Genomic DNA, 70385 nt, shown 5'->3' on the forward strand with positions numbered 1-70385 from the left:
AGCCAACCCAAGTATTTCAAATTAGCAATGAAGCCTTCATCAAGATCATCAGAAGGAAAACGATTCATACTCTCATATCTCTTCTTAATCCTGTTCCTATGTGCATTAGCTTCCATCAATGAAATTAGATTCGACAGCTTTTTGAAGTTTGGCAGATGTGCTCTTTCCAATGTCCCTCAATCCTACAACTCCTCTTCCCATTCCGTTGCATCAAATTCTTCATCTGATGACATTCGTATTCTCATCGGAATCCTAACACTTCCTGATCAATACCAACGTCGCCATTTCCTCCGTCTCATATATGGCACGCAGTCTGTGGCTGGCGCACAAGTTGATGTGAGGTTCGTTTTCTGCAACCTAACAAAGGAAGACCAGAAGGTGTTGGTTGCTCTTGAGATAATGCGATATGATGATATTATCATCCTCAATTGCCAAGAGAACATGAACAAGGGCAAGACTTACACTTTCTTTTCAAGCTTACCGGAGATTTTCAACTCCTCGGATAGGCCTTACCCTCCTTACCATTACGTGATGAAAGGAGACGATGATACATACTTCAGATTGGAAAACTTGGTGGAGTCTTTAAGGCCATTGCCGAGAGAAGATTTGTATTATGGGTATGTTATTCCATGCCCCAGCATGGACCCTTATGTTCATTACATGTCTGGCATGGGATATTTGGTTTCATGGGATATTGCTGAATGGATTAGAGAATCAGATATTCCAAGAAATCACTTGGAAGGCCCCGAGGATAAGGTTTTTGGAGAATGGATCCGCGATGGGCACCGGGCTAAAAACAGGTTCAATGCCAAATGGTCTATGTACAATTATCCTGACCCGCCCACCAGGTGCACGCATGAGCTCTGGCCAGACACAATCGCTGTGCATTTGTTGAAGAATCAAGAAAAGTGGATTCACACCTTGAAGTACTTCAATGTCACCAGTAATTTGAAACCGTCTAAATTATATCACATACCATAATTAGCTAGGTAACTCTACACTTTTTGTATTCTTTTGATATGTGATCAGATTTTAGACCCCACACCCAAAAATTAATTTTGTTGATTCACTCGTCCGGTTTTCGGTAAGGTAAGATTTTCAATTGTAATGATGAGGATGAAGTAATTCAATGGAAACATTTAAACTTCCAACACAAAAATGGATTAGCATTGTATTATAAATGTGTACTATCCTTATATTACGAACGAAATTGTTATTTGTTCTTTTTATGACTGAAAGGTCATATATGTCATTTCATTACTATCCATACTCTTTTGCTACTTTGCCGGTGCAAGATACCTAAAAACAAATATAAAAATAATAGTTAATTTGGTATTTGTCATTTTTTATATTCCTCGTCAATATTAATGTTCTAGTAATAACACTCAAGCATTTTTTTTGGAAAACTAGCATAAATATATATATATATATATATATATATATATAAAAGCTTCACAAACCCTCAAAAAGAGAAGTTTTAATTCACTAGAATATCATTCTAGTTTTCCTCTGTTAATATGCATAAATCCATTTTAGGTAAGATCATAGATCAAATTAACTTATTAATTGGATATATGTTTAATCAAGTTCTCTAGGCTTGTGAATTGCGATTGTGTTGGAGTTGAATTTTCTTAACTTGAAAGTTATGAGACAAATACAAATATTTGGTCTGAGTTATAATCTTTGAAAATTCCTCTGATTAATATTTTCACTTCATCAAGAGTCACGAATTCGAACTTAGTCTTGATCACAAACTTCACTTAATCTTCGCTTCAAAAGTCTTGGCAACTTGGTCTTGATCACGAACTATATTTGATATCTTTGCTTCAAGGGTTTTCACGACTTGATCTTGATCACCAACTATGCTTGATATCTTCGCTTCAAGGGTCTTCACGACTTAATCTTGATCACCAACTGCGCTTGATATATTTGCTTCAAGGGTCTTCACGACTTAATTTTATATTTGCTTCAAGGGTCTTCACGACTTAATTTTGATCTCGAACTTCACTTGATAACTTGATCACGAACTTCTCTTGATGACTTGATCACGAACTTCACTGCCGTTTGATCTTAATCATGAATTTCGCTGCCGCTTGATCTTTACTTCAGAAATCTTCTACTCTTCTTGATCTTTGAAATGCTCTCAATCTTCGAATACCTCCGAATGAATGAAAATGCTTGGAGGAGCCCCCTATTTATAATGCTTGGTGCGAGACTTTAATGAGAATGTAGTCTCTTTAAATTATCTCTAAATTAATTTAATTTAATTAGTGATAAATTATGATGACTCATTGAAAGTCTTTTGATTGGTCGAACTTTGAGTCCTTGAATTTTGATTTGTCGAAGTTAGGTGTTATCTCTAAATTATATTAATTTATTTAGAGATAAATTAAATAATCTTATTTGATTTTTATCTCTAAATTAGTATAATTATTATAGATAAATTAAATGACCAATAATTAAATTTTGGTTGGTTAAAAAATATGAATATTATCTCTAAATTACCTTGATCTATTTAGAAAAAAAATTGAATTACTAATAATTAAATTTTTATTGGTTCAATTTAAATATTATCTTCAAATTATCTCAAGGGATAAATATATGACACATAGGTAACTTGGTTCAACTATGTGTTTTTAAAATAATTCAACCAATAAATTAATTATTTTATAATTAATTATATGGTTATGGCATTATCAAGTCCACATAACAACATGTAATTGGATCATAATTTTTCTCCTTTTGCAAATGCCCCCTGAAGAGTTGTTCACACATGATTTTGAATGTGGCAAGAGGACAAGTCTAAAATTTAAAAAAATTCCTAGGATTTCTTAGAATCCTAGCATGACTTGGTATCCTTGCAATCCAAGTTAAATTCGAATGATACTTACCCATAAGTAAGGGAATTATGACTTGGGAAGATGTATATTGTAATAAAAATATTTGAAGACGTATATTGCAAAAAGACTGTAATATTGAAAGAAGTATATTACAATAAAACTATTTGAAGAAATATATTGCAATAAAACTATAATTTTGGAAGAAGTATATTGCAATAAAACTATTTGAAGAAGTATATTGCAAAAAGACTTATAATCTTGGAAGAAATATATTGTAATTGGTATTGCTTATTTTAATCAACTAGGACTCTCTCTTTTTACTCTGTAAAAAGGGAGGTTCCTTGTCAATTTTCTGCATATTGGAATCAATTTAAGAATTACGAGTGTTCCATAAGCTAGCAGAAAAATTCTTTAAGGTATGCTGCCCATTTTTTCCTTTTCTGCCTCAAGGTAATTCGACTAAATTTTTTTTCTTATTTTGATAGTTTACTATCTTGCCACCTTGTTTATCCAATTCTCACTACATTTGAGAATTTCAGGCCAAGTTACAAAACTAGGTAAACATTCAAAGAAGCCAAGAATTGGCTAATGTCTTTTGATCCACGTAACCCTTCTACCATGTTATAAAACCAAGCAAAAGTTTCAAGAATTGGCTAATGTCCACATTAAATCAACTTTCTGCCACGTTAAAAGGCTCACCCACTTTGTATTCTTGCCACATTACACATCTAGGCAAGGAAATTATGCTAGCTATCATTTGTTTCAATTGACATGCTAAAAATCACGTAAGCCACCATTTATCTTGGCACCTTGAAAGCTTATAGTTGAGTCAAGAAAGCCATGCATATTGCCAAGCTTTAGGATGCCCTACTTAGTCAACCATCTGCACGTTACAATTTCAAATTGCCATACTAAAGATCCATCATTGCCATGTTATGATTGCCCCCCTTTTTTCGACTATTTTTTTCTTTTAATTTGTCTTCTTCTTTTTTTTTTACAGTTAAATCCAAATCAAGACAAGTCTAAATTGAAGTGGAAGAAATTGATAGCGATTTAGATGATGATCTTTATAAAAGCACTTGTCGAGCTTTGAGGAGTGCTCTTTATAATAGCACTTATTGATCTTTGGGAGTGCTATTTATAATAGCACACAATTTAAAATCATTATGGTATACTTCAAGGACTACAAAGATCTTGTCATTCTCTCAAAAAATGAAAATATGAAAAAGAGGTTATTTCTTCCCACAGTGAGACTGTTGATTCATCCTTGTTAAAGAACATAGTTGAAGAATAATTTTGATAAGTTCGCAAATTTATTGACCTTGAACCATCCTTTAGTAGTATGTCTACAAAAAGATCAAACTGAAAAGCTTCAAAAACTTGATCAGATTTGTTGAGCATGTTGATGAATAGCAAACTGAGTTGACAAATCTTGAAAAGGAATTGAATGCTTTATGTCACAAGAAAAATGAGATTGAATCTTCTCTTAAAGGGAAAAGGGAAGAGGTGCAAATGAAGGAAGTCAATATTTCCAAGATTAATGAAGAGATAACTGCCATCAAGTTCTCTTATTTTGAGTAAAAGTGAAGTTAATTCCTTAAAACTGTTGTAGAATATACTATAATCTTTTAATGAAGAGATAAAGAATTTCAAGTGAAAGTCTTGATTTGATTACATCCTTATTCATGTAGCTCTTGTGTTTTTTTTTTTTTTTTGCACTTTTTTTTTCTAGGATTAGTCCTTTAAAATTTTCTTTCACGTTGTAATGCATTTCAAATTAGTAATAAAAATCAATTTTTTTTTCTTATTGCTTTTCTTTACTTGTGAAGAAATTTAAAAGATAATCCTATGAAACCTTCGAGATACTTTATGTTCCCAAAATTTTCTTGGACATCAATTGATCCTTAAAACAATTCAACTTAGGATTGTAATTTGTTTCACTTGCAATTTAATTAATTGAATCACGTAACTTAAGGAGAAGTACAAACTTGATTTATTCTTCTATCTTCTATCTTGGTAGCTTCATCATTTTAAAGAATTAAGCCATGCTTAATGCAAGAGATTTTTTTTCCTTGATGTGACTGAACTTGGGAATGGGACCAAGCTGCCTACGTACCTCTAATATGAAAAAGGATCAGGTCATAACATAGTTCATATTTTTTTTTTTTACTTTTACTTTTGCCTAAGTCCTCTTGTTAAGGATTTTCAACTTAACAAGCTTTTTTTTTTTTGCCTTAACTTTTGCCTAAGTTGTCCTGTTAAGGATTTTCAACTTAGAAGGCTTTTTTTTAGGGGGGGGGGGGGGGGTTTAAGCTCTTGCTGAGAGAAGCATCTGACCTTTAAACATAGTAGCACTTCAAGAATTTGCCATTGATTAGGCCAACTCTTACTCCATCTTGATCCATAATCTTATATGCACCATTGGTGTAGACTTCTCGAACAACATATGGTCCATCCCATTTTGAGAGGAACTTGTTACCCATACAATGTGTAGTGTTTATGGGTCTTCTTATCGCAAGACCTAAATCTCCTACTTGGAATGATCATGGTTTAACTTTCTTGTTGAAAGCTTTGGATAATTGAGCTTGATAACATTCCAAGCATTGTTGTGCTTCCAACCTTTTCACATCCAACATTTCAAGTTCTTCAAGGTGTACGCGAACATTATCTTCACTTTAAAGACCTTCTTGAATGGCAATTCTTAATGATGGAATTTAGAGCTCTAGTGGGAAAACGACTTCTACACCATAAACAAGTAAGTACAGAGTAGTTTGAGTAGGTGTATGAAATGCCATAAGATAAGTCCATAAAGCTTCCCCTGTTTTCTTTAGCCAATCTTTCTTTGCGCGATTAGCAACTTTCTTAAGAAATTTGCATAAAGTCTTGTTGAAAGTTTTAGCCAAACCATTTGTTGGCATGTGGTACATGGAAAAATTATGTTGTTTGAAGTTTAATTGTGAACATAACTTCTCTATCACAAATTGTTTTCCATTATCAGTTATGATGCATTGTGGCATGCCATAACCATAAATAATGTTTGTTCTAATGAAGGCAGCAATAGTTTCTTTCTTTGCTTCTCGATAAGATGTTGCCTCTGCCCATTTTGAAAAGTAATCTGTAGCTGCAAGTATGTAAAGATGCCCTGTTGAACTTTTAGGCAATGCTCCAACCAAGTCAAGTCCCCAAGCATCAAAAATGGCCATGATGTAACTGTCGGGTCGAGTGGCTCAAAGGGTTGATGAATGAAATTAGCATGAAATTGACATGCTTGACATCTTTTAGCATAGTCCATGCTATCCTTCACCATTGTTGGCCAATAATATCCCATTCTTTTGATTTGGAAGTGCAACTTGGCTCTAGATTGATAGGCCCCACAAATTCTTGAATGAGCTTCTTGTAAGGCTTTGTATGCTTCTACCTCTCCTAAACAACGAAGAAAGACTCCATCAAAAGAACTTCGATAAAGTGTACCCTTGAAATAAATAAATCAAGGAGCTCAATGTTTTATTTCTGTTTTGCGCCTTAGATCATTAGGAAGCCTCCCTTTAGGTAGTCAATCAATGGTTGTTTCCAATCTTTTTTTCCCACTTCAAGGACTGAGACGACATTAGATTCTACATCGTCTTCTTCACCTAGAGTGATTGGTGGTAAAATCCATCACTTGCAAAGAGGAACTTTTAATTCTGTACTTGGCAATGCAATTGTTGATGCCAAATTAGCCAAAAAATTTGCTTGCCTATTTTTTTTCTAGGCACATGTTCTATGCTAGCTTGTCAAAGCACTTCAAAAGTTTCTTAACGTTGATTGACATATGGCAAAAGCTCAGGTTTTTTAATTTCATAAAGTGAAAGGATTTGGTTTACAACCAACTTAGAATCTCCAAACACTTTAAGTTGGGTGATTTGCATGTCCATCACCATCTCCAAACCTATGATCAAGGCTTGGTATTCTACCATATTATTGGAGCAATTTTTGATGAGAGTGAATGCGTAAGGCAATACTTCTCCTTCTGGGGTGATAAAGATGACTCTTGTACCTACCCCATCTTGTCGAGCTACTCCGTTAAAGTATAACTTCCATGGCTTAGGAATTTCGATGTAGAGAACATCTTCATGATCTTCAAAGAATTCCCAATCATCTAGAATTGGATGATTTGCAAGAAAATCTGCAAGTGCTTGTCTTTTGATGGCCTTTTGAGGGATATATGTGATGTCGAACTCTTGTAACAAAAGAGCCCATTTTCCTAATCTTCCACTAAGTATCGATTTAAACATAAGATACTTGAGAAGTTTTGCTCATGAAATTAAGTGAACAGAATAAGCTTGCAAATAATGTCTTAATTTCTTAATTACAAACATCAATGCCAAACATATCTTCTCAATGAGAGAATAATTTAATTATGCTCCATTAAGAATTATACTAAGGTAGTAAAGCACACTTTCCTTTCCTTCATCATTTTGTTGTGCCAAAATTGCTCTTAAAGAGAGCTCTTATGCCGCAATATAAAGGATCAATGGACGTCCTGGTATAAGAGCCCTTAAAACTAGAGGCCTTAGTAAATAAGATTTTATGCTTTTACAAGCGTTATTGCAAGACTCATCCCAAACAAAAGGCATACCTTTCTTCATCAAACGACTAAAAGGTTGACATCTACCAACCAAGTTGGATATTAAGCGTTGAATATAAGCCAATCTTCCTTGCAAACGTTTAAATTCATGGAGGTTGCTTAGTTCAGGCATCTTCATGATTGCATCTATTTTTGATTGATCAATTTTAATCTTACTATGGCGCACAATGAAACCTACCAGAAGATACTCCAAAGGCACACTTTAAGGGATTCATCTTCAATTGATATCTACGAAATCTCTCGAATACTTGATGAAGGTCATCAAGATGATCAACTCTCTTTTTGGACTTAACCACTAAATCATTAACGTAGCATTCAACATTCTTGTGGAGCATATCATCGAATATCTTTTGCATCGCTCTTTGATAAGTGATGCCTACATTCTTTAACCTAAAAGGCATAACTTTGTAATAGTACATGCTTTTAAGAGTTTGAAATGCAATGAGCTCCTCATCTTTCGGATCCATGCGAATCCGATTATAACCAAATGAGCCACCCATAAAAGATAAAGCCTCATGGCCAGTTGTTGTATGCACCATTATTTCTGTCAAAGGGAGAGGGAAATCATCCTTTGGGCAAGCATTATTCAAGGCTTGAAAATCCACACAAACTTGAATTTGGTCATTCTTCTTTCTAATTGGAACAATATTTGAGATCCAAGTAGGGTACTTGACTTCTCGAATAAAGCCAACCTCAATAAGTTTATTAATCTCAACCTCAATATGAGGGATCAAGTTAGGATGAAGACATCGTTGAGCTTTTTTAATGGGTTAGACACATTTCTTTACTGTTAGACGATGTATAGCAACTTTGGGGGTCCAATCCTAGCATTTCTTTATAAGCTTATGCAAAGACATCTCGATACCTTGTCAATAGGTCAAAATAAAACTTTTATTCTTCAAGAGTTGTTGTTCAATTTTCCACTCACGCAAGTGTACGTATTGCAAAGATAATATAGAGATGAGTAGAGTGTCGATCCCACAGAGAATTGAATTAATCCTTATAGTTAACTACTAAAATTAACACACCTTAATTTTATCTAAACAATTAAAATTAAAAAGGAAAATTTAAATTAATAAACTAAAAACTAAAACTAATATATCAACAAAATTTACTTTATTAAATGTAAATGACTACTAGACCTAAGATTATGATATCCCTCAATACTTTATCTAATTATTTCTCTCTCTCTTAACTTTGTTTAATGGATCAAATTGTTAACCTAGAGTCCTAAATTATTTACAAGTTCCTGTTGAGTTTCTTATAAAAATACCTTTCTCAATTAATTTATTATATGTCTATGCAAATTAAATTGAAGAAAGATTCATTAAGTTTGTGCTCTAATCCTGGCTATGTATGGCTTATAGGTGTATGTCTACTCTATATGCAAATCAAACCACCTAATCAACTAAGTGTATGCAATCATACTCTATTCATTCAAGGTCTACCCAAATCTCTTTCTTCAAGGTTTAACTTAGGTTTCCAATTCAATCTAATTGGTGATCAGGCAATTAGAAGCATTAAGAATAGAATAAAATAAACAACTTAAACCATCAAACATAAGTAAAAGAGAGATAAATAATTCAGACTATATATTGAGTTCAATCATAATCTTAAATTAAAAATTTAGTTCCCCATCAAGTTATACATTATCATTGAAAAAAATTTAAACATTAAAACCAAGGAAATAAAAGAATAACAAAAAGATAGAAAAAATCAAAGATTGTATTCTTGATCTCCAAATCTCCTTGAATTCTTCAAATTCCTTCAATGACTCTGTAGCTTGACTCTCAGTTGTTAATCTAGTGTTTTTCTTCTTTTTTTTTTAAGTCCTCCGAAAGGTTATTTTTATAGGCTTTAAATTTAGGCCAAGTTGGATGAAGAAAGAAGTCAATTTTAGTTGGGATTTCCTCATCAAACTATGTAAGTCGTAGCTTTGCCAAATTAATTAACAGAAATCGTAATCGCTCTAGGACTACTATAGTACATCAATTTTATAAGATTTTTGACCATTCTACAGACCGAACTGGGTGAAGTAGTAAACATGAAAGTTGTATACATTTCTCTTAGCTTTTCAATGGTTTAAGAATCGCTTCATTTGGAGCTCTTTAGAGAAAGTTATGGCCAAAATACTGAAGTATATACATTGAAAGTCTACACCTCAAAATTGCTCTCCTTCTTTTACTAAAATTCTTCTTTCAAACACCTACAAAAGCACAAGTAAATCAATAACAACCTATCTTAATCACATTAACACCAAATTAAGTATAAAATTAACCAAAATTAGATTGACTCACCTAAAATAACTAACTTAAAATAATTAAATAAAACCTACTAATTTCTATGCATTACTACAAGAACCTAGCCAAATTATTATCAAAATTAAGCCCAAATAACTCTATATCATAGAGTTATCACATCCCCAAACTTAAGATTTTGCTAGTCCTTGAGCAAAACATAGAAAAGAACTTAACTTACGAAAATCAAATTCAATTAATGAAAAATAAATATAGTTATTACTACTACTACTATTACTAGAGATAAAGTGCACCAACTCAATGATTCTTTATAATTTCCTCAAAAGTATGTCTATCAATCATTAATTTAAGGAAAAATAAAGGCCCCATTCAAATTTATTTTTCAATTTTAATGCAAGCACATTCTTGAATGAATTTCTATGTGTGTGAAATCTTTTACCAAGAATATCATGATATCCGGATGAGTTTATGTCAACACAAATTTCAAATTAGTACTAGATTTTCAAAGGTTTACTTTTCATCTCTCTCTCCACTAATGTAGACCAATACAAAGCTAGGAATCAATAGGACTTTATAAAGCTTGTAATGTATGGCTAGAGTCAAGGTATGATAAAGGATATTAATGTGGCTCAAATCACCCTAAGCACATAATTATTTTAGGACCTATATATATAGAGCTCTATTTTCTTTCTCCTAGTACACCTTTTCTTCCATATTTGAACTTTTCTTTCATCCAACACTTTTGTTTTTTTTTTTCAAAAATTCACCCCTCAAACTTATTTTCTTTGTATTGTAGGTAGTGGGGTTATTTTTTCATATTTTGAACTTTTTTATTTTTTTTTTCATATCAACATCACCTTCCCACCTTTTTCAACATTAGCTCAATTTATATTTCCTAAAACAATATACATGCTTAGGAGTGAGGGTTGCAAAATTAGGAAATTTAATTTTAAGGCTAAGCTCAATTATTATGTAGTTAAACAAAGAAAAGGGAATTTAGACTCAAAAGGGGTATACTAGGGATAAAATTTAACAAGGTCGACTTTTTAGGTTTAAGCGGTCCAAAGATGGCGTAAATCATCTCCCTAACTAAGTATTGCCTAAGATTTTACCTCGAGAGAAAATCAAGTAAATTCTAGAATTCATGACATAATCTAAAATTCTCATCAATATAAACCTTCTCTAAATATTCATAATAATTCAAAGTAAAATATATAGTGCTTAAAATTGTAGAAATTACATCCTAACAATAATACTTAGCAAAAAATTTAGCATGAATCCAAACAAAAACCTTATTCACCAAAAGTTAAGAATTTAAGACAACTAGTTATCACCATTGGATAAAAAAAATCATTGAAAAAAATTAGCACAACTTTACTCTAGATTCTTAAAATTCAACAAAAATTAAATTCTTTTACCAACTAATCCTAAATTATTTATAAATCTAGATAAACATGCACATAAAATTAAATTTAAAACTTCACAAGATATCCACCATTAGAAAAATAAATTCACCCCCCCAAACTTAAACTAAACATTGTCCTCAATGTTAGAAAAAATAAAGGAAAAGTAAAGAATACTTCCTTGATGATTGGATGAATTTATTTTTTTTTTTGACAAGCTCTAATCCTCCTCTTTATTGTTATAACCTTCACTGCCACTTGGAGGAATTTTTTTTTAACTGTAAAAAAAATAAATAATTAATTAATGTAGAGAAATAAAATAAAAATATATGGAAAGAAAAATAAATAAAAAAAGGTTTTTGTTGGGTAATGGGTAAATGGGTAAATGGGTTAGTGGCTAAGTGGGTAAATGGGTAATGAGTAGTCCAAATAAATAAATAAAAAGGATTTGGGTTGGGTTACATTGGGCAGCCCAAATTGAGGGTGGTGGGGAACGACCTGCCCCATAAAAGGCCTCTTTTTTTTTTTTAAGAGTGAGCCGCTACTCTGAGCCTGGTGAGCTGCGGCTCACGTTGTTGGAAGCTCTCTAAGTCATGGCTTCCCATAGTGGGAGCTGTGGCTTGCCATTTATTTTTTTCAAATTTTTTTAAATTTTTTTTAAAAAAATTTTATGAACCTACACAAAATAAAAAAAAGTGTTAATAATTTAATAATTAAATAAATAAAGATAAAAAATAAAAGAAAGTAAGTTAGAGTGCTTAGGTTGCCTCCCAAGAAGTGCTTCTTTATAATCACTAGCTTGACTATGATGCCCACTTGTGCACTACTTTGTACGGCTCGAGATTTTCTTTATTGACCTTGACTGCTCCGGTAAGTCCACTATAAATCTTGATAACATCATAAGGATGAATTTTTTTTACCTTAAACTTGTTCCCCCAATATGTTCTAAGATTCCATGGCAAAAGATGAAGTTGTGAATCAGAAAGTACTGCTCGCTGTCCAACCACAAAATCAAGACAACTGGAAAGTGGTGGTGGTTTTGTCTCAAGAATTGAAGCTTGCTCCATTGAAGGTTGTGGAATAAGCTTACCTTTACCCTCATTGATTAAATCCACTTTATAGCAACTATCTATATAAGGATACTGAGTTGCATTGAACAAATTAAATACCACTTCCTCCTCTCGAACTCTAAAAGTTATTTTACCATTCTTCACATCAATAAGTGCTTCAGTTGTAGCTAAAAATGGTCTTCCCAAAATAAGACGAATTTCAACAGCATCTTCAATCTCGAGCACAATGAAGTCTACCAGAATGTATAAATGCCCAACTTTAAGCAAAACATCCTCTATAATCCCAATTGGGTGCCTGATTGTTCTGTCTGCTAATTGCAAGGTAACTGTAGTAGGTTGTATCTCTTGAAATCCAAGTTTCCTAGCAATAGATAAAGGCATTATTGAAACACTAGCACCTAAATCACATAAAGCTTTAGAAATTTTAAAACTACCAATAGTCCATGGAATAAAAAAACTCCTTGGATCTTTAAGCTTTAGTGGAAGCTTATTCTTGATTATAGCACTGCACTCTTCAGTAAGTGCAACTGTCTCAAACTCTTCCAATCTCCTTTCTTTGGTCAGGATGTCTTTCAAGAATTTAAGATAACTTGGCATTTGTTCTAAAGCTTCAGCAAAAGGAATATTAATGTGTAATTTTTTAAATACCTCAAGAAATCTTTGAAATTGTTTGTCAAGTTTTTTCTTTTGAAAACGTTGAGGAAAAGTTGGTGGAGGTGTGAGGGTGGATTGTGATTTTTCTTTTGAATGTTCAGTAGATTTTTCAACCACAATTTCCTTTTCAGCATTTTTTTCAATTCTTTTCTCATCAAATTGAATTGAAATCTCAGGATTTAATGCTTGATTACTTACCTCTTTACGTACCTTTTTTCCATTGCGGAGAGTGATTGCCATGCAATGTTCCTTGCCTTCTCTTCTTGGGTTGGGTTCAGTATCACTTGGTAAGGTATCTTGAGGTCTAGTATTTAAAGCACTGGCAAGTTGGCCTCCTTGTATCTCAAGATTTCTAATTGAAGCTGCTTGATTTTGAATGGAGGCATCAATCCTTATCATAAATGCATCAGTCTTTGTTATGAATGCATCAGTCTTTATCATGAATTGCATAAACATATCCTCCATTGAAGGCTTTTTTTCTGACATAGGGGTTCTAGATGGAAATCTAGGGAGAAAGTTTGACTTAGCTGTTGATGAGGACCCTTGGTTATTATTTCATGAAAAATTATGATGATTCCTCCAACCAGGATTATAAGTGTTGGAATAGGGATTGTTCTGTTGCTTATTTCCAACAAATTGACAAAACTCAGAATAGATGGGACAATTGTCATTGGAATGTCCTTCCCCATAAAATTCACGTCGTAAAGGAGTTCTGAACAGCATTAACACTCAGTTTATCTATTTTCTTTGTGAGAGAGGCCAATTGTGTAAAGACAATGTTTATCACATCTAATTCACGAATTCCAGCAATTTTTCTTGTACCCAATCTTTCAATGGCTATTGATAATTATTAGAAGCTATCTCTTTGAGCAAATCATAAGCCTCATCAATGGATTTACTCATAAGTGCACCCCCAGCAGCAGCATCAATGGTAGTTCTAAAAGGTCCCAGCAAAACATTATAAAAAGTCTGAACTTGCAGCCACTTAGGTAATCCATGGTGATGACATCTTCTCATCCAATCCTTATACCTTTCCCAAGCCTCATATAGTGATTCAGAATCAAATTGCATGAAAGAAGTAATATTATTTCGCATTTTTGCTAACTTTGCAGGTGGGAAGAATTTTGCTAAGAATTTTTTAGCTATATCATCCCAAGTATTAATGGAACCAGCAAGAAGCGAATTTAACCAACTCTTTGCTTTATCTCTCAATGAAAAAGGGAAAAGCCTCAATCTTATGGCATCATCAGTAACACCATAAAGATTGGTCATGGATCTTTTGTAGTGCCTATGTTAACTTCTTTCAATTCATCAATTGTAGGTTGATTTCCTTCCTCTAATGATGGGGGAGCCTTTTGGATATCTTTTTCATATTTTTCATCACTTTCTACTATAAACATGTGATTGCAAGTGAAGATTTCCATTTCTTCTTGCTCTTCCTCGTCTGAAGATAAGGCTTGTTTAGTCACAACCATAGTGTACCTTTTACCCTTTAATGTTTTATCATTTGTTACTATCCATTCACTTTTTCTTTTCATTTGTGAAGAGATAATGCTATGGCAATCCTTTCTTTCATATGTCAAGAGACTCTTTTTATTCCTCATTTGAAAGGGTTTTCCTTTTAACTTTGAACACACAAACTTTCTTGGAGTCATTTTTGTATAATCTTTCTTAAACACTGAACCTCGATTTGAAGGCACTCGCAATCGATCAAAAACTAAAGTTTAAGTTATGGCTATGCCCAAACAATCAAAAACTGAAAGTCTAGATGACTCTATTGGGGTTTTTTCCTCATTCTAAACCTTTTCAGTTGTTATAAATCTTGAAGTTTCTTTGTGAATCTTCAACTTTAAGGGCGTAAATCCCAACTTGTAACTTGGACAACATTTTTCTTTTTCTGCCAAACCTTACAATTCTTGGAGAGATCTTGTCGAGTTTCTTTGGTTGGTTCATTGGGCTCATGTACCAATTTAGAAACATTTTTTGCTTGTAGCTAGCCTTTATTAGAAGCTTATAAGCATTAAGGTCAAAACCATTAGCTCTTTAAGAGGGAAGATCATCATGTTTGACCAATGGTCCTTTTGTTGGCCTTACAAATCCTTTCAATGGAAACCTAGGGAATTTTGACTTTTTCAAGCTAGTGAGTGGCAAAGTCAAATTTTTGAAGCCTTCGATAAGATCATCATCTTCTTTTGTAGACAAATACAGTTTCTTTCCCATTTTCTTTTGATGATTTTCCTTCATCATTTCCCTAATCGCCTTTGGGTTGTCTCTCTTCCATAAAGGTACTTTCCAAATAGAACTTAGCTTCAGCCAAATGTGCCTTTCTTATAGTAAATGGTTTAGTATCCGCCATGACTATCTTCACTTGACCATGTCTACAATATTTGAAACATTGATGAAGTGTTGGCGATACTACACCATGTTGATCTATCCAAGGTTGCCCTAACAAAATGTTGTATGTTGTGTTAGCATCAATCACATGAAACAATGGATTAGATTCCATATCATCGATGAAAAGTTGAAGTTTAACTTTTCCTACAACTCTTTGTCTTTCAAGATTGAAACCTTGGATCATCAAGTGAGTCTTCGATAATTCGTCCAAAGGCATTCCAAGCTCTTTCATTGTTTTTAGTAGGAGTAAGTTGACAGCAGATCCATTATTTATCTAGATTCGATTGATCTTTTGCTCACAACTGTATCCCTGAACAAAAAAATGTCAATTATGAGTGGTAGACCCCAACAATAAGTCTTCATTAGAAAATGTAATTTCTACACCATAAGAGAAATTAAAATTGAACTTAACTTTTTTTCATTCCCAACATCTTCATCAACTTGGAAACATGATGTGGGAATTGGATTTTCATTTTTGAATTTCACTGGCATGAAGTCATTCAAGGTGATTGATCGTCTAGGCCTTTGCACCACCAAATTTTCATGCCTATTTGTACTTATTTTCCTTGTCATTGTCTTTGGCACTTTCCTAGATGGATGTTTCACCATTTTGGATCTTCTTGGTACTTGCTTGTCCTTGAAAGGATATTTCTTTCCTTTTTTTTTGACGAGTAACTAGGATCGATCCTTCGTTGTCTAGATGCTCAATTGTAGAACCACAAGCTTTGCCCCCATTATCTTAAGGATTGGATGTTTCCCTTACATTTGGGGTCGACAAGGTGTAAGCAAAAAATCCAAATTTTATATTTATCTTCCACATATTAAGTAGAGAAAGCATGCTAATCGCTGATGCCACGTTTGCTATCACCATTTCTTCTTCAAACTCAATTTTCCTATCCTTGTATAAACCTATGATTTTGTCTATTAAGATAAAACATTTTTATATAGGGTGACCAATTAAACGATGGTACTTGCAATAGTTAAGGTTATTTACTCGATCACTTTTTTAGGTGGCTTCATCTTTGGCAATTGAATAAGCTTAGCCTTCAAAAGTTCTTCCAACATTCCTGTGATATTTAAGTCAAGGAAAAAATACTTCTTCTCTTGCCTTTATTTCAAAGATGTTTTCCTTTTGTCTTGCGAAAGGCCAATTTTTGTCTTTTGGCTCTTATTTGAATTGGTAGTCACTTTAATGGGTTTGGTGTTGACAGTCATATATTATTTTCCTTCACCCTTATCTGTTAAAGTAAAGTTTTACCCCTTTTACAAACATCTTGCTTGCCCTTCCTTGGTTCTTGCATTGGAGGCCTTGATTCCAACTATTGACATGCTTAATTCTATGTCATGAGCACGAGTAGCTAATTTTTCAAAAGTTTTAAGCTTAATGCCTTGAAGAATATAGTGTAATCCCTAATTCATCCCCCAGATGCGCATGTCAAGGGTTGAGGACTCGAACAATCACTTTTTACAGTTGAGACTAATATTTCTCCACTTGTGGATATAATCAATCATAGGTTCATTTTTCCATTGGCACGAACTTGTGAGTTCAATCATGCTCACCACATGTTAAATGCTGTAAAAGCAATTGAGGAACTCACGTTCTAGTTCTCCCAATTATCAATCATCCCAGGTTTTAAGTCCATATACCAATCAAAAGCATTGCCCTTTAAAGAAAGAACGAACTGTTTCACCATATGATTGTCATAGGTGCAAACATTGTTGCAAGTTTCCACGAAGTGTGCAACATGTTGACGAAGATTCCTTTACCATCAAACTGTTGGAACTTTGGTGGCTACTATTTTAGCGGCATCCTTATGCAATCAATTCTCTAAGAGTATGGCATAGCATAAATATATGACGGTTAAATGACATTTTCCACCTGTTCCTTAATGGCTTCTTTGATGGGTTCCTTCAATTGCTTGGTGGTGACCACTTCATTGGATTTTTATTAGAGATTATTTCCCACTTCCTTAGTGGAATTCTCCTCATTATCTTGATGATTGTGGCGTTGATTTGGACAAGATCAATTGGTGTCTTTCCAGTAAAGCTGCTAATTTTTGCCATCATTAAGGCAATTTGTTCATCTTTTTCTCTAGTATTTATCATCAGAGATTCCACAATCTTCGCAAGAAACGTAACTTGTTCTTCTAGAGCTGTTGTTCTAGTTGTCATGACAGCCACCGCTCCAAAATTTGCTTTTGACGAAGCACTTTGGCAAGGTGATGATGAAACAGAGCTACTGCTTGAATAGCCATCGTGTTCCTTAAGTTGATTTGCACTTGATCCTTTAGAGTAAGCAAGTTGTATGGAAGAAACTTCTTCAGAACTTGGGAAAGAAGCATCATATAAAGGATTTTGGTTGAAAAGTGGGAAAGTTTGCCCATACAATTTAGTAAGAGCTTCTATCTTTCTTCGAGTACTGTATGGATGTGTTGGAACATCCGTGCTTGATGATTATGTTAGAATAACTACAAGATTCACTTGAGCAGGCTTGATAGCAGGTTTTTTAATACCCTAAACTTTGATATGGTGACGGATAAAGTTTATCGGATACAAATTGAGGCCAATTATAATGTTTAAACGTGATGGAAGATGAAAGGAGTAGTTTAAGACAAAATGATCCGCACGCGAGAAAATAATAATATTTTATCGGAGGAGAATTTGTGAGATAAAAGGGTGATTCGGAAGTCAATTGAGGCATAATAAGGTATTTTGGGTACCAAGGAGACAAGAGAAAATTTTTAGAATAAAATAATATTAAAATATTAATATTTAACTGGATGTCGAAATCAGTCATTAAGAAGGATCACATGGTTGATCCAAGTAGGGGAGAAGAAATACAAGTAAATTTTTGGAGAATGAGTGACAAAAGTAAAATACGCATGTTTTGCTAAGTCAAGCCAACGCGGATAAGTAAATATTTAAATATTATGGTAATACCGCGTTGAAGTGCAATTTTGATATTTTGGTGATACACGTGCAGAGAAAGGAAGATAGATGAAAATTGAAATTTTTAGACGCATCAAAGGGATCGAATTTAAAATATAAAAGTTGAAGGATTATGTAGAGAAATTAAATGGAAGAGATAAAATAAACAAATAGTAAAAATAATAATACAAGTATGTATATATAATAAAAAAATAAAAAAAATAAAGGAAGATTAACATGGGCAGCCGCCCATGTGGTCAATAAAAAGAGTTAAAAGACTCTTTAATTAAATTGATGGAAGGGGACCGGCCATGTGGAACAAAGGGGAAAGAAAGAAAGGTGTGAGGGGTCGGCCAAGTTGGAACAAAATGGAGAATAAAATATATATATAATTATATAATTATATAATTGGTTAAGTAAAGTGAAGAAGACAAAGAAGAAGAGAGAAGTCGATTAGTGAAGAAAAAGAAACAAGAAGAAGGCGTGAGCAAAAAGAGCAAAAAGAAACAAGAGAAGGCCGAGAGGTGAGGAAGAAAATGAAGGTGGAAGAGTTGAGTTGAAGGGGGCAGTTTTGCTGCCATTTAAGGAGGAAAAGAGAGTTATTTTTCTGTCAATTTAAGGGGTGAGAAGAGCAGCTTTTGCTGCTGATTTTGAAGGCTGAAAAGTACAGTTTTTGCTGCTGATTTTGAAGGTTGAACGGTATGGTTTTAGTTGTTGATTTTGAAGGCTGAAAAGTGCGGTTTGGTGTTAATCTTTATGGCTTTGGCTACTTATTTTTTAGGGAGAATAGTGCAGTTAAGCTGCTGATTTTTTAGGAGAAATAGAGCAGCTTAGCTGCTGATGTTGAAGTTAATATGAGCAGCTTTGGCTGCTGAAAATTATTAGTTGAAAGAAGCAAGCAATTGTGGCCAGCGATAAGAGAGAGAGAGAAAGGAAGAAATTGTGGACAACTTGTGCATGTGAGAAAAGATAAAGAAAGACAAGCAAGGTGCTGCTGGACGGTGAAAGAAAGAAAAGAAAAGAAAAAAAAAAGGAAAGAAAAGAAAAAGAAAAAAAGAAAGAGTGGGCATGGCCCAACAAGAAAAAAAAATGGGCATGACCCAATAGAAAGAAGTTGGGGAGAGACCATAAAAAGGGCCCAATAGCCATAAAGCAAGAAAAGCCCAAAAGAGAATAAAGGTAGAAAAAATTGGACTTGGACTAATCTAGTCCCAATAGGTAAAGAAAATTTTCTTTGCTTTTATTTGGCCTATTATGAAATTGTATTATTTTAAGTTAGCCATTTGTTTAATTAAATTTTTGGTTATTAGTGATATGAATTAAATATAAATTACTTTAATATAATATTTAAATATTTTATTAGGAGGTGTCATAGGACTAAAGTAAAGAAGAAAATGTGAAATTTACGAATACTGCTCAAATGAAGTTAAGAAATTTTAAATGATTCGTTGTGAAGAATTATTGATGTCGAAGGAATTTAGATGCATAATTTGGTTGAGAGTGTTAAGTTGAATGGTAAAATATTAGAAGAAATAAGAAGAAATAATGTAGATTTATGATAGAATGAGAGAGAGAAGTGGAATTGATGCACTAAGTGTATTGGGTTTAAATTGTTGCTAGGGAAGTTGTTGTGGAAGCGTTACAAACGAAGTATATGATTGGCAATTAGGAATAATTATACACGCATACGAATCAATAGCGACGTAGTAATCCCTCTATTGTGAGGTGAGTAACTTTATTATCATCTTAATTATCTAAAGTATGTTTTATTCGATTTTTGTGAATTTGATGGAAAATGAATTAAATGATTAATTTTTTGATTTTATAAACAAAATGTGATTTAATGAAATGATTTCATAAAATTGTTTTAAAATTGAATGATGGTTTGAAAATAGAGTAATTGGAGACTGTTTTGTGTGTTGTAAATTCATGACTCTAATTGATTGGCTTATGGCAATATTGGCATGAATGGTTGATTTGATAAATATGTTGGAAATGTATAAATTGTTGATTTTCCTTGAAAGGCAGTAAAATAAAATAAAATAATTGTCATGTCATGTTATTGCAAATTTTATTGTATGGTGGGTTTAACTTGCTGTAGTGGGTGGGTTTTCTATGAACCAGCCAGTTAGAGGGGCATGAAATCCCGTTATATTTTACCTCGTTGGAGAGGCGAATAGGGTAACTCCCGAGGTATAACTTTAGAGTTTCACTTCACGCAAAACCACCACGTGAGGGTGAACTCGGCCAATGCCAAGGAACGGCTATGTTTTCAAAATAAAAACATGATTTATGCGTACATAACTTTTTAACAGCCATTGCGGACTCGGTTGGGATAGCCCTCGATCAAGGTATCCTTGATAACTGGGTATGAAAATGATTTTGGCACGAGCCAAAGTTTTAAGAAATTCATAAGCCATGTTGATTACTCAATTTATATGAATTGATTTTATTTGGTTGAAACAAGTTGAAAGGTGATGAATTACAATATGTTAAACTATTTTATCTATCTCCATTTACTCGGCTTTAGATATTTTAAATGGTATTTGTTTACTCACTAGAATTATATAATCTCACCACCCTCTTTTCCACCCGTTTCACGCTCAAGATAGTCTATAGATAGTTGATTTCATCAATGACCACCATTGGATTTGCATCCTCCAAACTGTAGGTTTACAATCTTTCTTACTTTTGGTTATTCGAGAGCCCACTTGTTACTGTAAATTAAATTAAATACTTCGACTTACTGTATTACTATATGTATGAATTTATTTTGCTTTTACATTGTAAAAATTATTTATGCAATGTTCTAAAAATATTATTTTATGAGAAAATTAAATATTTTATTTAATATTTTTATTTTATTCTAATAGTCATAATTTCATTTTAAACGAATGTTTTGGACATCCAAATTTATTTTTGATTATGAAATATGTGTTTTGCCCTCGTATACTACATTATTAGCTGGTTTCGAAATTTTCAAAAAAAATGACTAAAATACCCCTGTGAGATGAAAATTATTATTTTATTTATTTTAAGTTGAAAATAGCTTAAAATCTTTTAGAACATGATATTTTGCAACGGTTACTCACAAGAGAAATGAGAAACTGATATTAAAGCCTTGTGGGGTTCCGGTTGACATTTCGGGTACTGAGTGTCGATCGGGACATCGCGACAGTTGTCACAGGCTCGAGGGGAGTTCCGGGTCGTGACAGGTTTGCTGGTGAAATTCTTCTTGGGAGCCATTTCAATTTGGAGATATTTGGAGATGTGTTTGAAGAAAAAAGATGAGAGGTAGAGATTGTCCCACCGAGTGTGCTAGAAATTTGTACACACAAATTTCTTGTCGAAATTTCTTGACTTGAAAATTATGAGACGAATACAAATATTTGGTGTGAGTTATAATCTTTGAAAATTCCTTTGATTAACTTCTTCACTTCGTCTTCAAGAGTCACGAATTTGGACTTAGTCTTAATCACGAACTTCACTTGATCTTCGCTTCAAGAGTCTTAGCGACTTGATCTTGATCACGAACTATATTTGATATCTTTGCTTTAAGGGTCTTCACGACTTGATCTTGGTCACCAACTACGCTTGATATCTTCAAGCGTAAAGTGTTTTCACGACTTGATCTTGATCACCAACTACGCTTAATATCTTTATTTCAAGGGTCTTCACGACTTAATCTTGATCACCAACTTCGCTTGATGACTTAATCACGAACTTCACTACCACTTGATTTTGATCACGAACTTTGCTGTCGCTTGATCTTCACTCAAAATTCTTCTACTCTTCTTGATCTCTGAAGTGCTCTCAAACTTCGAATGCCTCCCAATCTTTGAATGCCTCTAAATGAATGAAAATGGCTTGGAGGAGCCCTCTATTTATAATGCTAGGTGGGAGACTTTGATGAGAATGTGGTTTCTTTAAATTATCTCTAAATTATTTTAATTTACTTAGAGATAAATTATGATTTGATTGGCCGGACTTTGAGTCCTTGAATTTTGATTGGCTAAAGTTAGGTGTTTTCTCTAAATTATCTTAATTTATTTAGAGATAAATTAAATAATCCAATTTGATTTTTATCTCTAAATTAGTATTATTAGAAATAAATTAAATGATCAATAATTAAATTTTGATTAGTCAAAACTATGAATATTATCTCTAAATTACCTTGATTTATTTAGAGACAAATTGAATGACCAATAATTAAATTTTGATTGGTCCAATTTAAATATTATCTTCAAATTATCTCAAGGGATAAATATATGACACATACATGAATTGGTTCAACTATGTGTCTTTGAAATAATCCAACCAATAAATTAATTATTTTATAATTAATTATTTTATAATTAATTATATGGTTATGGTGTACCCGAACATTTGGCTTATTGGTTGGTGCATAATCTCCCTACCTAAAGAGCAGGGTTTGAATCCCCTCTCCTCCAATTATAAAAAAAAATTATATGGTCATGGCATCATCAAGTCCACATGGCAGCATGTAATTGGATCATAATGCTTCTCCTTCTACAGAAACATCAAACGAGAACTTATTAGATACTTCTCTTGGGTGAATTATGAGTTGAGAAAGAAAGCTTTAGATTTCTATAGGTTTCCAAGAGCTTTAGACACTCAAGAATGATTATTAGATTATATTTATGCTTGGCCTAGCAAGAAAGGGAGATTGTTTATCCACATTGATCTAAACAAGATACTATCATATCAAGGTCCTTTTGACGTCATTTTACACAAGGTTAGTGTGACTTCTTTTGTGAGACTTCTTTGTATTCTCCTTATGAAATGGTTTAAATAATTGTTTAGGTTGTCCTCTTTGCAATGATTTTGATTCATGGACAACTTATAAGTTAAAATTGTTAGTTTTCATTATTCTCTATATGTATTGCAATATGTTCTTAACTTTGAAGTAAATGATTGATGACCCTTATACTCCTTTTAGTTGTTAAGAAATGAGTTGTGCATGATTATTGCAGTTTGTCTTACCAAACTAATCCTTACATTGGTTTATTATACATTATATAATGAATTGAATATGTAGTGTTGCATTATCTTGAGTTACACATCTTGTTGTGAATTGATGCCATCCATTCTTGCTTGGATGTTAAATATGGACCAGTTGTTATTAGTTGAACAACAAATATCCCAAGTTCTCTACATTATTGTCCAAGTACTTGCTATATGTAGGCACTTTTAGGACTTTTTAAAGAAATTCAAGGTCAAATTTGTAAAACTGACCACTAATTGTTCCTACGACCACATAGATTGCTTAATTTCATCATTTAAAACTTGATCAAAGGATGGAATTGTTATTATTTGCCTATTTGTTCCTGTAGTTGATGAATTTAGGAATTTTATGGACTTTTTGTCATTAAAGAGTATTTTGGTCAAGTTGCCTATTAACTGCTCTTTTGACCACATACATTGCTTATCTTATCATTTAAAACTTGCTTAAACTCTACAAATATTCTTATTTACATTATTGTCCATATACTTGCTAAATGTAAACTCTTCAAAGACTTTTTTGAGGTTTTCAAGGTCAAATTTCTTAGCATGTCAACTAATTGGTCTTAAGACCATATAGATAGCTTAATTTCATCATTTAAAACTTGTTAAAAGTCTAAAATTATTATTCTATGCATATTTGTTGTTATAGTTGATGTGTACTTTGACGAATGTAAGCTTTTTAAGAGTTTTTTGGGGTTTTCAAGGTCAAATTTCTAAACCTACCCACTAATTGGTCCTAAGACCACATAAATAGATTAAATTTATCAATTAAAACTTTTTCAATGTTTGAAATTATTTGTCTTTGCATTTATTGTTGTAATTGATGAATTTAAGCATTTTATGAATTGTTATTGTCGTTAAAGGATAATTTGGTAAAGCTACATATTAGTTGCTCGTAGGACCACATACAAAGCTTATGTTCATCATTTGCAAGTTGCTCAAACTCTACAAGTATTCTTCTTTACATTATTGCCCATGTACTTGGTGAATGTAAGCTATTCTAGGTTTTTTTTTTTTTTTGAGGTTTTTAAAGTCAACTTTCTAATGATGCCCATTAATCAGTCCTAAGACCATATAGGTAGCTTAATTTAATTTTTGAAACTTGTTCGAAGTTTGTAATTATTAAAAATGTCACTTGTCATTTTATATTTACATGGCACTGAAATGACATTGATGTGGAGGTCGAAAATGCCACATAATCATATTATCATGCCAAATTAATATGCTATGTCATTATTAATTATGATACGCCAGTATGCCACCTCATAATCAATTATGATATTTTAACATACCATATCAGCATCAAGTGACATAAAATAACAAATGACATTTTAACTAAGTCAATTATTAGTCATAAGGCCTTATTTGACTCAAAATAAAAGTATAAGGGCTTATTTGAATTTTTTAAATAGTTTAGGGGTTTTTTTTTATTATGTCTTTTAGGAAATATATTGTTGGGAAAAGCCCTGTAGCCAATTGGGATTGATTAAGGCTTAATTCCAATCATGCAACAATATCATTCATGTTGAATGATTTGAGGTTTTCCTTCATCAATAAGACATCAATTATAATGAGTTATAAATCTAATTGGATGAAGTCCATGAGATTAATATACCTTGTAAAGGAACTGTAATAGGTTGCATTTATGAGATCCTTATGCATCAAAGCATAATCTCAAAATGTTCCTAGTCAATTTATCATTGAGACTGGACATCAATGATGCTTAGAGACTGGTATATTTTATGTTCCTTACTTTAAAAGTAAGCAATCGATCTCATAGATTGAAGTATAGAGATACTTGGAACTAGAATATAGGTGCTTGCCTTGGAGAGCAAGTTCACTGAACATAACCCGCCATGAGAAGTGCATTTTGTAATACACTTCAGTGTCTATGGAACACTTTTCATGTGTCAGTCATGTAAATACTCCCTAAACTTGAGACACCAAGTTGTCTTATATGTGGAATGTTATGCTTTGATTTCATCACTAAAGGTGCCTAACCAAGGATGCCAAAATAGGATGCTTTTGGGTATAGTATGAAACATGTGAAGGTAAATGAGTGGTCAAGATAGGAATCATCATCTCAAGTGTTTTAGAGGACATATCTTATCAGTTCTTAGTTAACATTAGCTTATTGAAGTCCTTGGCCAAGGCGACATGGAGATTATGAAAAAAGTTTCATAACTCTTTATAAAGCTAATGCTATAATTGCAGGAACAAATATAGAGGTCAATAAGAGTAGACACTGTATCAAACTCTTATCTTTCCAGGATATATGATGAGGGAATAATTTACATTGATAGATTGTATGCTGAAAGGTTGTCAAAGAACCCTTTGACTCTCCTAACAATTGAGTGGCCATGATGCATTACTAGGTGCCAATCTTGGTCTGTGGAATTGATTATAAATTAATTGATTGAAATTTATATTAATCAATTAAGTCATTAATCAATTCCATTGCCAACATGTTGGGAACCTAATGGGTCACACACAATGATTGCATTTGAATTAAATTGAGAGAGTGATGATTTAAGTTAGACTTAAATCACATACTAGGTAATTAACTTTTATAAACTTAATTAAAAAAGTTTAATTAAGTTTTAGACATAATTATAAAGCCTTGATTGCAAAATATAAAGGAAATTAATTTTGATTTTATTTTTCAAGGACTTAATTAAAAGGGTTTAATTAAGTAATGGGCCTAATATTATAATGTGTTATAATATTGAGAGCTTAATTGTAAAATTGAAGTTATTTTAACCTAACTATATAAGTCACCTTTTAACTATTTTTCATATGAGAGTTTTTCACAATTGAGGAAAACCTATTTTTTGTCAAAAAAAAAACATTTTCTTTCTTTGCCACCACTCCCTTTGTGTAAAAGAGAAAATTGTTTATGAAGCAATTTTTGAGAGAAGTTCGACTAAGATTGTAAAAAAGAAGAAAAGGACAATTGTTGTCCTCTTTGCTAGCACAAAGTATAAGTAAAAAAATCCTTCCTTTGTTGAAAGTTCAAGTGTAATCATGTGCATTACCATTAGAGGCCAAGTACTTGATTGGCTAGGGTTTTTGCTCCTTGTGGTGTTCACAGGATTGCTTTGGGAAGTGCCATTGTGATTACGAAATTACTTAGCAAGGTAACTTGCTGAATAATAATTTATTTTATACTTTTATGTGTTAAATATCACCAATGTGATCCATGAGTGGAGGCATGGTTTGGTTGTTAAACTTTGACAAAGTAGATTTAGAGTAGACCATGAATAGAATAACATATGATCGAATGCACTTAGTTGATTAGGTGGTTTGATTTGCATATGGGGTAGATATACACCTATAAGACATATGTAGCTAATAATAGAAAATGAACTTAATGAATCTTTCTTCAATTTAATTTGCATAGATATATAGAAAGTTAATTAGGAAAGATATTTTTATGATAAACTCGACAGAGACTTGTAAATAAATTAGGACTCTAAGTTAGCAACTTAATCCATTAAAGTAAGTTAAGAGAGAGATACAATATTCAGATGAAATATTGAAAGATATCATAATCTTTGGTCTAGTAGTTGATTAAGTTTTTAAAACAAATTTGCTGATTAAATTCAGATTAGTTTTAGTTATAGTTTATTAGATTTAATTTTAGTTTTTAATAATTTAAATTTGTTTATTTGAATAAGATTAAGGTGTGTTAATTTTAGTAGTTAATAGTAAAAATTAATTCAATTCTCTGTGGGAACAAATTCTACTTTCTTTTATATTACTTGTTAAATGATACGTGCACTTGTGTGGATAATCCGACAATAGGTCAATGGGCATAAAGGGCTACATCCCAACACCATGAGGGCCAGTCACGTACTCTATCCTTTGGTTGCTCATACAACCGACGGTCAACTCAAAGGGAGATTACTGGTCCCATACCTAACAATCTAGCCCCTAACAACAACCTTGGGAGTCAAACTAGCGACCTCGCTTTGGTTCTAATTTTCAAGCCCAAGCACTTACCATCTGTGCTAAAAGCTATAGCTAATAGCATTGGCGCAACTTAATTCCCTTAACTTGGCAAAATAGAGCCTATCACTAAGTGGTCAGTGGGCATGAAGGGTTGCACTATAGCACCAAGGGTTGGCCAGTCATGTACTCCATCCCAACAAGAGATTACCAAAAAGAGATTACCAAAAAGGCTAAATAATGACATTATCATGATCACATACTTTTGTTGAGAAAATTCTCTCTTACATTGTTTTTCTTATGTATTTTGGAGAATTTCTTTAAAGTGTTTGATTAATAATGCTTGGAAGATGCATGATGAAAATTGAAAAAGGTGCTTAATGCAAAATGATATCTTAGACATGCATTGGAGCAAATATGCACAAACTTCTTGAAATTATGAGTATTTGAATCATATAACGAATATTTATTTAAATACTCATGCTTTATTAGCTCCTAAAATTTATGAGTAAGAGATTGATATGTTGAACATTCTATTTAAATACTCATTTATCATATGATTTTTAATTGTCCCCGTTTTTACTTCATGATCTATCTAAAGAGAGGTAACATTATATTTTGATGTGATTAACTTCTTAACTCCTTCTTCTTATTGGAAAAGAATCAAATGAATGATTAAGGGGGAGATGAGCATTGACTTTGTCCTATGATTCTTGAGCACTTGAAATCCTTAACAATAATTTTGGTAAAATCTCACCAAGTGATATTCATATCTATCAATAATATCTCTTAAATATCATATTAAATTTGTACTTAATAATGCCGCACATTCGTGCTTGAATAATGATTGCTATGCTTTTTTATTATACTTGTTTGTATATAAATTTGTGAATATATTGGCATGATTGGTTGTGTATTAAATTTATTTGTTTTTAGATAATTGCTTGATTACTTGATTATTTAGTTAAATGAATATTTGAACATATTAGCATATAAAGTTGCACACATATTATTAAATCATGTTAACATTATATGTAGACTTATAAATGTTTTATATTTGATTATGCTTGTCTACATATATGTGTGAGACCTTGACCTTTATAGACTTGTAGATAGAAATATACGCGGTATCCCTAATCAGGGGTAATTTCAACATTTTCTCAATAAGCCCATCAAAGTAAGTTTTAAACAATATTATGGCTTAAGTAGGCCTAAAGCATAAATGAATGATGCAAATATGGGTGAAATGACAAGAAAATAAAAATTTTGATGATTTTCATATTTTAGGGGCAAAATGGTAATTTTGTCACCCGAGGATAAAATGAGAATTTTTGAAATTTTACACCACCTGACACTTGTCATGCCCATGGATTTCAGTCATTAACATTTTACATTGTGGATAATTGAAATATTTTATGTGGTGAAGAGAGATTGCTTAATGGATAAGTATTACATATGGACCAATGGAAACATGACATGTGTCAAGCTTGGATTATTCTAGAATTTCCTAGTAAAATCTATTTAAAACTCTCTTAGTCTCACCCATATGGTTGGCCAAAGCATGAAGTGAAGAGGAAAGGAAAGAACACAAACCCTAGGTGGGAAAATTGAAGAAAAAGTGTGGGATTTCAAGGATTAAGCTAATTTGTGGAAGGGCATTTTAGTAATTTTCAAGGGAGTGGATAAGCTTGGGCCATAAATATCCTCTCCTTTTAGCAACTTCTTGGGATTTCTAGCAGCTTCTTCTTCTTGTTCTCTTCCCTCTCACGTTTCTTCAATTCCTCCATGGAAGCTTGATGTGAAGCTTTCATAACTTTCTATCTCTAGTTCTAATTTTCATAGCTTGGTGCCCTTTTGACTAAAACCCTTGTATTCTTCCACTCTCTCACTTTAAAATCCTTGAAAATGATGAAAATCTTGTTTCCATAATCTCTCACTAGTTAGGTGTTTTAGGGAGAGAAAAAAGAAGCTTTATTAATAGCTTGAGAGCTTTTGGAAAGAAGTTCAAAGTTACAAAGCTATCAAGTTGAGTAGTAAACTAGTATTGGGTTTTAAGTGTTGAGAATGACTAGATATTTGATTTGTGAATATTTTGTAGTTGAGATTGTTAATTCACTTTGGAGTGATAGGACAGTGAAAATGGATAGCCATTTAAATGGCAATTGAAAGCTAGCTAAAAGATAGCTTTTAGGGTTTCTAGTATGTAAATTGACATTATGGAAATGTTAATTTGATGGTAGGTGCTAACGAAGCCCCATTACCCCAATTGGATCATTAGGGGGATTAAGAGTCGGCTAAAGGCTCAACGAGTACCGGTGAGTGGACTTACATTTCAAACTTGTTTTGGGGAATATGAAAGATTCTATCCAACTTGTCTTAGAAAATATACCTTGGGAACAAGCTTTTAGTAAAATGATTTTATATTGTGAAAATGTGCTATACAATGGTTTATGTGTTATCACAATATGATAAAATGCATGATACGTATTAGATGCTTCTTTGCATGTTGATGTGGACCCGGTTATGTGCGAGTAGGAGTGCACATAAGCCGTTGCTGACCCGGCTATGTGCGAGTGGGAGTGCACATAAGCCGTTGCTGGCTCGACTATGTGTGAGTGGGAGTGCACATAAGCAGTTGCTAACTCGACTATGTGCGAGTGGGAGTATGCATAAGCCGTTGCATATGAGATGATGATGTTGGGAGGGTGTACATGATGACTGATATATATATATATATACACATATATGGTATATGGTTGTAAATGCAAATATGTGAGCATTTGATTTGTTGAAATTTGGGAGTTTACATGTGTTACATATTGCTATTGTTATTTTAGCCGGATGGCTTGTTTTAAAGGAAAATGAGACTTTTTCCTTGATGTTCTGACTTTCGCTGCAGCGAGAAACTCTCAAGTTTGAGGGCCTTCACCAGACCTGGTTCTCGCTGCAGCAAGAATGAAGTTCGCTGCAATGAGAAACTTTCTGTCCATTTTGGCTAACTTATGGGTTTTGCTATATTTTTTTATTCTTTGGTACCATAGTTGAGTATGGATCTTTTAAGTGATTTACTCATGAGGGGTTTACATGAGGGGTTCTACTAAGTACTAGAACAAATTGCATTGTTTTGAGAAAATAAGTGCATCATGATTTCGATAAACATTCCTTATGGTATGCTTGTTCCTTTCTTGTTCACTCACTGAGTTTATGCTCACTGCTTTCAACTTCATGTTTTCAGATTAAGAGACAGCTGGTAACTAGGACGAGGTGTCCTCATGAACTTGTATCCATCTTTTGGTAGGTGTCTCGACATTCAGTAGCTGTACATTCATCCGAGTCTCTCCGCTGGACATCGAGTCTCCTTTTATTGTGTATAGACGAACCTAATGTGAATTATTAAGATACATGTGTAGACAGTGTATATACACCTGTTTGGTATGCTAGTATGAAGTGGCAATGCTTAATATTATTTTGATTCTAAGTTATGATATATGACTTAGCAGTTTATGATGGAATGATGAACATGTCAGATTAATAGGCTTGCTTGGGCTTAATAGACTACGTCCATTGGGCCCATGTGCCGGTCATGGCTCGAAATTTGGGTCGTGACAATATGCATATGCAACTTGAACTTAAAAGATAATATGTCCACACCTTGCTTACAAATGTACATTTGAATGTGGCATTCTTGGTTGACTGATTGATGATATACTCCTTATTAGCTCACTTGAAAATATATGAAATGGAGATATATCTTGATTTGTTTATGATATATTGATATATTCCATGATGCCTTAATTGAATATCTTGAGAAGAAATATATTATGCTCCTTTGATGTGCTAAATGAGTATATTTCCCTGTGCTTTGCTTGAATATATATTGATTGAGAATATATCTTGATTTAATGCTATTATATTATGATGATTTGATATATTTCTTGATCTATTGATTAAATATTTGCATGGAAATATATCTCAATATTTTGATTTAATGATTAAAGATCATTATTGAACTTATTGCTTCTTTCTACATAATGATTATCACTAACCATTTTAGTTTGAGTTTAAGCGCTCAAAGCTCTCACTTCTTAAACTTTTTGATATAACAAAAAGAAGGAGAAGGTTTTATGATTACTTGAATTTGCCTTGAAAACATTTTTTGAACTTCATACATATATTGAAAGGGAGAATTTTCAAAGTTCATATTCATTTGTTATACCTTTCTCATTTACACTTAAATGTTTTCAACAAGGGCATAAGGATTAATTAACTTAGGGGGAGGTTTCAATAAATTTTAAATGCAATATGCTCATATTTTTGTCATATCAAAAAGAGGGAGATTGTTAGCCTTGAGTTACATCATGTTTTGATTTGACAAAAATCACATATTTTCTTGAACCTAATGTCATGCATTTGGCATAGAGACTAATTAAGTCAGGGGGAGGTTTCAAGAAATTTTAAATGCAATATGCTTATGTGTTTATCATATCAAAAAGGGGGAGATTATTAGCGTTTAGTTACATTATGTTTTGATTTGACAAAAATCACATATTTTCTTGAACCTAATGTCAAGCATTTGAAAGTGTCTTAAATACATTTTTAATCCCCTAAAGTTACATATTTGATTGAAAAGTCATGCTTCATTAGAAAACACTTTATAAGCTTTCAAACAATGCATATATTAACTAAAAATGTAATAGCAAACATGCCTTAAAATATTATTTGAATGTAGGAACAAGGTAAAGAGGAAATAAGTGGAGAAAAGCATAAAAAAGCTAAGGAAACCTTAAGACACAAGCCAAAAGTCGATTCTAGAGAAAAGTTGATCCAAAGGCTGAAAGAGTACAAAACTTGAAAATTATAAGACCATAGTCAACCCTGAAGTGTTTATAGTTGACTCTGTTTCAAAAAGTTCAAGAAAATCACATTTTGAACAGACATAGTCAACCTTGGACCAACCATAGTTGAACCTGACAAGTCAAAGGCAAGAAAAAGTCAAAATTACATAGCCATAGTCAACTATAGAGGAAGCATAGTCGACTATAGCAGCTCAGACTTGCAAGAAACACGCTCTTGAGAGATTGATCAACTAGAAGAAGATTATACTTAACTATGGAAACCTTAATTTGAGAAAATTGAGGAACATAGTTGACCCTATGAGCATAGTAGTTGATCCTTAAGCCTTAGCAATGATCAGATTTGATTCAAACTTGTGTTTAATGGCTTCACACATTGCCCCAGCTATATAGATGCATTTAAGCCATTTCGAAGCAAGAGAATATTTGAACCAAAGCTTCAAACCCTAGAGAGACTACCAAAAGCTCATTTTCAGTCTCCAACATCCTTTTAGTCTTCCATCAAGCTTATAAAGTTGAATCCGTACTTCATTCAAGTTGAAATTTCTTCTCTCACTACAACCAAGCTAAAATCTTTAGCATCCAGCCTTTGTGAGGTAAATCTTTGCTTTTACTTCTTTGTACATATATCTTATAAAGGTTCTAACTTAACTTTGAAAGTTATCTTATAAAGGTTTTCACTTCCCGTGAAAAAGCAAGAATCTCTTTGTGGATTGTGTAAGGGTTATTGCTTGATCCTATTAAAAAGTACAAATCCTTTGTGGATTGTGTAAGGGTTATCGCTAGATCCCCATTAAAAAAAAATTCTTTTATGGATTGTGTGAGGGTTATCGCTTAGTCCCATTAAAAAGTAAGAATTCTTGATAATGGATTGAAATTCCTTAGTTACCAAGGGCGTAAAGGTAGGCATTAAAAAAATCAAACTACTATAAATTCTTTGTGTCTCTCTTTAAATTTTCACATTGTCATTTATTGTTTATACTTGCCTTAGAAAAGTATATTTATGTTGATTTATTGTTTTACACTTAGAAAAATATTTTTTTTTCCTTTACTTTTCATAGCTAGGATTTAACTTAAGAAAATTCTTTGTTATACTGCTTTTCTGCTTAGAAATTTATTGTTGGAAAATTATTTTTGAAGCTAGGATATATATTTTTGAGTGAAAAAAGTTTTGATTTTTATACTTAGATTTTTAAAGAAACTTTTAATATATCAACTTCTCTTAATATATTGTTCATTGAGACTTCTATACTAACAGCTAGTAATGGAGCTAAGAAAAATAATGGTAGAATCTTCCCTTTATGCGGCAATAAGACTTATAATAAATATTACTTAGACAATTCTCATAAATAAGGACTAAAATTCCTAATGACGTGTGGTGTTGTATATTCAACTTTCATAGAACAACAAGTTTGAAGTCACTGCAACAATTGCGATTGTGGAAATACTAATTGGATGGTACTACAACGCTTGCAACCAATGTGCAATAGGCTTGCGATTCTGCATCGGCAAATTTTGGTGTCCAACACATGATGAAAAGGCACCAATTCTAAAGTAAGTAGACTAGACTATACTTTTTCTCAAGTTTAGTGAGAAGTACTGTATGATAAATAAACAAACTGATAATTATTTTATATATTTCCTACAAAATGATTTTGGAGCTTACAGTGGAAGATTAAACTAGCAAAATTCAAATGCTTGCTTTTGATCAACAAGTATAAAATTAATTAGTGCCACCATCACAAGAATTAGCAACAATCAGATCGATAGACAAGATGATTCTTCCAGCTCCTGTCAAGGCACTAATCAACAGACAAAGAACATTGAGGGTAGGGTTAATAGGAAAAGCCATTGACCAGGGTTTGATAGTGTACAAGATTTTTTACTGTAATAGTGTCAAACAAACCTTGCTTGAAAGCTCAAAATTTGAAGTAGTCTCAAGTTTAGCATGCTAGGACCCAACAACCTCCAAGACACCATTACTAACTATGGGACAACCCCAAATGGAAGTACCCCCATCCCCAACCATCACAGAAGTTTTCAAAGAACTCTTCCTAGAAGAGTCACCGGGGAAAAAAATCAAAACCGAGTAGGTAAATTATATTAATAAACATACTTTTTATTATAATTGTAATAGAACAATAAGTAAGAACTAAACATACTTAATCATTCTATATGAAAAACAGATCCACCAGAAGTGCAATAGCAACAAGGTGAAAAAGGAAGCTCTTTTGAAAAAGGATCAGTTGATTTTTACCATAGTTGGAGTATATTTTTTGTAGCTCCATTGTATAGTTATGACTATGGTAAAAATGAATAGACAATCAAACAATTATTATGTTTCATATAGTAACACTTACTAACATTTTGTCCACATCTTTTGAGCAATCTCATCTACACAGCAAATGATGTATGTGCCAAATTATATACAACGTCTTTTTGCAGGTTTCTGTTAGCCACAACATCTACATGAAGGGTCTTTTAAAACACTCTTAACATTCATTTCATGTTCATATGTATGAACAATCATTTGTAACTTTCTATTCCAAAATAATTTTGTAACACACTTTTCTACTTATCTTACTACTCTTCTCATATAGCTACCTAATTTTTTTTTTGTTCATATATGGTTAAGTTTTTGCAACTACTTATAGATTTTTATATTTTTATTTATTTTCTATAAACATGCTTGATATATAACATTCATTACCTATTGTTTTGAAAGTTTGTAATAAAATATTTTTTCAAATAAATTTCACAATTGTCATAAATTCAATCACTTGTGTACTGCGTGAGTAAACTACCTAATATTTTATTTAAAAGAATCGGTGTAACTATAAGTTAGCTAAAATTAAAAGTATTCATGACAATACATTTAATTCCATTAAAGGGTGGTAAATCCATACGTAATGGTATTCTCAAAAGAAATTAAACAATTGGCATATAAACCTAATAATTTAATATTCATGTAAAACAAACTTAATATTTGCACTTGACTTTTTTTTATGATAATACTATAATCTAATTGAAGCACTTGAATGATTGTTTTTATATTTAACTTATCAAAGTACATCACATATATTTCCAAAGAAAATTAATGTGAAATAATTGTAATTTTTTAAATCTAATAGACCATATTAATTTAATTAGTAAACTTTGAAAGGTTTTGTCTTTTTTTTTGGGGGTGAAACAATTAAAACTACTTGGATGTGACGCAACCTTCGTGGCGAGCGGCGAGCCCGGTGGCCAATTCGTATAGAAGTTGAGATTCTAACGAGCCAGCAAGACAAACAGAAACCTAGCCACCGATTCCAGGACACTAAAGTCATTTTAAATCTTCTCCCGTGTCACTCTCGTCATTCTAGAACATATAACTCTCTGATGTCTTCGCTCTAGTCACACATGACAGTGACACCCAATCTCTCACGGGCCAATGACAATTCCGATCCAACTCTGAAAGCTGAAATCTCCAATCAAATCAAACAGTCAACACGCGTAACCTAAAACCCGCCGTCTATTGAGATTCTGCCCTCTCTGACCTGCAGCCTTCAAAATTTTTCCAAAACACAGTTTTTTTAAGAAAATCATAGCTTTCCCCTGAGCGGTGTCGTAGCAGCCGCTGCAGGGTTTCGTCGCCGATCGTCTCTCTCTTCACTTATCGCCGCACTTCCTTTCTTGTAATCTCTTTCTTCCTTTTTGATTTGTAAAAGTTATTGGTTTGGTGACTAGTTTACTCAAGTTTCGAAGTGAATCTAGATGAGAATATTTTTGAAATCTTATATGATTAGGATGTAATTTGGACTTGGTATAGCTAATTTGATTCATATAAGGAAGTGTTGACGAAGCCGTTCTCTTCATTTTGGAACTATTGTTTTTCTTTTTTTTTTTGCTTTCATTGTTCATTGCTTTTGCCAGCATTTCGGCTCTGCAGATGCTTGTAAGTTTTAATAATTTTTGAAATGCTAAGCAGTGGAATGAGGAAGCTGGCATTGATTTAGGTGATGTTAGACAGTCTTTTGTCACTTTTTCTATTTTTTTTTGGCTTTTTTATTCATATAAAGAAGTATTGACGAAGTCGTAGTCTCTTCATTTTGGAACTACTTTTTTTCTTTCATTGTTCGTTGCTTTTGCCAGCATTTGGGCTTTGCAGATGCTTGTAAGTTTTAATAATTTTTTAAATGCTAAGCAGTGGATGAGGAAGTTGGCATTGATTTAGGTACAGTTAGCCAGTCTTTTGTCACTTTTTTTTGGCTTTTTGATTCATATGAGGAGGTATTGATGAAGCCTTAGTCTCTTCATTTTGGAACTACATTTTTTTTCTATCATTGTTCATTGCTTTTGCCACCATTTTGGCGCTGCAGATGCTTGTAATTTTTAATAATTTTTTAAATGCTAAGCAGTGGAAGAGGAAGTTGGCATTGATTTAGGTAGGGATGAACAGGCACAGATGTGGTTAGATATGAAAGGAAATTACGGTTTTGAAGAATTAAAACTTAAAATGTATATCTTTCACAGAAGGAAATGCAAGTTTTACTTTCATAAACAAAAATTATAATAGAATCAGTATTGTGTTTTAGTCGTTTGTTCATTTTTAATCAATTACTATGATCTTGCTTTCTAGCAACTTTTTTGGAAGCAAAATGCAAGTTGCAGGGTAACAATAAATGGGGCCCTAGCATCCCCTTCTTCAAAGTCCTCCTTAGTCTTTAATAGAAGCGAAAAATTTTGCTCCTCTATTAGAATGCTACTTTGGCACTTGCTTTCTATTAGCCAAAGCTTAAAGTACATTTTTATACAAAAGAAAAAATTTTATTTTAAAGAATTCTGTAGTAAAAGTTTGAATTTCATAGACAACAAGAAAATTTTTATTTTGCTTCTATGTGGAACCTTTGTAAGCAAATCCTAGATGAAGAGATAACAGTTTATTTTACTTTTTAAGTGAAAAGTGTTTTTCTTAACGCAACACGAGAAAAGAATTTCTAACTGGTAAAGTATTGTTATCATTTCACATGCCTTTGTTTTATCATTTATTTGCCCCTTTTTTTTTGTTTTTCTCTTAAACAGAAGTTTCCAGTGATAAGTGATGATGTTATCATGATGGTATTTGCAGGCTGTGATTGATTATTCTTCTATCAAGATGGCTGGACCAGCTCCATTTGTAGATATGGGCAAAAAAGCCAAAGGTATCAGTTGCACATGTTTCCTCAATTCTTATTCTTGTCCAGTATTGTATTTTTAGATTGCCCGACATGTTTGCATTTGTGATAGTCATTCTTCTACTAGAAATGACTTGTTAATGTTTTATTGGCAACTCAAATCAGTTTGATGTGTAATGGAGCTGGCAAGCAGCTTTTTTGGAGGCATGGAGATGGTTGGGATAGAGGAATTAGGAAGTTAATGCAGTTATGTTTTGCCAAGAAAAGTGCTTTTTATGTGCCCAATAGCCAAAAACAGTTGGTTACTAATTTACTAGTACACTGTCAGGATTAGCAAGTACTTTCCCATATGCTCAATAGGATAACATTATCTAACAAATCATTTTTATTTTCTATCTTACTGCTGCAATAAATTGCCTTTTTAGTCATTGACAATCAGGGGCTTTTCTTGCTATTTGCAACTTTTGGTGACTACCAATTCTTGGCGCGGTTGTTCGTTTGTCTTTTCACGTGACAACGTGGGGGTTTTGAAACCTGCTGTTTTATGCTTTTAACTATAGATTCTAATGATTCATATTTTTGCTTCTGCAGACCTCTTGACAAAAGATTACAACTTTGACCAAAAGTTTACTCTTACAATGCTGAGCTCCACTGGAATGGTATTGTTCCACCGTAAATGTCACTGGCCCTTTTTATTGAGCTGCTTAGTTACTTTGCTTTTTATTTTTTGGCCAGAGCTTGATTGATCTACTTGAAAACTTAAATCTTTTGCTTTACCAGAATGTTATATGCCATTGATGTTATGGCTGCTACATATAGCTTGTTTGTTAAATATTAGCAGAATGATTATATGTTTAGTTTTTCACATGTTAACAATATGCTTTTGGGATTCTTGGCTTGACTTGATATGAATTCCCTTCTTAAGCAGTCTCTCCCAGCATATTACCAATAGAACCTGTTATCGCATGATGTTACCTTTTTTTTTTCTCTTGTGCTTGTATGTTTGTGTTGTGCATATATATGTGAGGCATTAAGTCCTTGAGACAAGTACCATGTCCTATACAAACACACACAACAAGCCCATACTTTCAGAATTATTTCAGTTTTTTAGTACTGGTCATTACTCTTTTTTGTTATCACAATGTGTGACCATGGGTGGCCTTGGTTTTAATTGAAATGGGATGTAGAAACAAATACCATCTAGATTCTTTCATTTCAATTTCCCTTGTTTCAACCCCTTAACTTTACCTCTGTTTGTTTTCTTTCCATAAGAGCTTAAATAATCCATTTTAGTTCTTGTAAAACATAATGGATACTGTTACTTGTAGTATATAACCTATGTTGCTCTGACTCTTCATTTTCCCTGAAGTACTCATGTCAAAAAAAAAATTGAAGGACAGCGTATGGTTGTGTGACTCCAAATATAGGGAAAAACTTTGAAAGAACTTGAAGTTTTCCCGTTGAACACATACCCATATTGAACACTCATTTTGAGTTCTAGTAACATGGTATGACATAACTATTTTATCCATTAATTCTTCTGTCTCCTTTATAAAAGTCATGCCAAACATGATCTGTTGAGAAGCTCTTAAAAAAAAAGTAACTTTTTTTTAAGAATAAAATTTTTAAAACAAGAGCTTAAAAAAAAGCTCCAGGGAGGAGCTTTTTCTTCTCTTCTTTTAAAAACATTAATTTTTAGGAAATACCCCTCTGAATTAATCTCCATTTCCTCTTCTTCCCTCTGCAAATTACCATTCTTCAACGTAAATCACGATTTCCCTCTTCTTTACCTTTCTCTAAAAAAACTAATAAAAAATAGAAAACCCAACAACAGAATATAAAAATCTAGAATTTTTTATCTTACAAAGATTAAGAGAAAAAAAAATCTAAAATTCAAAATTGCATTCAGATACTATTTAAAGATTTTCTCTTTTTCACCAAAAAGGATTTTAATATTAAATACATCGTTTTCTCTTTTCTCTTATTTTTTGGAAATTGAAGCATATGGTCCGATTGCTTGTTAGATCAACAAAAATCTAATACTATTGGTACTATACAAGTTTGAAAGTTACTCTTTTTTTTTATTGATTTCTTCGATTTTAACATATGAAATTATATATAAACTTGAAGCATAACATTATAGCTTATTAGGTTATTGAAGATGGCATGCATACCCTTTGTGGTAATTTTAACCGAAATTAGAGCTTATATAATTTATTTTGTTAAACAGTTTACCAAACAGTTTTAGCTTAATTTTAAAAGCTATTATTTTTCATAAAAGCTTAATAATAGCTTTTAAGTTAAAAAAAAGTTAGGCCAAACAGACTCAAGTAATTTTCATATTTTTGGAATCACTTCCTCGAAGGTTGGTCTAAGAATGATTTGAGTTTAGTGGGCTTAGGGTTTCATGGTCCATAAATGAGAAATAGGATTGTTTGGTTCCAAAGGAAATTAGAGAAACCAACAGCAGGAAGAATAAAATTTATGTAGCATAGAATAAGAAGGAATTGAAGAACCAGGAAGAGACACCATGTAGTGTAGAGAGAGCTAAAAAAGAATAGAATACTTGCTTTCTATGCCTCAAGAAACCAAATTCCTAATGCTTTTGTTATTAATAGCCTAGGAGCCTTGGAGATTGCAAAAGTATTTGCTTTCAAGGTTGGGATATCTTATTCACTTTTACCATCAAGAGATTCTAACATTCTCAAAATGGTGCTAAGATAACTTCCTTTGAAAGAAAAAGAAAACAAAACAAAACACTCTTGATTATTTTGTTATTTTAAAATACTGTATTTGAATTTCCAACTACTTGATTGTTATGTCATCTGATGTCAATCTTAAAATGTATTGCAGGGACTTACGGCTACAGGGCTCAAGAAGGACCAAATTTTTTTTGGAGACATAAATACTGTGTACAAGAGTGGAAATACTACAGTGGATGTCAAAGTTGATACGTATTCCAATGTAAGGAAGATTTCACTTTTAAGATGATTATCTGTGGCTTTTCCATATTTGTGATTCATTTTAATGCATCGCCTGCTTGTGTTTTGAGGCGGCGTTTATATGTTTATTGTGTAATCTCAGCTTTGCCCTTTTCATCTTCATTTTTTTTTTAAATTTTTTCACAGGTGTCTACAAAATTGACTGTCAATGATGTCTGGCCATGTTCCAAAGCTGCTTTAAGTTTCAGAATACCTGATCACAAGTCTGGCAAGGTCAGTGCATCAATGTTAACAGTATATGAGAAAGACTGACACTGTCACATAAAGTGTTGCAGTGTATTCTGGATGTACATCAATTTTCTTTCCTTTTTTTTTTTAAATTTATTTAGCTTGCACTGTTCTTGTGATGGAGATTGTGTTTCCAGTGACTGTTGACTATTCCAATTCTCTTGCTTACCACAGATTTACCAAGGTTGTAGTTGAGATAATTATTGTTTTATTATGGTTCCTTTTTATGTACAGTACCTAGTTTCTGCTTTCTGAGTGTCAATTTATCTGGGAAAAAAGAAAGCAAATCAGTTTGACGGAGCATTACTGTGTCTTGATGCTTACCATTAAGTGGACCTGCTTGCTGGGTTTATATCAAGTAAATTTACATGTCAATGTTATCAAACTAGCAATTTCTTGAAGTGTTGGTAATATAATTTTGTGTTTGAGAGAGAGGACTGACTCCTGTGCGTCATATCTCAGCTGGATGTCCAATATCTTCACCCACATGCCGCCATTGATTCTAGCATTGGCCTGAATCCAACTCCCCTGTTGGAGCTTTCAGCAACAATTGGAAGCAAGGAACTTTCTTTGGGTGGTGAAGTTGGATTTGATACAGCTTCTGCCTCCTGTACTAAGTACACTGCTGGTATTGGCTTGAACAAGCCAGATTTCTCTGTTGCACTGTTACTGTAAGTATTTCTAGACCACCTAGGTAGGAGCTATTTATTTTTCTTATCTTATGTGTATGTGTGGCTGCATTTTTGCATTTTTTTATGCCTTCAGTTGAGTTGACAAGTGCTACATCATGAGCAGTTACTTTGTAACATCTTGTTGGAATTCTAAAAGAGCTTAAGTTGGGTCAAGATGATCCTAAAATTGGGTTGCGTGGCACCTACACATATATCATGAAAGTGCATAATACCTTTTTAGGAGATAACAACTAATGTTGTACTTTCATGTACTTTTAAACAAGATTAACTAACTCAGCACTTATTACTATATCAAAGAAAAAGAAAACAGTAATGACCAATCAAAAGGGAAAAACACAGAAAATCTGATGTATATTTTTCACAAAAGTTAAATTGAAGCAAAGAAGTGGATATGATGCCATGCAATATTACAATTGATAATTCTATCTTATTAATATACCTTTTGAAACCCAGTTGTGACAGCAACTCAGCCTTCTTTGAGTTAGTTCCTGGCTTGATGTTTCTATCGTAGGACTTCAAGCACCCAAGAACTTTGACTAGAGGCAGAAAAAATTGGGTCAAATGCAGCTGGTTCAAAAAAAAAAAAAATATCAACTCTTTCCCTATTTTGATATGTAGCTTTTAATTGCGTCAATGATGTCCATGGTATTTTCTAGTAAATATCCTTTGCCATAGTCAACATGGTCTTAATTATGTGTCCTAGTGGCTTAGATCTTGACAAGGGATCTCCAAAATTTAGTTGGAAAAAAAGCAATATTTTAGTTTATACTTTTGATCAAAGTGGACAATTTGCAGTGAAATGTCTCTTCTTTTGGTGTCATGGAAAAATATGAGAAGGGGAAAAAGCACAAAAGATATTCTATTTACTTGTGGAGGAAAATGACCTTTGTGCACTTCTGGAAAAAGGCTTCTTCTCTCTCTCTCTCTCTCTCTCACTCTCTCTCTTAAATGTACCAACCAAGTTTGGTTGATGCGTAATGGGAAAATGTTTGTTAGAGTAGTTATCATCTTTTAAGAAATTCATTTAAGGTAATATATGAGTGGATAAAGTAATGCCTACGTTTTAGCCATCCTAATACAGTTTAAACTGTTGTGTGTAGAGGTGTGCAGTGTAAGTAAATGTGAGGCAATGTGAATATATCAAAATTATGATTGTTATGCTATAATTATAAGTCATGTGGTAGGTTTGGAAGATTGTGATTAATCTTTCAAGACAATGTTTTGAAGACATTGAATTGCTATGAATTGGACCTTAAAGTGAATTTTGTGTGGTTTTATTAACAAATCTTGAAAAATGGAGTTTATTGTTTTCTCTATGGTGTAGAGAATAGCCTTATACTCCCTTATCGTCCCTTTCTTGGGGTTAGACTAGTAGACAAGTGTAATCTCTGTTGTTTAGTAGTAAATCAACCAAACGCTGAAATGCCCAGTATGATGTTGGGTTGGCTTACTAATTGTGAGACTAACAGGCTTATGTTTTTTCTTATTCTCCAATATTTAGGCTTAATGGTCAACTCTCAATATCCTGTGGTTGCACGTTGTTTGGTTCATAATTACCTCATTGAATTGGAGTTGAAATGTAACGTATCGTAGATCTGTGACTAGACTAGCCCAAACAATCATCAGGTTAGTAGCAAATGGGGATTGTTGTGTGCACAAGACATTAGTTGGATTGGGCTATATAGGGTGCAGAACAATGGGCTGTGCGGGGCGGTGTGAATTATCGGGCTTAGCTTGCAGGGCTTACTCGCATGCAGGTTGTCTACTTAGGTTGGAATTCTTATGTAATGTTGCTAAGGAATGGCGGCTAAGTTCGTCTAGGTTAGACTAGTTGTGTTCTATTAGGAATAAGACACTTTCCTTATTAATGTTTTTCTTGTTATTTACTTTAGTTGCACTACAAGTAGGATTAAGATTTGGTAATTTTCATATTTATATTTTACCATAAATCTACTAGGGTTAGTAAGGATTATCACAGTATAAATAACCCCTTTTTAATTGCATAAGGGAAAAACATACCAATAGTCGACATAAGTCTATTGGGCTGTGACAAATAAAGATATCACTTGTCACGGGCTTGAAATTTTAGCCGAGATCTGTGCGACTTTAACCCTCGAAAGTGAGGGTTAAGTAAGTGTAACTGTAATTGTTTTGTGGAAGTGTGAACTAAAGATATGCGAGAAATAAAACGTATTATTCCTCATGGTTCAATAGACTTATGTCGGTTATTGGTGTGTTTTTAGGGATGCAATGGGTACCTTATTACAAGGTACCTGCGGATACTCAACTCGGTTATATAAGGTTAGGGTATCCTATGACCGAGTTTGGAACGGGTTTGGATAGTGATTTCACTACTGTATAGGGTTCGGGTACCACCTCTTGGGTACTTGCTATCCGAACCCGATTACCATTTATAAATATTTTATTATTATTTCAATAAGTAAATTAAAAATATATTCACCAACTTTACAAGCAATTCTTTTTGTTTAAAACTAACAAATACATGAAAAGTATGGTTACTTTAATTATTTAGGTGATGAAATTAATATATTTAAATTAAAAAATTATTAGATTATTAATTATGTTTAAATAATAAGAATATCTATCATATTATAAAAGAATATAATTACTACTATATATATATATACTTTTGATATAAATATATTTACTTTCTATTTTGTGATAATATTACAAAAATTATAACGTATAAAATTATTAATTATAATATATATACAAATGTTTATTTAAACTTATAATATATATATTTAAAGAGAGCTTTTGAGGTTAGAATAGTTGTGGAACCTAAGTATTTTTTTTTTAATTTCATGAAATTAAGGACAAATTTTTATAATTAATTAAATTAATTCATGAAACTATGATATTAATTAGCTTATAATGTCTTTTAATATATATAGTTTATATATTGTGTTAATTTATAAGAAATATAATTACTATTATATATATATATACAAAAATAATTTTAGTATGTATATACTTTACATATCAACGTATTTACTTTCTATTTTGTGTTAATATTACAAAAATTATAACTTATAAAACTATGAATTATGTTAGGGATATTTGCTTTTGATAATTTAAATTTAAAGTTTATTATGTATTTTATTAATTTAATTATTAGTAAATTGTATAGAATATGCAGGAGAAATGTTATTTGATATGGATATGAATACGAATTCGGGTTTGGGTAATTGGGTATCCATGAATAGCATTTTAATAAGTTTTTTTCATAATTGGGTTTTTAAACGGATTAGGGTAAATATAGGGTGGTGGGGATGTATTAGGGTTAGGGTTAGAGTAGTAATTTTAAAAAATGTTCGAGTAGTTAATGGAATTCGGTTATTTTATTTTTTATAGGGTTAGGGTTCGGATATCTTAAAATTAACGGGTACCTTACCTGTCGACGAACCTATGTGTTTTTCCCTTATAGAGTAAAACCTCTATAAATTAATATTCGATAAATTAATAATCTCAATTAAATAATATTTTTAGCTAATCTCGACTTAGCACCAACGTGGTAAATTAATAATTTGCTAAATTTATAAGATAATATCTTTTAAAAAAAACATATAGGTCCCACTTGATATATAAATTAATAATCTCCTTATAAGTCAAATTTATATATATACATGACTTAATTAAGAGGTTTTTCTAAAATATAATTTCAATTTTACTGGTTTTTTTTAAAATTGATGTCTCCTTAGACCTCATCTTTAACTTTCTTTATTGCATTAAGAAGCTCTTGTGTAGTAATCTTTTATTGCAAGTAAAAATTATGCAATTTGATTGTTGCTTTAAGTGCATCTCTGGGCAAGACAGGCTCTAGTATAGAACTATTGTCATTAACTTTATCTTCTTGATCATATCTCATGACGTTCTCAATAATTTGCTCGTTATGAGTAATGATGATTCGTAATTCAGTAATTAAGTAATATTCATATAATCACAATACATAATATATATATTAAGTTCAAAGTTTAAGAAAAAAATCAAAGAATACCTTGATAAATTAATTTTTTATAAATTAATGTATAAATTAATAAATTATTAATTTATCGATTAAATAATATCTCGATGAATTAATAAATTTTCATGCTCTCAAAGGTATTAATTTATAGAGGTTTAAGGGGTTTTTTAATAGTGTGATAACCTCAACTAACCCTAATAGAGTTATGGTAACACATAAATATGAAAATTGCTTAATCCTAATCTTACTTCTAGTGCAAGTAAAGTAAATAACAAGTAAGGAAAGCATAAATAAGGTAAGTGTCTTATTTCTAATAAAACATAACTAGTCTAATTTAGACTAATTTAGCCACTATCCCTTAGCAGCAATACACAAGAATTTCAATCATAGTAGACAACTTGCATGCACTTGGGCCTTACGTACTAAGCTTGCTACTCCGCACAGCCCATCGTTCTGTGCCCCATGCGGCTCAATCCTGCTAACGTCTTGAGTGCACAGCAATCCCCATTTTCTGCTGGCCCGATGATTGTCTAGGCTGGTTTGGTCACGGATCAGATCCGTGACATTTCAACTTCGTTTCGATGAGGTAATTATGAACCAAAAAATGTTCAACCATAGGATATTAGGAGTTGACCATTAAAATAGAAAGGTAAACAGATTTGATAATTGATTCGGAGTGAGAAAAGATCAATGTTGATGGAAATTGGGTGGCTAAAGCTTGAAAATTTATAGTTGGAATTGGTAGACAGTCATTACAATAGGAAACTAATATCTTCATATTTATAAGATAATAATCTAGCCTTTATAAAGATTCGAATAAGCCTCAAATGCTTACAATTTGGGTAAATTTATTGGTAGTCATTGGACTTTTCAATCATGTGGATCTCTACACTTCAATTTCTACCAACTGGCTCTACAAAGATGGTATAGAAGCAATCCAGAACTTCCACCATATGTCGACAACTTGTTGCCATCTTCCATTCTGACTTTGTTCTCTTTGGCATCTAGAAGCCTGAATGCCTCCCCCCCCCCCCCCCTCCCCCTCTCCCCATTGCAATCTTGCCCACTTTCAATCATGTGGATCTCTACAGTTCAATTGCTACCAACTGGCACTACAAAGATGGTATAGAAGACATCCAGAACTTCCACCATATGTCGACAACTTGTTGCCATCTTCCACTCTGACTTTGTTCTCTTTGGCATCTAGAAGCCTGAATGCCTCCCCCTGCTCCCCAACACAACCTAACATATGAGCTGACGTTGTGATGAATTTTGGTTGAAGATATAAAAAAGTTAAGTATTAAAGTGTAATTGAGTCTCCAGAAAACACACCTCCGGGAATTGCTGAAAAAACTTTTGAATCAAAGAATCACAATCAATTGATCAAGATGTTTGTATTTGCATGTGTTTTAGCTAAGAAATTGGTGTGACCTGTATACATTTCGGGGGACAAAAGGAGTTGTTCAAAGGTGTGAGAGAGAGAGAGTTGAACAGGAAGAATTAAGGGGAGAGCAGAGAGTCTAGGGGCTGATGAAGTTGGGGACATTGTGATTTAGTAAGAGAAGTGTGCATGGAAATAGGGTCATCCGGAGAAAGAGGGGAAAAGGAAAAAGGAAGAATATAGAGAAAAGAAAGCCTACTACTGCTTTGGCATGTATTGCATTGAGTTGGATGCTGATGTTATTACCACATCAGCCCTTTGTTTCTCTTTATAATGCCAGAATGACAGGATTTCCTGCATATGGAGAAGTTCGGTGACGTAATCTGAGTTGAAGTTTAATGATCCAAGTGAAACTTGTTTAAAAATTAGTGGATATTGCAATTCCCTTTTCGATTCCATTGAAGTTGATCTTTTCTCTTGTTGTTTTATTATCCGCATCATGGAACATAGCATTAGAAAATGTACCATGAGTATGGTAATTCTTGTATTTCATGTTAACTTGGAGAAGATGCAGACAATTTTTGATTGACTATTTTGCTAAGTGTTCAGAAAAGATGTTGGTGATCTTGATTGAGGTTTCAGCGAAGAGTTTGATCATTTTTATTATTTATGATGTCTAGGTGCATTTGATGGGTAATAATCATGTATGACAGATTTTCTAAATATGGTGATTCTCTGTGCAGTGAACTAATTTTTCTTTGTTTTGAATTTTATCTTGGTTTGACTTGCTAAGTAGATTCACTGCAGTCTGTTCCCTGTGAGGCTTTTGTTTCTTCTAGTTTTAGGGTTCAGTTTATGTTATTGATGATCATTATTATGGTAAACCTCAGCTTAATTCCTTTGATATGCAGAAATAGGATGTGTAATATGATTATATTTTAAAAGAGGTTAAAACAAGTGTGCTGAACAGTGCGGAGAGTTTAAGGTGCATGGGGCCCATTGGGATAAACCAAATATCTAGTTAGCTGCAGAATGGTTTTAGGGTTCCATTTGCTTGTGACTGTGATGGGCAATTTTCCAATAAGAAAGAAAGACTAAAATAAAGCGTCTTAGTCTCTGTAGGTTAAATTCAGATGATGTTTTCCGGACTAGCTTTATGAGAGTTGCTATGGCTCATTTGATTAGTTGGTCAACCTTTTGTGCCTCGTCTTGTGGTTCTACGTTGCTCTTGCGGCCATCAAAGTCTTGAAAGCATGTTTTCTGTTATATAGGACTGATAAAGGACAGGCGCTGAAGGCATCTTATATCCATTCTGTCAACCCCTTCACTTGTGTTGCTGCTGAAATGACTCATAGATTTTCCACCTATGAAAACAATTTCTCCATCGGAAGTTCCCATGCTGTGGATCCTTTTACAGTGGTAAAGACACGGTTTTCTGACAATGGGAAGGTTGCAATGCTGTGCCAACGTGAATGGAGGCCCAAATCACTCATAACTGTTTCGGCAGAGTATGATCCAAAGGCCGTCAATGCATCCCCTAAGATGGGGCTTGCCCTTGCTCTCAAGCCTTGACAGAGAAGATGTTCAGTTTAAACCTCATTCATTCAGCAGTCTGAATTCAATATGTGATGATATTTTTTTTTCCCCCGAACCCTTTTATACACCCAGATCATTTGAAAGATCAGTTGATGAGCTGATGAATGTTTTTACTAATACGGTAGTGGGGAAATGGAACCCGATTTTGGACAAGTTTATAATTGATAACACAAGAGCAGCTTTTGTTGTTGAATGTTGAGAATGGTTTCATGTTGTATGCCAGGGGTATTTTCCCTGTTTTTCTATATATGAAATCCCTATATCTGTGGCATTTCGTCTTCTTCGTTTCTCAGCAATGCTTTTGCCTCCACTCAAATTGCCAATACCTTTGTCGTAGCCTAGTGGCAACCCAAGTGAATATTTCTTGGTAATATATGTGATTAAGATGGTACCTAATTATTTGGCGCACCACTTGTAATAACTAGAGTCATTCTTTTTCTGATTTCTAGATTTGGTTCCATTTCTTTTTCTTACTTCCTTTGCTTTTTAACGTTAAATAGCAGATTCTTGGAAGCATCGAAAGTGGTTCAATCTCGACCATATTTTCTAGTTGCTTCTAGCAAAGATTTTCTATGAAAATCTTGTTGGACTGTGTATTTTCTTTTATTTAGTGAATGAAAAAAGAGATGCAATCCATGTTGTGTTCGCCAAAAGAATGCTACTTAATAAAGTTATTCATTCGAATTTGACTACCTTATTGGGAATTTCTTTTTTATTTATTTATTTTGTTGATCATGACATTCACGGCATTGCAACCCCACTTGATCTTAATGACCTTCAACATTCGACCTTGGAATCTAATCAAAATTCAAAAAGAATTATGCTCTCTCTCTCTCTCAAAAATTAAACAAAAAAAGAAACATGTCCATTCCATGGAATATTGAACTTACAAGCAATCAATCCGACTTGGAGCTTAAAAGAGAATCATTAGTAGGGAAATGGTAATTGGGATTGCCTCGGATTTTTACTTCACATTCACCTTTTCTTTTTCTTTGGATACGCGTTTGGCTTTTCCATAGTGGAAGAAGTTAATTTTTCTTAGTTGATCAATTTCCATTTCAAATACGTATCTTATTATATGAAAGTGATCATCCTTCAAATTCTATATAAGGTTTGTTAACGAGTATTTCAGGGCATTCTATAAGATTACTATATTAAGTAATGCTTTCTTTCAATACATTAAAATTCATCACATAAACCATAAGGCACTCTTTAAGCTTTTTATATAATATTAAATTTTATTTTCCTGTGTGTTACACGTGAATTTTTACTTTTTTTTATTTATCTTTCAATAATAATTGTACACAAATATAAATAATTTTAAAATATAAAGTTTAAGTATATATAATTCAAATTTTATGACATTAGTCTATAAATTATTCAATATTATTTGAATTTAGAAATATATTTTTAATAAAAGCAATGTAATGTAATTAATTTTTTTTTACAAATTAGATAAATATTATTAATATTTTATAATAAAATATTTAAAAGGAAATTTAAAAATTAATATTGAACTTTATCTCATTTAGCAATTATGACTTTTTTTTATTTGAATTTCAGTCCTTGTCTATATATATATATTATAATATTGTATATATATATATATAATTATATAAAATAGTTTTGATATGAAAACATTTATTATTTTAGGCTCTAGACTTATTATTTTCTTAAAGGCTGCTCTAGTCTAATAAAGTAGGAACTTAATTAATTATTGTAAGAAAAATAAATAACATAACTAATTTTTTTTTGGATAAACATAATTGAAATTTAATCATAAGGCAATGAGTAATATAGTGTTTCTTTCACTTCTCTTAAGCCACTTCAATAGATATACAAATAGAGATAAGCATAACATCAATTTATGTTCCTAATATGCCAAAATCATGAGCAATTTATCTTAATTGACTTCTTTTTTTATCGTCACAAATGGCTCGGCGATTATTGATTGACTAAATTTGGATAAGAAATTTAATTAAAATTTTAAAAGAATTATGTCCTCTTTCTCTCATTCAGACACAAAGAAACATATTCATATTTATTGAGATAGATTTATAAAATTCAGTGGAACTTGAAATTTAAGTACATAAAATTGGGATTCTATCAATTTCTCTTTGAAAATTGATTTAACAATTAGTTTCTTAATCGATAAGGTAGTTGGTTTTTTCTTAATTGACTTTATATTAAAACTTGAGAATTAAGGTCCATGGAACTTAATAAAATAAATTATTGTATTGTCAAATGTACTTTGATTGTATTTTCTAGTTGTAGGCATAAGGTAACAATTGACTTCTTAACATGTCAAAATATTTGAAAAAAAAAAAAACCTCCATTAAGCCTTTTTAACTCTTTCAAGTTTATTATTATATGTATATATAATTAATTAATACCATCCGCACTCATTGTTACCATTCAACGTTTATGAAATTTATTTATTGATTCCAGATTATACATTTTATCAAATGGTTACAATCGTCGTAGTGAATAATATGATCACAATAGTAATCAAGTAGAACCAAATTACTCAAGATAATAAATCAACAATTGTAATTGTTATTATTATCCAGTCAAGTTTTTTCCAAGAATTATTGTCAAATTCTAAGTAGTGGTGGAGGAAGGGGATGGTGTCGTCAATTTTTAATTTTTTTTATTATTATATGTTTGAAATTGAAAATATGTAGTTTTTTCATTGTTTTGGACTAGTGGTAAGTCATCTAACTTATGGTTTAAAGATTGGGTTTGATTTTTCTTAGACACTTTGCATACGGTTTTTACGCTTTCTCTTATTCCCTTTTTCTGTGAATCAATTAAATAATTTTTTTTCTCCAAACCAAATAACTATACTAAACTCTTTAATTCACACAAATTTAAAATCTCTAACATTTAGTATTAATTTATCATAATTCATAGTTAATGTTTCTTTAAGTCCTAAATCTCAATTCAATTTTTAGTTTTACATTTGATTTATATTAGTAATATTTGAATTTAAAAAATATTGTAATTCAGTTATTGTTATGTATTGTTAATTTAATATGTATATTTTTATTGTCTTATAGATAAAGGTGACTGATAAAAAGCCCACAGTATAATCTTGAACCTAGGTAGTCTTAGAATTTTGACGTTGAATGGCCCAGACGAAACCTATATTCACCATGTACATAGACAATCATTCAAACAAGAATATTTGTAGAATTTGAGTAAGGTTTAGATGATCAACTTAAGCTACGTATGTGATCTTAGGAAAACTTAAAGTAAGCAGCTTTACAATTCATCAATTGCAAAATAAATATGCAAACAACAATAATTTTAGATTTTGGACAAGTTTCAAAGGATGAAATTAAGCTATCCATGTGGTCTTATGACTGATTAGTGGGCGGCCTTAAATTTTGACCTTGACTGACCAAAAAAAGTCCTAAATAAGCCCACACTGACCAAGTACATGGACAATCATGCAAACAAGAATATATTTGTAGAGTTTCGAGCAAGTTCTAAATGATAAACTTAAGTTGAGTGTGTGGTCTAGTGAACCCGTAGTAGGTAGCTTTATAACTGTGTCCTGTAATGACACAATAAGTCCTTAAAAATTCACCAATTACATGAACAATTAAGCAAAGAAGAATATTTCTCTATTTTGTAACGATAAATAGATATAAAATTATAAAAATAAAGAATTAAAAAGGAGTATCAAATAATACTCACCGGAAACTTTCAATAGCTAGGCAAAAGCAGCCAATAGTAGAAAATCAACCGAGACATGTAGTCTAATGGAAATGCAAAGCAAAATCTTGCAGAAAAACACATATAATTGTAGACACCTAAAAAAATAATAAAAAAATAAAAAAATTTAAATTATAATAAAATAAACTAAAATATAAAATAATTTTAAAAAATAATTTAAAAAAAAAACCTCCAACCACCACGCATGATGGGATTCTAACCACCAACTCCCTGGTGCCAGAACCCCATCGCCGGGTTGTCCAAATTTTTGGACAACCCGACTTTTTAAGGACCACCTGCAAAACCAAACGGAGGAGAGAACAAAAAAAAAATCCTAGATCTACCAGCAGCAAGCTAACTAGCCACAGGAACAAAATAAAAACAAACACAAAGCAAAAAAAAGAAAAAGGGAATTAGATCTGAAAAATGAGTGAGAGGGGAGTTTAGGGGTAGAGAAAAAGTTTTTTTCGGGTAGGGGAGAACCGGCAGGGAGACCAGCGACAAGGGAGACCTATCGACAGAAAGTTGAAGAAGGAAGAAGGAGAGAAAGGCAGAGAGGAGATCCGCCGAGCGAGAGAGAAATAAAGAAGAGAAAGCCGAAGGAGAGGGAAAGAGAGGGATCGGTCGGCAGAGGAAGTTGAAGGGAGAAAGAAACGAAAAAGAAGAAGAAGAAGAAGAAGAGAAAAGTTAGGGAGAGAATAGAGAGAGTGACGGCTAGAGAGAGAAAAAGAGAGCCAAAAATGAAAGAGGAAGGAGAAAATATGGTTTAAATACCTAGGGCTTAAGGGCCAAAGCGGCGTCATTTTGAGCAACTCTACAGGCACCAAACGGTGCGTTTTGGGTCCTGCTTTGTGGGCCTCAAGGGGCGGGCCTAGTGCAGCAGACTTGGGCTCCTGCGAGCCACCAAGTTGGGCTAGTCCAAGCCCAGAAAAGTAACCCATCTTCCTTGGTTTGGGCTCATTCCAATCGATTTTGGGCCAGTCCATTTTATTAAATTAATTGCAATTTTTGGTTGTCATGATTTAAAACATAGTAGTAAAAGTTATTTTTTGAATGCTTATATTTAATATCACAAAATAAAAAAAAATAAAAAAAATAATGGTAAAAACGCATAGTTTAGAAGAATATATATATAAATATATATTAAATAAATAAATAATAATAATAAAAAATTTCATAATAGATTTAGTTTTTTAAATAATAATAATAAAAATTAAATAAAATAAATATAGTAATAATAAGTAAATAAAAAATGAATGAAATGATTATTTGAAAAATCTCACCTAAAAGAGGTAAAGAGTTGCCTCTTCTAAGTGGGATTTTTTTACGCAAAATTCGAGATGGATTTTCACCGAAGAGTCGAGATAAATCTGAACTCTAAACTTCAAAACCCGTTAAGTCAAATAATCGTTGTTAAAAAATGATATATATTAAAAAATAATAAACTTACATAATATTGCATTTGAACTTAAATTAGTTAATAAATATTACTAAATAAAGTTAATTTAATCATTTAAATTTTTTTTATTTGATAAGTTATATAATCAAGTAAAATATTAATCAACAACGTTTATTAAAGGACAAAAACAAAAAATATAAAAATATATATAAAAATAATAATAATAAATTAAATAAATAATCCATGAAAAAATAACAAATATTACTAAACATATAAACAAGGTGACAAATTATTAAACACATAATTGGATGTATTATGAACCACCTAAATCAATAAACGCGTGCATGTAGATATCATCATTTTACCCTGTCATAGCATGCCACATTTATCTTGCAAATGGTGCGAGATTTTCGATGATGGGATTTCCCCGAAGAGCTTGTAGAGACGAGTTCTTCCGGGGATATCTCTAGGTGAGAAAAATTTCGAGACTTCACCAAAGCGTTGGGATGGTCTTCGAATAATTTTCTAATAAAAAATTACCGACCCCATTATTTAAAATAAAATAGTCATGATATCATTTTACGCTTGCATCATGTGCATACGTAAAATCAAATAAAAAACTCATTCAGCTAATTTCATAAAAAAATTAGTCAATAAGCAGGGATTAAATTAAAAGTAGGCTACAATAAGATAACTTAAGATTAAATAGTACCGTTCGCAGAACGGGCATCACGGAGGTGCTAACCCTTCTCCGTGCGTAACCGCACTCCGGAACCTATCTCTGAAAAACGTGGGTCAGTTCTCGTTCTGTTGACGAATCTAAAATCAATTTAGAACTTCGTCGATTAGAATTGGGTTAATAGGTGACCAATCACACCTAGATAAAAAAGATTGGTGGCGACTCCTAAACCGATATAATTTTCGCCCTGCGTCTGGCGGTCGGGTCCCCGGACCCGCACGTTATGACAGATGGCGACTCCACTGGGAACATCGAAAGTCAAGCCATTAATTAATCATAAGTTATCTTAAGCCTTAAATAATTTGCTGTTTTCCCTAGCATCAATTTTGCATATTTTTGTTTAATGCATTCATTTATTTTGCTATTATTACTTCACTATTTTTAATAATTGCGAGAAATTTAGGATAAGGGGAGTGTGAAATTATTGGTCCGAGGTCAGTATATTCCTTCTCACACACTACACATCTTGCATTCATGCATGAGCCTTCCACTCGGGCTTTGTCCTTAATTAAGAGGGGGTTAAGTAGCTACGCTCTCGTGAGGTGATAACCTCCGCATGGGCTAGTGAAGACTCCCACTCAGATCGAACCTAGTCCGTTTGAAGCCTGTAATGGGTGAGGACCGGGGTGCCTTACTAGTTCGTGTGGACGACAGTGATGAGCGATTTGGGAACCTTTAGCTCCATTTTCAACCCAAACTCAGCATGTAGAATACCGAGAGTCGCCTTTGCTTAGGTAGAGCTTCACCCGTGAGAATATACCTTTTGACTAGGTACACATGAAGGAATTTTCATAATCCCCTTGTTCTAAGTTTTTCTCCGCAAAGTAATAAAGGTATCATATCAATAATTATTTTCATTCATCTTTTTTAATCAGAATAGCTTTTGGAATTCCTGCTTACTGTACTAACTTGAACTTTTTGCATATGCATGTTTGCATCATAATTTTGCATATAGGAAAAGTATGTCATTTGACAACCATTGACGAAGTAGATGCAAAAGATGACTCCTGAATTGCAACAAGAAACAATAGCTTATGCACTGAATTACTTTGTTGAGGGGTGTTATGTGACATATACTTTTAGTACATGATCATTCATATGTGCATAAATCCTCATTTCATGACAATAAGTATTTTCGCTTGTAAATAAAGATAAGGGGTTCATTTTTTCATTCATGCATGCATCTAATTCACGTTTATGATTACAATAAGGTTCCAAAAATAGACCAACCACCTAAGCCAAGTGACCAACGTGTCCATAATACGCGTCAGCGAGCAAAGATCATGGAAGAAGAACAAAGAGAGCGAATGGACAGAATGGAAAGAGCTCAGGAAGAAATGAGAGAACAGCTAGCAAAGATGATGGAATTGATGATGAGTTTCAGTAAAGGAAAAAGAGCGATCGAAGAGCCAGCTCTATCAGAAAACCCATCAGCTCAAGGCAGTGGAAACCAAAGGGATGATCCACCCTATCCCCCAGGGTTCACTCCACCACATGCCCAAACCTCTCAAAGGGTCCACCCTTAAGTGATGCCATCCGTTTATTACAATGCACCACCCCCGATGGGCCATCAATCAGCTCATGGGCAATTTAGGCCATATTCTGGGATAAATCCTGCTGAACCAATACACGTCCCAGATTTAGATGATCCAAAAGAATAAGAGAAACTAAGAAAGGACTCGTCACAAACAGGAGAAAATGAAAAGGACCAGAAAAAGTATGATCTGTTGGAAGAGCGTCTTCGTGCTATCGAAGGAGTTGATAGGTTTGGTACCATGGACGCAACTGAGCTATGCTTAGTGCTGGATGTATTGATCCCTGCCAAGTTCAAGGTTCCAAACTTTGAAAAATATGATGGAACAAAGTGTCCCATGGCACATATTACCATGTATTGTCGGAAGATGGCGGCACAGTCTCACGATGATAAGTTACTGATCCATTTTTTTCAAGACAGCTTGACTGGGTCAGCTGCTCGGTGGTACGTACAACTAGATCGAAATTGTATTAAGACTTGAAAAGACTTAGCAAGAGCCTTCATAGCCCAATACAAGCATGTGGCTGAATTAGCCCCTGATCGGTTGTCATTGCAGACTATGAAAAAGAAGCAAAGCGAGAACTTCAAGGAATATGCCCAAAGGTGGAGAGATACAGCAGTGCAAGTTCAGCCACCTCTCACTGATAAAGAGATGACTGTGCTATTCATAAACACACTCCGAGCTCCATTCTATAAGCGCTTGATTGGCAATGCCACGAAAAACTTTGCAGATTTAGTCTTATTGGGAGAAATAATAGAATGAGCTATCAAAAGTGGAAAAATTGAAGGGCATGAAGTTACCAGCTCAAAGAAAGGGAATACGCCCAAGAAAAAAGAAGGGAACGTGCAAGCAGTCGCTCACGACAGCCAGCAAGCCCACAACTTTAACCCATATTACCCGTACCCCCCACACCAACCCTTTTATCCGAACATAGGCAACATCACACAAAACCCATATGTGTACCAACCTACCCCGCAACCAACGTTTCAGACCAATGTTCTTCCACAAACTCCACCACCAAGACCGGTAGCTTCAACCAATAATCCTGGCCATGGTCAAAGAGGACCTAAAACTACCCTAGAAAGACCAAAGTTTGATCCTATTCCAGTCCCTTACACTACATTGCTGCCACAACTCATAGAAAATCGACTCTTTGCTCGAACCCCTTTAAAACCACTCCGACCACCTTTCCCGAAATGGTATGACCCAAATGCGCATTGTGATTACCATTTTGAAATTCAAGGGCACTCCACCGAGAATTGTACTGCTTTAAAACATAAAGTTCAAGCGCTCATTAAGGCAGGACTTTTAAATTTTACCAAAAAAGACAGTTCAAGTGTTGATGGGAATCCTTTACCTAATCATGAAAGATCGATTGTGAATGCCATACATGAAGGGATGATTCGAAAGGTGAAAAAGAGTATTGATGAGATTCAAACGCCAATGGATAAAGTGTTTGAGGCATTGTCCAAGATAAATGCCATCACTCCAGAACCCATCGTCACAAAGGAATTGGGGCATGATCTCGCTTATTCTTGCAAATTTCATATGGGGGCAACTAGGCATTCCATTCAAAATTGTGATAGCTTTCGTGGTAAGTTGCAAGAATTGATGGATTCATCGGTAATTGAGCTTTATGAAGAAGCTGAAGAGAAGTTGGTCGGAACCATAAATGAAGACACCCCAGCTGAAATGGCATCAAGTTCATTCGGGGCGAACAAACCTAAACCTCTCACCATCTTCTATGAAGAAAATAGGAGCGTGATGAATGATACATCCCCTACTATGATCAGAAATGGTATTACCATCGAAGTCCCAAGTCCGTTCCCTTACAAGAGCGATAAGGCTGTCCCATGGAATTATGAGTGTAATATTTTGGGCATAACTTCATCCACCCCTCAAGCATATTTTGAAGATCTAATTGGTGTGGGGGGTATAACGCGAAGTGGGCGATGTTATTCCCTTGAGATAGCGGAAAGAGTCGAAAAAGGGAAACCTACACAGGGAGAGGGAGGCCTGAAGAAAGTAGATACTTTTTTCAAGGACCAAGTTGTCGAATCTATAGTTGCTCCGAACAATGAGGTCAAAAATCCTGTTACTGAGAAAGAAGCGGGTGAATTTCTCAAGTTTATCAAACACAGTGAATACAGTGTGGTAGAACAATTAACCAAAATACCTGCTCGCATCTCACTGTTGTCCTTGCTTTTGAATTCGGAAGCACACAGGAACGCGCTGCTTAAAGTCTTGAACCAAGCCTATGTGTCGCAAGATATATCAGTGGAAAAGTTAGACCACATTGTGGGGAACATCACAGTGGGGAACTTCATTGCCTTTAATGATGAAGAAATCCCATCGGGTGGTCGGGGAAGTAACAAAGCTCTGCACATTACCATCAAATGCAAGGATCATGCCGTATCTAGGGTCTTGGTCGACAATGGTTCAGCATTAAATGTCATGCCTCGCTCTACTTTAACCAAGTTGCCAGTAGACGTGTCTTATATGAGAACCAGTCGCATGGTTGTAAGGGCCTTCGACGGGACCATAAGGGAGGTGGTAGGGGACATTGAACTACCGATAAAAATCAGCCCTTGCATTTTTTAGGTCCAATTTCAAGTCATGGACATTGCCCCGTCATACAATTGCTTGTTAGGGCGTCCATGGATTCATATGGCGGGAGCCATACCATCTTCCCTTCATCAAAAAGTTAAATTTATAGTTGAGGGCCAATTGATAAGTGTATCTGCTGAGGAAGACATACTGGCTATTCAACCATCATCTGCTCCCTATGTAGAGGCGACAGAAGAAGTCTCAGAATGCTCTTTCAGATTTTTTGAATTTGTTAATCCTACTTATGTGGGGGAAAGAAAAGTGATACCGACTCTTTATTTGTCAGTAGCAACTAAAATGGGGGTTAAGCAGACAGTGGTTAAAGGATGCCGTGTCGGTTTGGGGTTAGGAAAGAATTTACAAGGAATTAACCGTCCTCTAACTCCAATAAAGAATGAAGAAAGATTTGGTTTGGGGTACAAGCCTACCAAAGAAGAAAGAAAGAAACTGGCAACTCGAAAGAAGATTAAAAGGATGGCTCAACTTGAGGGAAAGGGAGAAAAATTTGGGGAACAGACAATCCCACACTTATATGAGACTTTTCGCTCTGCAGGTTTCATTCATCTCGAAGCACCAACAAAGGTCAATCAGGTTCTACGGATATTTGATGAGCTATCAATCCATATGATCAGAGATGAAGAACCTAATGAGAAGATCCCTGTGGTGTATCTAGTACTGCCAGGAGAGGAGCTAAGCAATTGGACAGCCACGGAACTGCCCATCATCTTTAAGTCTTCCGAAATGTAATGAACAATTTTATCTAAATGCCTATGCCCAAAGGTGTTAAGAGTAATTTCTTGTTTAAGTAGGGTTTTCTGTTACCTTCATCATTTAAATAAATGACAATGCATAATGTGTTTCATAATTCATCAATCTTTTTGCATATTTCCTTTCATATATTCTTTTAGCCAATAAATACTTGCCCATACACGCGTCCAACTTTACCTGTTTGTAGGTCTTTAAATAATGAACACGAAGACAATCTAGACAACGATTTGAATATCGATTTTGAGATGATTCCGAACGTTGATGAATTGAAAAATGAAGAGGAGATGGATGACTATAACTTACCCCCTGATTTGTCGAGAATGTTGGAACAGGAGGAAAAGGAGATTGTACCTCATCAGGAACTCATAGAAATTATTAACCTCGGAAATGGGGAAGAGAAGAAAGAGGTTAAGATTGGCACCTCACTGTCATCTGATGAACGGCAGAAGCTAGAAGAATTACTCCGTGAATATGTGGACGTGTTTGCTTGGTCATATCAGAACATGCCAGGTCTTAATACTGACATGGTTGTTCACAAGTTACCTTTGGAACCAGATTGCAAGCCTATTAAACAGAAGTTGAGAAGGATGAAGCCAGAAATGTTGCTGAAGATTAAAGAGGAAGTAAAAAAGCAATTCGATGCTGGATTTTTAGAGGTGGCTAAGTACCCTGAATGGGTGGCTAATAAAGTTCCAGTTCCTAAGAAGGATAGAAAAGTTTGAATGTGCGTCGATTATAGGGATTTGAACAGAGCGAGTCCGAAGGATAGCTTCCCTTTGCCACATATTGATACTCTTGTGGACAACACAGCAAAACATGCTTTGTTCTCATTCATGGATGGCTTTTCTGGTTACAATCAGATTAAGATGGCACTCGAAGATATGGAAAAAACAACGTTTGTAACCATGTAGGGAACGTTTTGTTACAAAGTAATGCCATTTGGATTGAAGAATGCAGGCGCCACCTACCAAAGGGCAATGGTAGCTTTGTTCCACGATATGATGCATAAAGAGATAGAGGTATATGTAGATGACATGATTGCAAAATCTCATACAGAAAGGGATCATGCTGTCAATCTCAAGAAACTGTTCGAGAGATTGCGAAAGTTCCAGCTCAAGTTGAATCCTGCAAAATGCACTTTCGGTGTAACTTTTGGGAAATTATTGGGGTTCATAGTAAGTGAAAAAGGAATTGAAGTGGACCCGGATAAAATACGAGCTATTCAAGAGCTACCACCTCCCAAAACATAAAAAGAAGTGAGAGGATTTTTAGGGAGGTTGAATTACATTGCTTGATTTATATCCTAGCTCACCTGCAAATGCGATCCAATCTTCAAACTGCTTCGAAAACGAGACCTAGGAGAGTGGAATGAAGAATGTCAAATAGCCTTTGATAAAATCAAAGAATATCTCACAAATCCACCAGTGTTGGTGCCACCGACGGTTGGAAAACCTCTTCTTTTGTATTTGACTGTGAACAAGAATTCAATGGGATGTGTATTGGGACAACGTGATGAAACTGGGAAGAAAGAACGGGCCGTATATTACTTGAGCAAGAAATTCATGGAGTATGAGTCCAAATACTCTGCGCTCGAAAAGATGTGTTGTGAGCTAGCATGGACCGCCCAGAGGCTCCGACAATACATGTTGTATCACATAATATGGATGGTGGCAAAATTAGATCCCATCAAGTATATTTTTGAAAAACCCTGCCTGTCTGGAAGAATAGCTCGATAGTAAGTGCTATTGTCTGAGTATGATATTGTGTATATGTCCCAAAAATCAATCAAAGGGTGCGCCATCGTTGATTTCGTTGCAGATCGAGCTAATGAGGATTATGAATCTGTAAGTTTCAATTTTCCAGATGAAGATTTGATGGCCGTCTTGCACATAGAAAATGATGGTCCCAATGAACTTAATCCATGGAAGATGTATTTTGATGGAGCATCCAATGCTTTAGGGCACGGAATCGGGGCAGTGTTGATTTCTCCAAATGGAAAGTACTATCCAGCCACAACGAGATTGAATTTCAATTGTACTAATAATATGGCGGAGTATGAAGCGTTGGTAATGGGATTACAAGCAGCAATCGAGATGAAGGCTGACGCAATAGATGTTTACGAAGATTCGGCTTTGGTGATATGTCAAATGAGAGGCGAATGGAAAACTAGAGATTCTAAACTAGTTCCATATAAAAAGCTGGTTACAGAATTAAGCAAACAGTTCAAAGAAATCAGCTTCAACCATTTGCCTCGAGAAGAGAATCAGATTGTTGATGCTTTGGCCACCCTCGCAGCGATGTTCAAAATAAAAGAAGCGGCTGATGTACGCCCTTTTGATTTAGAAGTCCGTGAAGTCTCCGCACACTGTTTGAATGTTGAAGAAGAAGTTGATGGTAAGCCGTGGTATCATGATATCATGCAATACATCAAGCACCAGGCATATCTTGAGAATGTCACAAACAATGACAAGCGAACTCTTAGAAGATTAGCAATGAGTTTCTTCCTTAATGGAGAAGTGCTCTACAAAAGGAGTCGAGATCAAGTACTCTTGAGATGTGTGGATGTTACGGAAGCCAACAAAATAATGAAAGAAGTCCACGAAGGAACTTGTGGAGCTCATGCTAATGGACATATGTTGGCTAGACAAATTATGAGAGCTGGTTATTATTGGTTGACATTGGAATCAGACTGCATAAACTTTGCTCGAAAATGCCACAAGTGTCAAGTATACGCTGATAGAATCCATGCTCCACAAGCCCCATTGCACATTTTCACAGCACCTTGGCCATTTTCAATGTGGGGAATGGATGTGATTGGGCTTATTACACCGAAAGCCTCTAATGGACATCGATTCATATTGGTGGCCATTGATTATTTCACGAAATGGGTAGAAGCAGCTTCCTATGCCAATGTGACACAAAAGGTGGTGTGTAGGTTCATCCAAAAGGAGATCATATGTCCGTATGGGTTGCCGAAAAAGATCATTACTGATAATGCAAGCAATTTGAATGGTGCGATGGTGAAGGAGGTTTGCACTAAATTCAAGATCAAGCATCATAACTCGACAACTTACCATTCGAAGATGAACGGAGCGGTAGAGGCAGCTAACAAAAATATCAAAAAGATTGTCGAAAAGATGACTGAAGTTTATAAAGACTGGCATGAGAAACTTCTTTTTGCCTTGCATGCATATCAAACTTCTGTGCATACCTCCACCGGGGCAACTCCGTACTCATTAGTGTATGGTACAGAAGCAGTTCTACCTATTGAAGTAGAAATCCCATCATTGAGGGTGTTGATGGAAACAGAATTGGAAGATGCTAAGTGGGTCTGTTCCCGCTACGAGCAATTAATCTAATTGAGGAGAAAAGGCTTGCGGCTATTTGTCATGGTCAGATGTACCAACGAAGGATGATGCGAGCATACAAGAAAAAAGTTCATCCCAGGCAGTTCCGAGAATGAGAGTTGGTTCTCAAGAGAATACTCCCTAATCAAACTGATTTTCGGGAAAAGTGGATGCCGAATTGAGAAGGGCCATACATGGTAAAGAAGGCTTTTTTAGGAGGAGCTTTGATTTTGGCTGACATGGATGGGGGAGATTTGCCTAATCCGATAAATGCGGATGCGGTGAAGAAGTACTATGCTTAAAAAAAAAAAAACGTAAGGGGTTCGTGCTGAAAACCCGAAAAGGGCAGCTCGTACTTAAAGGGGGAGGCTTATGCTGAAAATCAAAAAAGGGCGACTTGAGGCCGAAAAGCAAGAAGTTAGAATGGAATTTGAAGATGTCAGCCTAAACGGGACACAAGATTGAGGTAGAAAAACACCATGAATGGAGCTCCGCAATCTCACAAAATAGGGGAAGCTAGGGAGTCTGCAACCTACAGATTTGCTCAAAGCATCAAATAAGGACAATTCTTGAAGTCGAATATTAGATTGTTTTCTCTTAGTGGTCTGAGTGTTCATTACTTAAAGATCTAATGTTTGCCCTGTAAATTCTTTTTGCCTTGAATTATTTGATTCCTCATATATGAAATTCTTCTTCCCCTCTTTATTTTAACCCTTTCGTTATTCACCATCCCATGATTCACATAGTGATTGTCATAGAAATGAATGATAATTGGTAAAAGAAATAAACTAATTAAGCAAGAAATTACACTCATTGTTCAGCAAAAGACTTAATAACGAAGAAAAAGAATGGCGGAGCCTTAAACTTGGGGCAAAATCAAATGTCAAAAGAAAAGGTGCTTAGGGAAAATCCAGAGTTACCTAAAGCCTCCAGAAGAAAGGCACAAGACGAAGGTCATTGAAAGCTACAGTGAAAAATCGGATGAAGCAAGAGAAGGGTCTTGGAACCTTAATGAATCATAAACATGAAAACATTTCATCATGTCAATCATGCATACATGTCTAGCCATGCACTCGACAAGAATCAAAATTAATTCATGTCCCAAGCTTTGAAGGTCGAAATTCACTCGACCTAAAATGCTGAGATTGTAAAACTTTAATGGAAGGATTTGAGTCTTTTCATTTCATGTTAATCCAATTAAGTTAGCATTAAGGAAATTTTTAAATCGAACCTGTTCTAATATAGGTCGAGCCTAGAATAAGTCTAGGAATTTCAATTTTTTAAATCGAACCTATTATGAGATAGGTCAAGCCTAAATTAAGTTTAGGAATTTCATTTTTAAATCGAACCTGTTGTGAGATAGGTCGAACTTAGATCAAGTTTGGGAATTTCAAATCGAACCTGTTGTGAGATAGGTCGAGCCTAGATTAAGTCTAGAAATTTCAATTTTTAAATCGAACCTGTTGTGAGATAGGTCGAGCCTAGATTAAGTCTAGGAATTTCAATTTTTAAATCGAACCTGTTGTGAGATAGGTCGAGCCTAGATTAAGTCTAGGAATTTCAATTTTTAAATCGAACTTGTTGTGAGATAGGTCGAGCCTAGATTAAGTTTAGGAATTTTAATTTTGTTTAAATCGAACCTGTTGTGAGATAGGTCGAGCTTAGATTAAATCTAGGAATTTTAATTGAATTTGTTCTAATATGGGTCGAACCTAGATTAAGGTTAGAAATTTCAATTTTGTTTAAATCAAACCTGTTGTGAGATAGGTTGAGCCGAGATCAAGTCTAGGAATTTTATTCAAATTTGTTCTAACATGGGTCAAGCCCAAATCAAGTCTAGAAATTTCATTTTTGTTTAAATCGAACTTATTTTGAGATAAGTTGAATCTAGATCGATTTGATTAAACCAACTGGCTTCGAGATAAGCCAAATGTGGTGTCTACGTCTTTGCACTATCCTTGATTCTCAAGAATGTACAAAGAGGGGCAACTGTAAACACCTAAAAAAAATAATAAATAAATAAAAAAATTTAAATTATAATAAAATAAACTAAAATATAAAATAATTAAAAAAAAAGGGATGGCTGGGCGTACGCCTAGACATCCCTTCCCCCAACCACCACGCATGATGGGGTTCTGGCCACCAACTCCCTGGTGCCAGAACCCCATCGCCGGGTTGTCCAAAATTTTGGACAACCCGACTTTTTAAGGACCACCTGCAAAACCAAACGGAGGAGAGAACAAAAAAAAAAATCCTAGATCTACCAGTAGCAAGCTACCTAGCCACAAGAACAAAATAAAAACAAACACAAAGCAAATAAAAGAAAAAGGGAGTTAAATCTGAAAAATGAGTGAGAGGGGAGTTTAGGGGTAGAGAAAAAGTTTTTTTCGGGTAGGGGAGAACTGGCAGGGAGACCGACGACAAGGGAGACCTACCGGCAAAAAGTTTAAGAAGGAAGAAGGAGAGAAAGACAGAGAAGAGATCTGCCGAGCGAGAGAGAAATAAAGAAGAGAAAGCTGAAGGAGAGGGAAAGAGAGGGATCGGCTGACAGAGGAAGTTGAAGGGAGAAAGAAACAAAAAAGAAGAAGAAGAAGAGAAAAGTTAGGGAGAGAATAGAGAGAGTGACGGTTAGAGAGAGAAAAAGAGAGCCAAAAATGAAAGAGGAAGGAAAAAATAAGGTTTAAATACCTAGGGCTTGAGGGCCAAAATGGCGTCATTTTGAGCAGCTCTACAGGCACCAAACGGTGCGTTTTGGGTCATGCTTTGTGGGCCTCAAGGGGTGGGCCTAGTGCAGCAGACTTGGGCTCCTACGGGCCACCAAGTTGGGCTAGTCCAAGCCTAGAAAGGTAACCCATCTTCCTTGGTTTGGGCTCATTCCAATTGATTTTGGGCCAGTCCATTTTATTAAATTAATTACAATTTTTGGTTGTCATGATTTAAAACATAGTAGTAAAAGTTATTTTTTGAATGCTTATATTTAATATCAAAAAATCAAAAAAATAATAAAAAAAATAATGGTAAAAATGCATAGTTTAGAAGAATATATATATAAATATATATTAAATAAATAATAATAATAATAAAAAATTTCATAATAGATTTAGTTTTTTAAATAATAATAATAAAAATTAAATAAAATAAATATAGTAATAATAAGTAAATAAAAAATGAATGAAATGATTATTTGAAAAATCTCACCTAAAAGAGGTAAAGAGTTGCCTCTTCTAAGTGGAATTTTTTTTATGCGAAATTCGAGACGGATTTTCATCGAAGCGTCGGGATAAATCTGAACACTAAACTTCAAAACCCGTTAAGTCAAATAATCGTTGTTAAAAAATGATATATATTAAAAAATAATAAACTTACATAATATTGCATTTGAACTTAAATTAGTTAATAAATATTACTAAATAAAGTTAATTTAATCATTTAAATTTTTTTTTATTTGATAAGTTATATAATCAAGTAAAATATTAATCAACAACGTTTATTAAAGGACAAAAACAAAAAATATAAAAATATAAAAAAAAATAATAAATTAAATAAATAATCCATGAAAAAATAACAAATATTACTAAACATATAAACAATGTGACAAATTATTAAACACATAATTGGATGTATTATGAACCACATAAATCAATAAACGCGTGCATGTAGATATCATCATTTTACCCTGTCATAGCATACCACATTTATCTTGCAAATGGTGCAGGATTTCCGATGAATGGATTTCCCCGAAGAGCTTGTAGAGACGAGTTCTTCCGGGGATATCTCTAGGTGAGGAAAATTTCGAGATTTCACCAAAGCGCTGGGATGGTCTTCGAATAATTTTCCAATAAAAAATTACCGACCCCATTATTTAAAATAAAATAGTCATGATATCATTTTACGCTTGCATCATGTGCATACGTAAAATCAAATAAAAAACTCATTCAGCTAATTTAATAAAAAATTAGTCAATAAGCAGGGATTAAATCAAAAGTAGGCTACAATAAGATAACTTAAGATTAAATGGTACCGTTCACAGAACGGGCGTCACGGAGGTGCTAACCCTTTTCCGTGCGTAACCGCATTCTGGAACCTATCTTTGAAAAACGTTGGTCAGCTCTTGTTCTGTTGACGAATCTAAAATCAATTTAGAACTTCGTCGATTAGAATCGGGTTAATAGGTGACCAATCACACCTAGATAAAAAAGATTGGTGGCGACTCCTAAACCGATATAATTTTCGTCCGCGTCTGGCGGTCGGGTCCCCGGACCCGCACGTTACGACAATAATTAAATAATTTTCTTAATTAATATTGAAGTTGGGGGATAAATGGAAGAGAAACTAAGGAAAGGGAGAGTGGAGAATAAAAGGGTAAAGTTGCATATCGATATAATTGGTAAACATGAATAAGAAAATATTGATTTTATCTTAGCCGTTAGATATAATAAGGATCAAATGATCATAATTAATGAGTTACTTTTACACCAATGAAAATGAAATCCTCTCCTTTTATCTAATAATTTTTTACGTATATAAGAATTAGATTTTGTTATCCCACGCCACCTACTGGCTAACCTAAATACTTCGGATAAAAAAATAGATACTCAACCAGCAAAGAACTATTGTGCATTGCTTCTTTTCCTTTGGTCATGTATCCTATTTTTGTTGCTTTTACTCCTCATTCTTGTAAAAATGATCCAATAACGTCGTCTGTGAACAAAAGGGAAAAGGAATTCTCGTACAAAGTCTTTTCATTTTCAGCTTTTAGCACATGCACAATTTAGTTCCTGTATAAAACTTAAATCTTAAAATAAAGTAATCTAACTAAAATACTTTGTAAGATATAAAACAAATTGACTGTTGTATGCAAAAAAAAAAAAATTATCAAAAAATATATATATATCTATGTAACAATAATCCATCACAGTTTAGAATCACCACACCAATTGCTCCCAATGCTCATGCCATATTAGCACAAGTAACCACATTCAGCAAACACAACACAGTTTAGAACCAGCACACCAGTTGCTCCCAATGCTCATGCCATATTAGCACAAGTAACCATATCCAGCAAACACCAAAAACCTTAGAGAGAGGGAGGAAGGGAGAGAGTTGTTGCATAGTCATCAGTTTGAGAGAAAATGCAACGTGATAGAACGGTGTAGAGAGGAAGGGAGAAAGTTGACAGAAAGTGAGGAAAACGAGAAGAAAGGAGTCTGGAGAAAAGAAACCGAGAGAAAAACAATATGGAAAAGAGGAAATCAAAGAGGAAGGGAGAGATCGACGATGACAAGAGATAAAGATGGAGTCATCAAAGTCAATAGGGACGGCAGAGTAGAGGGGGAATGCAGGAAATCGAGGGAGGAGGGGAACAGATGTGATTTTAGGATCGTAGGGTTTATTTGAAAAGGTGAAAGAAAAAGAAATTAAAGATTTTAAACTTAAGCCATTTTTGACAGATTTCATATGGAAATATCGTTGAAAATAATTTTTTTGTTTTATACCATTATCGATGATATATTTTGTTGGTAAAATACATGTCGAGTATTTCTGTTGATAATACTAGACAATTTGTCAAAAAGTTCTGACGAAAATTCGTCGATAATACATCTAAAAAGTAGAAAAAATATTTGATCAAAAATTTGATAGGAAAGATATACTATTATCAAAAATTTAATTTGATGGATCAAATTCTATAAAAGTTCTTTTTTTTTTTATCTTGTTGTGATCATCACTAATGAAGTTGTTAGCTTTATTAGCTTTAAAGTAATTATAGTTTTAAATTTTAAAAAATCATGATAAAAATTACTTGAATGATTTTTGAGTTTAAGTTCTTCATGTTAAAATGCATTTGTCTTGGAAATGTTAAAGTGTTTTGCATCAAATTGGGTTCAAAAAGAAGTTTTTTTCATGACTAAGCTATAGGGATCAATCCCTAGGTTTTGAGGGTTGATCCTTTTTACATAGAATGCATTTATTCCCTTGCTGCTTGTTAGGGATCGATCCCCCTCATGCATAGAATTTGAATTTCTACGGCTTAGGGATCAATCCTTACTAGCCATTAAACATGAAATTGAGGCAAGTAACGGCTAGTTTCTTCACCAATTGACCCCCAACAGCTCTAAAAAGCTTCCTATGTATATATAGGCCTTCCTTAGCACTTTTATGAAAAAGAAGAGAGAAGAAAAGAGTCATATCCTCCAAGAGAGAGATTTATGAAGAAAAAGGAGACAAAGAAAGAGAAACCAAGCTAAAGTGCAATAATTTACATCCTTTTACCAAGCTTCCAAGTCTTTAGTGCTTTAATTCTTTTAGTGCTTTCATTCCTATCATTTATCTTCATCTTTATATCATTCATCTCTTCCAACCTTGTACGTACTAAGCAATATTAATCTTGTAGCATTACTCTTGCTTTTAACCTTGTAAAAGATGAAATATTCTAACGTAGCCTTGAAAGTTACAGAGGTTGTGCTTGATCCTTGAAAAGGCAAGGTTCGAACTTAACCTTGAAAAGTTAGGGAGGTTATATCTTAGCCTTTAAAAGATAAAGTGGTTGTGTCATATCCTTTAAACGTCATTTGTATTGATTTTTAATCAATAGTGGATTGAACTTTTTTGTTTGCAAAGGGAGAGAACATAAGCATTAAAGAAGGGCTGAACCTCTATAAAATTCAATTGTGCAATCATTTTTGTTTGATGAATAGTGCATTGAACTCCTATTATTGTATGTTGGGTAATTGTCATAACATATTGGTATTAGAGCTTTGAGTTTAGTAGATCAAGATTCAACAAGAATGTTAGTTCAAGGTGAATTGGTTCTTTAACAAAAATTTGATATTTCTTTAAAACAAAGGTAAAGATGAAAACTTTGAAAACACAAGTTAAGAACCAAAGTAAGAAAGCTTAAAAGATGAAGGCGAAAGCAAGTAATGAGTATAAAGGATAAGATAAAAATTCAGCCACACTTTTTATAGAAGCTCGACCCCTAAAGCTTACGTCATCTTCTTTGATAGCACAAGGAGTTTAAATCTACTATCAATTGCTTTTTTCAACCAAGTTCAAGTATAACCTTTACGAATAACTACCTTTTAAGGATCAAGCACAACCTTTCAACAAGTCATTACCTTTTTCAAGATCAAGAACAACCTTTATAACACTGCCTTTTACGGATCAAGCACAACCTTTCTACCCTTTCAAGAAGGTATAATCTTTCTACCTTTTGCTATGAAGCTATAACCTCACAATAGTGGATTACATAACTTTAAACCTCTAACAAGGCTGATGTGCAATCAAGGAATATAAGATCAAGAAATGATGCTCTGTTTTGAGAGTTTTGCTATAGATAGAAAAATGAATGAACTTCGAAGATTTTTGCTTTCTTCTCCTCTTAGAATGATTTTCTTGCTGTCTTTTCTTTCAAGATTTTCTTTTCACTTGGAAATGTCCTTCACATAGGTATTTATAGGTTTTCTTCATTTTTGCCCGTTAGAGAGAAGTGCTTGCTCAATTTTCAAAAGTTAGGGCCACTTGATTTGCATCAGTTGACCTTCAAGAATCGATCAATGGATATGTGAGAATTAAATTCTTTTGCAACCCGAGACATTTAGTTTCTTGAGAATCGATCTTTCTACTCTTAAGACATTAATTATTCTTGCTTCAACTAGAGTATGATGCTTTTTGTTTGGCGAGAATTGATCAGTGCATTTTCAAGTAGTTGATTCTTCCTGTCTCACTCCAAGTCTGGAGCATTCTATTTTGTGAGAATCAATCATTGCCTTCTCCAGAAGTCTTATCCATTGAGTACCAATTTGAAATTTCAAATTCAATTTTTCTCACTCCATCCTTGTCCTATTCTCTTTCTTTGCTTCTCCAACAAGTTTCTAATTTTTCTTTACAGCTTTGAGAATTAATCATTGGATACTTGAGTAGTCGATTTTTCTTTTCCAATGTCTTCTCACTATGTTTCTACCTTCTTAGGAATCGACCTTTACTTATTTAGTCATTGATTCTTCTTCTTTCAATCGATTTCTGTTTCATTAAGAATCGATGTTTTCTTGTTAAGAAGTCGATTGTTTCTTATTCTAGAAAGAAAATATTACTTTCCAATATATAATGAATCGATGCTTCACTTATAAAAGTCGATTCTAGCAGTTGGAACTTGTATTTTAAAGTGTTCAAATATATTTTTCTTTTCACAATAACTTCAAAACACTTTAAGGAATGTTCTTTAAGTTCAAAA

The 70385-nt window shown here is 33.5% G+C and overlaps 2 protein-coding genes and 1 non-coding gene across 4 annotated transcripts in view; all 3 read left to right on the forward strand.

Annotated features, from left to right (window-relative positions):
* LOC18589252 (Galactosyltransferase family protein) overlaps nucleotides 1-1235 on the forward strand; it is a 1344-nt gene extending 109 nt beyond the window's left edge. Inside the window, exon 1 of the mRNA XM_007014135.3 lies at nucleotides 1-1235. This exon is cut by the window's left edge and continues 109 nt beyond it. Within this exon, the coding sequence (XP_007014197.3) occupies nucleotides 28-981 (954 nt within the window). The 5' untranslated portion in view covers nucleotides 1-27 and the 3' untranslated portion in view covers nucleotides 982-1235.
* A 12608-nt stretch (nucleotides 1236-13843) lies between these two features.
* On the forward strand, nucleotides 13844-13950 carry LOC148760739 (small nucleolar RNA R71). Its single transcript, XR_016028676.1, has one exon. It is a non-coding gene; the product is annotated as a small nucleolar RNA R71 (small nucleolar RNA).
* Nucleotides 13951-35487: 21537 nt separating this feature from the next.
* VDAC4 (voltage dependent anion channel 4) lies at nucleotides 35488-48311 on the forward strand. Of its 2 annotated transcripts, none has more exons than XM_018126979.2 (7): nucleotides 35488-35677; nucleotides 37111-37183; nucleotides 37748-37815; nucleotides 40010-40120; nucleotides 40285-40371; nucleotides 40849-41057; nucleotides 47716-48311. In XM_018126979.2, the coding sequence occupies exons 2-7, from the start codon at nucleotides 37138-37140 to the stop codon at nucleotides 48014-48016; spliced, it is 822 nt and encodes a 273-aa protein (XP_017982468.2). In that variant the 5' UTR covers nucleotides 35488-35677; nucleotides 37111-37137; the 3' UTR covers nucleotides 48017-48311. The 2 variants fall into 2 exon arrangements, with proteins under 2 accessions (XP_017982468.2, XP_088666098.1); XM_088809972.1 differs by having other exon boundaries at nucleotides 35536-35677; nucleotides 37065-37183.
* Nucleotides 48312-70385: the final 22074 nt, after the last annotated feature.

Source organism: Theobroma cacao, chromosome 9 (genome assembly GCF_053813885.1).
Source record: "Theobroma cacao isolate CCN51 chromosome 9, ASM5381388v1, whole genome shotgun sequence".
Taxonomy (NCBI): domain Eukaryota; kingdom Viridiplantae; phylum Streptophyta; class Magnoliopsida; order Malvales; family Malvaceae; genus Theobroma; species Theobroma cacao.

Coding starts and splice junctions, on each gene's coding strand:
- VDAC4 (XM_018126979.2), top strand. CDS start 37,138: ATGGCTGGACCAGCTCCATTTGTAGATATGGGCAAAAAAGCCAAAG. Junction 37,816..40,009: donor TGCTGAGCTCCACTGGAATG/GTATTGTTCCAC, acceptor AATGTATTGCAG/GGACTTACGGCTACAGGGCT. Junction 40,121..40,284: donor AAGTTGATACGTATTCCAAT/GTAAGGAAGATT, acceptor ATTTTTTCACAG/GTGTCTACAAAATTGACTGT.